This window comes from Coffea eugenioides, chromosome 9 (genome assembly GCF_003713205.1).
Source record: "Coffea eugenioides isolate CCC68of chromosome 9, Ceug_1.0, whole genome shotgun sequence".
In the NCBI taxonomy this organism is placed as follows: domain Eukaryota; kingdom Viridiplantae; phylum Streptophyta; class Magnoliopsida; order Gentianales; family Rubiaceae; genus Coffea; species Coffea eugenioides.
In genome coordinates, this window is record NC_040043.1 from 4,340,361 (window position 1) to 4,401,308 (window position 60,948).

General features: G+C 35.4%; 5 protein-coding genes across 13 annotated transcripts in view; 2 read left to right on the plus strand and 3 right to left on the minus strand.

Moving 5' to 3' along the window:
• LOC113782799 (50S ribosomal protein L10, chloroplastic) overlaps nucleotides 1-45 on the minus strand; it is a 1,088-nt gene extending 1,043 nt beyond the window's left edge. Inside the window, exon 1 of the mRNA XM_027328720.1 lies at nucleotides 1-45. This exon is cut by the window's left edge and continues 1,043 nt beyond it. The gene's annotated coding sequence lies outside the window, so the exon portion shown is untranslated.
• A 529-nt stretch (nucleotides 46-574) lies between these two features.
• LOC113781964 (uncharacterized protein YKR070W-like) lies at nucleotides 575-5,141 on the minus strand. 6 transcript variants are annotated; one of them, XM_027327860.1, is made up of 12 exons: nucleotides 5,011-5,141; nucleotides 4,781-4,899; nucleotides 4,316-4,351; nucleotides 3,940-4,013; nucleotides 3,555-3,595; nucleotides 3,396-3,467; nucleotides 3,085-3,280; nucleotides 2,138-2,233; nucleotides 1,951-2,018; nucleotides 1,586-1,796; nucleotides 1,390-1,473; nucleotides 575-940 (listed from the first exon to the last, which is right to left on the minus strand). In XM_027327860.1, the coding sequence occupies exons 1-12, from the start codon at nucleotides 5,139-5,141 to the stop codon at nucleotides 881-883; spliced, it is 1,188 nt and encodes a 395-aa protein (XP_027183661.1). In that variant the 3' UTR covers nucleotides 575-880. The 6 variants fall into 6 exon arrangements, with proteins under 6 accessions (XP_027183661.1, XP_027183660.1, XP_027183659.1 ...); XM_027327859.1 differs by having other exon boundaries at nucleotides 4,781-4,902; XM_027327858.1 differs by having other exon boundaries at nucleotides 4,781-4,905.
• Nucleotides 5,142-19,800: 14,659 nt separating this feature from the next.
• On the plus strand, nucleotides 19,801-24,147 carry LOC113782744 (pentatricopeptide repeat-containing protein At3g24000, mitochondrial). Of its 3 annotated transcripts, none has more exons than XM_027328654.1 (5): nucleotides 19,801-21,843; nucleotides 22,126-22,238; nucleotides 22,383-22,605; nucleotides 22,691-22,911; nucleotides 23,726-24,147. In XM_027328654.1, exon 1 carries the CDS (start codon nucleotides 19,819-19,821, stop codon nucleotides 21,778-21,780), a length of 1,962 nt encoding a protein of 653 aa, XP_027184455.1. In that variant the 5' UTR covers nucleotides 19,801-19,818; the 3' UTR covers nucleotides 21,781-21,843; nucleotides 22,126-22,238; nucleotides 22,383-22,605; nucleotides 22,691-22,911; nucleotides 23,726-24,147. The 3 variants fall into 3 exon arrangements, with proteins under 3 accessions (XP_027184455.1, XP_027184454.1, XP_027184456.1); XM_027328653.1 differs by having other exon boundaries at nucleotides 22,750-22,911; XM_027328655.1 differs by having other exon boundaries at nucleotides 22,383-22,407; nucleotides 22,776-22,911.
• Nucleotides 24,148-25,481: 1,334 nt separating this feature from the next.
• LOC113782022 (inorganic phosphate transporter 1-11-like) lies at nucleotides 25,482-27,068 on the minus strand. Its single transcript, XM_027327935.1, has one exon. The coding sequence runs from the start codon at nucleotides 27,066-27,068 to the stop codon at nucleotides 25,482-25,484; it is 1,587 nt and encodes a 528-aa protein (XP_027183736.1).
• A 6,052-nt stretch (nucleotides 27,069-33,120) lies between these two features.
• On the plus strand, nucleotides 33,121-46,147 carry LOC113783408 (regulator of nonsense transcripts UPF2). 2 transcript variants are annotated; one of them, XM_027329534.1, is made up of 18 exons: nucleotides 33,121-33,208; nucleotides 33,867-33,960; nucleotides 34,216-34,303; nucleotides 34,422-34,624; nucleotides 35,600-35,944; nucleotides 36,981-37,085; nucleotides 37,281-37,408; nucleotides 38,748-38,924; nucleotides 39,029-39,110; nucleotides 39,553-39,840; nucleotides 39,949-40,146; nucleotides 40,288-40,389; nucleotides 40,715-40,966; nucleotides 41,123-41,341; nucleotides 42,170-42,340; nucleotides 43,041-43,226; nucleotides 44,419-44,892; nucleotides 45,187-46,147. In XM_027329534.1, exons 2-18 carry the CDS (start codon nucleotides 33,898-33,900, stop codon nucleotides 45,691-45,693), a joined length of 3,588 nt encoding a protein of 1,195 aa, XP_027185335.1. In that variant the 5' UTR covers nucleotides 33,121-33,208; nucleotides 33,867-33,897; the 3' UTR covers nucleotides 45,694-46,147. The 2 variants fall into 2 exon arrangements, with proteins under 2 accessions (XP_027185335.1, XP_027185336.1); XM_027329535.1 differs by having other exon boundaries at nucleotides 33,870-33,960.
• The last annotated feature ends 14,801 nt before the right edge of the window (nucleotides 46,148-60,948 follow it).

The window sequence follows — 60,948 nt, forward strand, 5'->3', positions numbered from 1 at the left end:
TTGTGGCCTTTTTGTTGCTGAAGCGCTCCAGTAATGTTTCGGGTCTGAGATTGTTCGTTCACCTTATCCTTTCTTTTGGTTGGAGGTAGGGGCCTGAAACGGCTGCGTTTAACGAATCAATTCTTACCATTTTTCATGATTTACCCCAAACTTTTATATGAATTAGTACTGTCCTATTCATCCAACTTTAGCACAATTTCCTTAACTTTTCAAAACTTGTTTCTTGAAATTGATCCAATCCTGTTCAAGTCAATTTGGAAAATGATATTAGCGCTTCTCAAAAAACCTCAATTACTTCTTAAACTTCATCTAATGCAAAAGAAGGCACGAAAAGTACTAATATTATTTTCTCCTAAATTTTTAGAAAATAATAGTTACATCTAAGACTCGGGAAATTTTAAATTCTTTTTGTTCCTGCAATTATATCTTGAATAAACTTCATATTTCTGAAGCTATTTAACTTAAGAGATAAAAAACTACTTTCGTTCTGAAATTTTATTGGTTTGCCTTTGCTGAAAACGTCCTACAACTACAAGTGTCGTTATTGACTGCAAGAATTGACTTGCACAGATTATTTTCGCATCCTGGAGAGACCATATATAGATACGTATGACAGAAAACAGTAAAAACACAAAGTTATCGGATCAAAATGCTGGTGCACAGCACAGCTTAGTTCCCATGAGCTGAACTGTGAGCAGAAGTGTACGACAACTGCTTATGGTATCAAAATTCAATTGCAAGTATTCCACAGGGACTGAGTGGAGAATAGTTTGTGGTCTGAATTGATAATCGTGAATGCAAAGTCTGCTGCACTGAACTGGAAGGTAAAGAACGTGCTGAAGAATATGGATTGGGCAAAGTATCAAACTTTGGCTTCCAACTAAGGAGCACTCTCTCTTTCCAAAATGAAATCAACCGCCTCTGCCACTGTATCAACCACCTGTGTAGCCAATCAATCAAAATTCACACATAGTCGGCAACTGCACAGGAGAATGACTGGGTCACAGTTGAAGTATTTGCTTATCTTTTGAACGAAACAGTTCACCAATTTGGTTCATGGTGGATGTATTCTTAATGTTGTCAAAGAAACCAAAAAGGATAAACAGCAAAAGGTAAGCTGAACTTCAGATGAATATTCAGGGTTTATTGGAAGATCTCTGGGGCCATTAAGCTGGTAAATTATAATTGAGGTTGTATAATTCAGGCACTCAATCTTTATCCTTATTGACTAGTGTACCAAAACAAGAGTTTTTGCACATTGTAGTTCATCATATCAAATAATGATTGTAGATGTTAATTTTCGTGTCAAGTGTCCCGTAACAGTCTGTTCCAAAAGCCAGCAAAACGATTTAGCTCATCATCTATTGAATGTATCATCATCAGACTTACCACATCAGCTGGATATTCAGCATGATTTTCCGTTTGCCTAAATACACCTGTTCTAGTCAAAATTGAAAACCAAGGATGTCCTGCCTGAGAATTCAAAGGGTAAAGAAAAGAACTGAGAAGAGAGACCAATGTCACTTGATTTCAAACATCAATTTTTGCATAGCTGAGATTAGAGAGTACTGTTACAGAAACAAACCTGTAATGCCCCTTTGATGTCTACTAAAGGATTGTCACCAATCATATAGAGGGTCTTAAAAGAATGTGACGACGAGTCTTCATCTTCCGGCCTAATGGCATTACCATGACATGAGAATGCCCAAATATGCCTTAATATAGCTTCAGCATTCCTAAAAACAAATGGATTTGGCTTCCCAAAAACTGTACACTCCAGCGGCATGTCGTGAATTCTGCACGGAACACGTACTTAATGAGTTTTCGTATCATATAATGAAAAAAAAAAAAGAAATTCTGATCCAAATTGCATTGGTGAGGATGTCTTCAGGTTCTCTGGACAAGTACTTAAAAACTACTACTACTTGACAGCAGGTTCTCTACGCTCACCTGTTGAAGACACTTTCAAGGGCAATTCTGAATGCACCTATGCCAAGACGCTCGGAAGGAAATGCAGCCTGTCCTAGATTAATGCATTATCAGTATCTCCTTAGTGAAAGGAAAGACTATCTACAGCGACAGGAGTAACCTTTCGAACATAACTAAAAGCAAACATCACATGAAGGCAATCAGTTACCTGATATTGAAGATCATCAGCAGCAAAAAATAGCGGTGGCTGATGTTCTTCCTCCCCTCCAAGAAGACCTCGAGAGGATAAAATGTCACAAAGGACCTAATGCATCAATTAGTAGACCCACAAGGAGTAACGACTCAAATTTTTGCTACTTATGAGAAACATCAAACAAGGAAAACAGCGACTACAGGAAAAGATTGAAGAAAGAATAACCAATGTAAAGGTAAAGAACAAAGACTCGTGTATCTCAAAACTAGCCGTGTTTAGCTATAGTTGCATCACATCTTATTTTGTCTATATTTTAACGTATCCGTTGGCATAAGTGAGCAATGCAGTATTCGACAGGAAAAAGACAAAGCGAAAGCAAGGCTTATGACTTGTCACTGGAAAGAAATTACAAGAAAAATTTTTGGTGTCTGAAGTATCCATGCTTTGTTTCTTGCCTTGATGTTCCCTTCCTGACTAGATTAGAACTTCTGTCATCTCTTTTTTCTTCCTTTTCCATCTTCATCACCACATAAGATCATTAGGTGATTTAAGCAGCTAATAGCAAAGATAGCCTTGTAATCCTTGCAATGGATTGAAGCTGGGGCCATTACTACTCTGGTGTGGCCAAGCTATCCTTTGCAATCATATTGAACAAAAACCATTCTGGAGGCATTAAATTCCTCAGCTTAAGTGTCACTGGTACTTGTTATTATGACCATATTTACACTTCCAGTCATGATTCATTGCTTGGTACAAACTCAAAACTATTCATTGCATGATTATATAGTTAGTAGCGTAGGCTCTAGCAGAAAATTTAACATGATAATGCAGTCATATCTATCAATTCACTGCAATAGAAATCAAGTTAAAATATAATCTGCTCATACAATTACAGTTATAAGTAGCCGAGGGGCAAAAGGTACACATGCAATCCATATCTAGAAAGAAAATTGATCATACACCTGAATATCTCTCCCCCAGTCAACAGGATCACTAACAATAAATGCAGCCTTTACTCTGTCGAGGGAAACATATTGAATTGACTTCATTGAAAATGGTAGCATATTTGATTCCTGCTTAACCTTCCAGCTTTTGTACTGAGCTACAGGATCAATGTTATCAAAGTATGATGCATAGTCGTCCAGTGAGATAACATTTCTGGACATATTTTCAAATTATAGACCAATTTAATTGAGCCGATATAAAAAAATCCGGACTGCATTGGATACTAAAATACGAAAGCATCATGTTGAAATATGATGCTACAACTTTCCTGAAACCATACTCAGACATCACCAGTTCAGGTTCCCCTTTTCCAGTTGCAACAATGAAATCATTTTTGAACCTGGAAAAATAGGAGAATGCGAGATACAAATGAAGGGAATGTGCGGGAAAGCTAAACGAAGTGAAGCTCAGTGAATTACATATCTACCTTTTCAGCAAGCTTCTAAAACATGAATGCCCCTGTACAACCTGTATCGAATGTCAATATAGAAAGCTTTTCCATGGCGAAAAAAGTGGATTTCACCAAGAAAACCAGAAAAAAATGCATGGATATATGAACATGCCAAAAAGGAGCAGAAGAGAAAGACAGTCATGAGAGCAATTAATATTACCACTTCATATAAGCTTAATCAATTTAAAATGAAAAAGTAAATTATTCATCTATACATTGTAAATCCGCAAGGTACAAAACTGAACAGGGAGCTTGCCCCACTTTGACACTATAATGACTTCCAATTCACAACATCATGCAAAATGAATAGAAAAATAAACATCTAATCCATGGTGACAGCGGAAAATTGTTCAAAGATTACTTGAGATGGTAAAATTTTGACGCCTAGGAGTTGACTCATCTCAAAGGCTCTTCTAGACTCTGGGGTGCCACCTCCTACAAAGCCAAATAAATGGATCATTTACCCAATTGACACTTATGCAGCACCATGTAAAAGACTGTGTGTCATTACAGGAAAATTCATTATGCACATCAATCATGAGTACTCAGAACTACTTTGACATTATTGCATTGAAGTCAGATATTTCATCTTATGGTTCCTCTTTGTGGAGAGCTTTTAACTTGAAGAATCGCTTCAAATTTGTTCCTATCATCTTACATCCACACTTATCTAAAACAGCTGAATGCTCAGGTTAAATAAAAAAAAAGAAAAAGAAAAAGAATCCCAAAATACTCACCATTTGTGAGAAACAGAAAGGGGATCTTCAAGTTCCCTGAAATAGAAGCAGTTATCAGCTTCATTACATCATTAAAGCATTAGCATAAAAACGGTGGGAAGCAAAACAGGTACTAGTCTTCATCATGACTGATGTGACATGGAATTTTTCAAAAAAAAAATCCAAATTTTGTATGATTTGATTGTTTTTAAGCAGTGTAAAAAGAAAGTTGATATGCATTCTGGGGAGATGATAGAGGAGAGAAAAGGCCACCTCAAATGAGAAGATATATTTTTCCACATAAATAAAAAAATGGGCTCTCTTTCCACAAATTGTCAAAATTCCGTAATATTCGATGGCACTTTGGACTGTAAGCAAAATGTATAAAGCTAATAGTTCCAAAAGCAGAATTGAAAGAAAATTCAAGAAAACTAATTCAAAAAAGACGGGGAAGAAGTAAGAAAGTAGAAGGCAATTTAGTTTTACCAGAATAATCATGATACAATCTTTTAAGAGCTGCGGGAGAATTTCCAATGGGGTTTTGGCCGCGGAGGATGACTCCATCTATATCAAACGCTATTCCAAATGAACTTGTGCATCTGCTGCTGCTGCTGCTGCTGCTGTGACAATTCCAAAACGACAACAAATTCACAGCTGTTTTCTCCATAGTCATAGGAGTAGTAGTACCAAGCAGTAAAAATGTGGAGAACATTAACCGGTGGTGATGGGAGATTGAGCAGGTGGAGAGAGATGGTGATGATGACAAAAATGGCGGAGGAGTTGGAAGTGGAAGGAGATGATGTCCTGACGACGACAGTTGAACTGGCGGTTGAAATCTGAACCTCATTTCTGGGATTTGATTGGTTAACTCTAATTTCTTCTAACTGTATTTTTATGTGATCAACTTAAATGGGCCTGCGATCAAAAAGCACATGCATGCCGTTCGAGCCAAGTCCTCATGGGCCAAGAAAGCCTTTTCTTTTGGGTCAGTAAAGAAATTCTGCCAATATTTTATTACTGAAATTACGAATTCAAAATGATTAATTTAAAATTATTAGTAATCCAATGGATCGAGGGTTATATTCTATTCTTTTCCTTCCTCTGTTCTTGATGTGAGATACTTCATCTGGTGTTGTAGGATTTTCTTCTTTTTTTTTTTTTTTTAATATTAAAATGGGACATTTTGCTTAACATATGATGATAAGAGTTGAAAATTAAACATGGATCATAACTAGTACGTTGCCATTGTCTCAATTTCTAAAGCAACTACTTATCATTCTGATTCTTGAGTCTTAGATAATAACTCTGGAAATGAGTTACAGTTTAATTCTACAGTCTAGTAAATACTGATCAACAACATTTAGATAAGCGGATTTAAACCTTAGGAGAAGAATGCGTTGGTGTTACGAGAGGAGGAAGTGTAAGTGAGAGATCTTAAATTCGAACCTCCGACTCACACAAAAAAAATTCAATATAAAAAAAGTGGGTTTAGACCACCAAAAAATAAGAAAAAAAGAAAAAAAAAAAAGCTTTGCGCAACTTTCGACTTCAGTCCAAATTGAACTTTCCACTATCAGCTGGGCACAAAAACTGGTTGAAGTTTTGCATTGTCTTTAAACGCGGATCAAGACTCTCAAAACTCTCAAATGAAAAGGAAAGATAACTAAGTGAAATTGAAGCCCGTTTGCGTTTTGCTCTTCAGTACTTGTTATTTATCTTCTGTCAAGAATTTGGGCTGAATTTTGATTTGATCATTCATCATTGTGATGACCGTAGGAATAAGGTTTGACCATACTCAAAACTAGTTATCAGTTGAAAGCAAGCGGTCCAACGAGAACTAAATAGAATCACTAATACATTTATAAGTAGTGACCACGCAAAAATTTCTTTAAATTTTGGATAGTTTCAACTCTGATTATTATCACGGACAAAACATGCCCATGAACATTAGTTGCTTACAGGGTACTTATATTTAGGACCCAAAAAAAAAAATTCTAAAAAAATGTAATGAAATAAAAAGGAAGTGGCCAAATCTGCAATGAGAAATCAAGAACAATCATAATCAATCAACGGCACCAACTTTACACCTTTAAAAAAAAGACACTACATGGATAGCTATGAAATAGAGCAAATTATACAGATAGCCACTGAACTTTTTAAAAGATTGAGTTTTAACCATTCAATTATTAATAGAATTTTTTTTACATTAAACTATTAAATATATAAATTTTGGATCATTCCATCGTTAACTCTGACAGATCTAATATCTCATAAAATCGTGCTTAGATCTGCCAGAGTTAATAATGGAATCAGACGAAATGACCCAAAATTTATACATTTAATAGTTCAATGAAAAAAATAAAACACTCTATTAATAGTTGAATGGCTAAAACTCAACTATTCAAAAAGTTCAGTGGCTATCTAGATAATTTGCTCCTATAAAAAATTATGTTACCCTATATTAATCAGCTCGAAAACAAGATTAACGGATCATTAAGGGAGAATGATCCTTCCTACCAAAAACAAATCGCAACAATCCAGAAATCTGTGGGTTAGCTAGTGACCAGAAGTCATATATAAGCGCCTCGTCAATAACAATAAAATCCCGGCACGATGAGAAATTCAACGTGCTGAATCAGTGAAATTTGGTGGTGATGAGCTAGCTGAGGCTGAAGCAGAGGTCTTGTCATGATCACCCTTGCTATCTCGGGAGTGAAATAAACGCAATGCCTTGGACATGTTGCTGACGGACTCGGCCAAGTCCCCGACTATTTTGGCCTTGATCTGGCCCCTCTTAGGCGGATGAGCAACCTGTTGTTTCTCCAGCTTGTTGCATTGTTTCACGTCTTTAGCTCCTTCATTCTCCATTTCACCTGAGAAGCTGGTGCAAGATGGAATTGGTAGGGAACTTTCAGGGCAGAGTTTTGGGCTATTAATCACAAATTGAGAAAATGTTGAATCCTCACAGTACCACAGATGAAGAAAAATTGAAGCTTTACGTAACAGAGGGTGGTCTTTAGCTTTATAATATAGGTGGAATGCTGAAGATCTTGGCTTTGTTTGGCGACTGAGCCAACCTTGACAGTAATGAAGTTGTAAATTTGAATGATCGTAGTGTCAAATGACAGTGAAGAAGTCAAGAAGAAGATACGTGGAAGAAGGAAGGAGGGTAGTCGCTCTGCGTGGTGAGGGCGTGACTTGGGATGAATCTACCTGGTGTCTCTGGTGTCTAGTGCTCCTCTTCTTCTCGTACGTATAAGCTTAAAAATATTTGGAGTTTTACCGTGAATTCCACCAGGTGTGAACGCAATTAAACAAATACTAATTTCTCAATGCCCTCTTGTTACGTTTGCTTTCTAGAACTTCTCTTTTTTAACTTTTTCTTCAGTGATGTTGTGGTTGGCTCAGACTCTTCTCAGATTTTGTCAAACGTTGTCTGCTCTCTCTCTCGCGATTTGCTTCTAATACAAGGAAATGACATTTTTTTAACTAAATACCCCCTTAATTGGATTATAATTACGGATGTCCTTATGCTGCCTGTGAAGGGATGACAGTGGTAGGGTAAAATTCGATACCATGTGTACCTGATCAGAGTCTCTCTCCCTATTTATGAGCTATCCTTCTTGCTATTTGCTTCTAACTCAAATAAAAAAAGACATTTTTTAACTAGATATCCACCTTAATTGAATTATAATTAAGAATGTCCTAATACTGCCCATCTAAGAATGGCAGCAGGAGGATAAAATTCGATACTCACCGGTACTTGACTTGATAGTTAATTCAATTAGATGATGATAGGTAATCTGTTAGGCTTTGGTAAGATAATTGATGAATTAATACCTCTAAAAAACCTGCTTATTCTCTTAGGATGCCTTTGATAAATCTGAAATTTGAAATCTGAAGTTTGAAATCTGAATCCATTAAGTTATTGAATTGTTAAGCATTAAATCTAATACATTTGAACGCATATCATATTCAGTTATAAGTGAATAGTTTATCACTTAATTTTGAAAACAAGTTTTGCTTAGAAAATTCAGTGCCATTTAATTAATTCAGATGTTCAATTTTTTGTTATCAAACGGCCTGAATATGTTAAGATCTGAATTCATTAAATTTAAGTGTTGAATTGAATTATCAAACAGGGCCTTAGTTTGTATTCAATTGGTATAAATGTTTGTTTTGTAGACGGTTATTTGTCATGCTTTTTGTACAACTCTTTGTTGAAAAATATGAGATGGTTGCTTGGATCTTCTTTTGGAAGACTGTTAAATTTATTTTTCATAAAACATTGAAATTTTTTTTATAGCTCTACCCAAGTTTAAGATTCAATATATATAGCTTGTTGATTTAACAAGATGTGTATTGATTTTAGTTTGACAAAAAGGTGACTCTCTAATTTTGAATTATTCAGAGGTAATCTAAATTCGAAATGAGAGGGATTGGTAATGAGAGCCAAACCCACAAGATTATCCGGTAGGATTTGGTGCCAAATTTAAATACGTGAATTAGAGTTAGGTAAGTGAGATTTTTAAAGGTACCCGACCCGCTGCCATCCCTATGCCCATCTATTTTTGTTGATGTTACCTTCTCATTTTTCTTCTTATTTTCGGCGTAAATTTCCATTTTGGCCAATTAGATCACCGTTTTTCTTTTATCCCTTTTGGAATATTTGTTTCGTGAAAATTGAAAATTTGAGGTAACATCCAACTTGGTGCCAATTTGACCGGCTTGCTATGGTTGTTTGTCTTAAACCACGACGCTGTGGTCCAATCCAGCTAGGTCCAGTTGACGTAGTTGTCGGAGGATAAATTGTTTGGACCAAATTTTGTGTTCACACCCCAAAAAAAAAAAAATCAAGGAAATTATGAGTAATAGGAAAGACATGAAAAATGATTGCGTCTGTATGATTGTGTGGCAGAAGGGTGATGGATAACCAGATACATAAAAACTGATTCAATCAATGGACCCTTTGAAATTCGAGTTCACACTTGCACGTCTAACCTAATCTATCCTTGTTGCTTGAAAACAAAAAGTATCTATCGCTATTTTTCAGTCTTTCTGAGAGTCAAGGTCAGTTAGCTACAATCTACGTAGTTAGTACAAGGCTAAGCAAATTTCTTACAGATTAAGAGACAGGACATACTCCAGATAATTGAAGGATCAGAGTGATATAGAAGATGCAAGGCATTAAATTTCAAACCTACCCAACCAACTATAAATTTATAGCATAATAAGTCAAAATGTTGGATCATGTAACCCCTTCATCTTCTGTTTATGTATTGTTGATTTCTTTAGTCGGCCAAATTCGCTGCTTCAAATTCTGGCATGTCCTTGGAATTTGGTTGTGTTTGGATTGCATTTTTCGGCATTTTTCATGGAAAAATTACTGTAGCGATTTGATATATGTGTGGGAAAAAGGTGATAGGGAAATGTGATCACGGAAAACGATAATATTTTCCGATGGAAACAAGCAATCCAAGCATTTTCTTCGGGAGAAGGCGGCCGGCTTTGTCTCCGTTGCTTAGTTTGGTAATTGTCTGCATTTGCTTGGTTAGCTGTTAAACTCACTGTTCTAGATTTTCAAGGCTTTGAAGAAGAATAAACCCATCTAAGAATACAATCCTGTTTCAGAAATGGTGAGGGTAAAACTAGGGGGAAAAGCACTACTTAAGAATAATTTTCCAAAAAGGACCCCATAATTTTTCATGTACATAAACTAGAACTTATCTTCTTTTTTTTTTCACTTTTCTTAAAGAAAATCGATAGTGATTTCCCACTTATTCCGTTGTTGATTCAAACCCATGAAACATCTCATCAACCAAATTGCGCTTCGTTATTGATTAGAACTTGTCAAGAACAAAGCCAGTCATGACTTGGGGATTTGGGAGACAACACAAACTCGATGGTAAAATAACCTATAGGCCATATTTTCAAAATTTTGAAGTAAACTATACACTTAATTCATTCCTCATGTATTTGTTGAACCATAATTGAAGAAGAATCAAGTCCTCAAGACCCAATATTAACTAATTGATCATGAGATTTTGGTTCGACTCTCAAACCAAGTTTAAATCCCCTTGAATTGAAACGAAGAATTTGTCTCGCAAGCACATTAACCAGGAATTTGTCTCTCAAACCAGGGACATCCTTTTTTATGGGTCTGCTTAATTAAGTAATTTGTGACTTTCTGAAGTCACATTTGATGATTATGATACGTAATAAGAAAAGGTCAATAACCCCATTGAACTCAAAGCAGAAGGTTGAATTCCCTTAATCGCCCATGCATTTGGTTATAACCCACAATGTTATTGACCTGTTCTCCTATAAGGTTACGGTTGAATTTATGTGGCCACCCGAATTTATGGATGTCGTTTTGGTAGAGCTTTTAGTATCTTGAATGAGGTGATCATGCAGAGGAATTGAAGAAATTTTGTGTCTGCTTCATGAACCTAAAACTTATATGTATTTTACTGTAAAAGAACAGATTTTAGGGAAAAGGAAGGAGAAATAAAAATATTATGGTGAAATATGGATGCTTATTAGTTTATGCTCCATGGTTTTTTTTTTTTTGGGTATCCCGCAAGGAGTGTACCCCGCAGACTATTCCCCACCCTCCACAACTTACTGGCAACAAGGTTCGAACCAGGGACCTAAGGCTCCATCTTCAGCAACCTCAATCGCCATGTTTATTAATTGAAAACTATTAGGCTAGCAAAATCGTTGAGAGAAAATCGATTGATTAATTTAGAGTATTGTTTTGCCTAACAAAATTCACAAATATTTAATCTGACATAACCCATAGGAATCCTACAACATCCTTAATTCTCTTTTTCTCTTACATAATGATGCTGCTTAATTAATGGTGAATAAATTGCTTTATATCCAATGATTTTACAAGTTATCACATGCACGCATGAACGTTAATTAATGTTAGCTAAGATATAATCCAAAATAGCTAAGATTAAATATCGAGCAAAGACCTCACGAGAAATCAAATGTTCATGCAGCAAACCGCCCATTATTGTTTCTATCATTCCCTCTACCCAAGCACCTTGACTTAAATATCTTGAAAAAAAGAAAAAATTGGGTGTCCAATAGGCACTGAGTTTGCCAAATAGAACTTATTATAGTATACAAACCCTCACTCGAATATTTGGAACCCTTCTAACGATACAAACTCTTTTCTAGATCCCATCAGTACAAACAGTCCTTATTAATGATCGTATATGGATCACTAATGATATGAACTTCAGTATTTGAAACATTTCAATTTGCATCCCTAAATCAGATCATCATTACCCATCAAGCCATTTTGCATTCCTTTTATACTCTTTTCTTGACTCATTATGCCTAGCACATCATTTCATGACAATAATGTTTTGTTCTGTTCTAGTTGCAATTACCTTGGTTTCTTTTGCCAACTTGCAGTACATTATTATTAATTTGTAATGCTCTCTACGCCTTTAATTTTGCTAACATTATTGTTATTCATTGGACTTAAATGCAGCAATCTCAATAGTTTAGGATACAAAGTGTCCAAATATGAGAATTTAGGGTGCAAAATTTTCAAAATTGAAGTTTAAGATGGAAATTAAAAAAGTAATATAAGTTTAGATCAAACACTTGGACAGATCCGGTCTATGTAGATCTAATGGTTCAAAATTCAATACATCACCTTACCAATTCAAGTATTGAAAACGTAACAAAATTTGGATAGCTAGATCTACAAGATTGGATTTCCCCAAATTTTTATCTAACTTTAGGGTTACAAAGTAGAGCCAATCCTTTAGCTTTTCCTCATAGGTTCGAGGGGAAAAAATTAAGTACTAAGTTGGTTGAACAGCCAAAAAAAAAAAAAAAACAACGACCACATCTGCAAAGTATAACGTTACCCTAGATTGGGTTAGCAGAAACAAATAAAAATACTTCTTCAAGCCATCAAGGTCACGGTACATACAGGGGAAAGACCTATCCATACGAAAGCATTCATCGACTGTGTAAATATATTAAAAAAAATTCAAACATTTACCATAGGGTGATGAACTCCCTTCAAAAAATAAAACCGAAAAGGGTGAAAGAGATAATAAAGTCAAAAAGTTGTGTTTGGATTGCATTTTCCATCATTTTTCATGGAAAAATTACTGTAGCGATTTGATATATGTGAGGGAAAAAGGTGATAGGGAAATGTGATCATAGAAAACGACAATATTTTCTGACGGAAACAAGCAATCCAAGCATTAATATTCTGAACGGGCATCTGAATTGTAGGAGCTAGCAGGAGGTGATATCGATGCTGAACTTCTATTGCTACCTTCGTTTCTTCCCATCCTTGCGACAGCCACCACTTTCTTCACCAATCCTCTAAATATCCTTGCTTTGATCTGTCCTCTCTCCGGAGGAAGCTTCGTTTTGGGTTTCTCTGACTCGTCACTTCCTTCACCTTCCATCACCCAGGTATCCATATATTTTCTCAACTTTGTCTCTTGCACGATATTAATTGATTACACCCTTAAGGAAAGAAATCAAATTCTTTGGGGGGGGGGGGGGGGGTTCTGTTTTACTTTTTGGTGGGGTGATTAACGAGAGAAGAGAATAGGTTCTGAAGAATCTTGTAGTAGTAGATGATTGTGTTGGTGAAAAAACTGACAAGAGAATCAGTTTTATAGTTTTATATATACATACAGCTAGCACCAGACATGCAACTCCGGAGGTAGTTATGTTTGGTGCAGGTTTGAGAATATGGGGATATAGTATGGGAGCTTTAATCAACACAAGAATTTTTCTTAGTCAAAAGGTTTCAGACAATGGTGTTTCTGTTCAAACAAAGGGAATCGATAAAGCTTCCCCTGATGAATAATATATATAGATTAGTAAATAGAAGCATTTTTTATTGTTTCGGTTTAAAAGATTTAGTACATGCATCAACCATGAGAAATAATAGACTATTAAGAAGAACTATTTTGTTGTTTTAATTCGTAGATTAATTTAGTCCATGCATCAAGTGATGAATAACGCAACGTATTCAATTGAGTTCTCTGTATGAAGTTTTGGCTTTATTTTATCTCATATTGATCAAGGGACCTTACTTAATTGAAAGTTTCCAGCAAATGTGAGCACCAAAATTTATAGCCTTCCTGAACGTGCATTTAACTTTTGCCATTAAAAAATGGATATATTCTTTTTGGGTTACTTTTCTTATTCAATCATGTAGTTAGTTCTTTTAGTAAATCCTATTTCTCACTATTCTTTATATATGTTTTCAGCAATCACAAACACTGTCGGAACATCTAAATTAGCATATTGGTAGATCAAAAAGTTAAAGCTCAATCATGTAAATTTTATACTTTTTTTCGTGGCTCTTGAATCGTGCTAATTAAGCAAACCGGTCGACAATTTCTAGACGGACGCAGAATGGATGATTTCCCGGAACTGCGTTGGTATTAGTTTAAGATTCAAACTTATATAAGGTACAAGTAGTTAATAATTAAGTAGAAAGATGGATCCCCTAGGGTTGGCTCGGCTGGTGCTGGGAGCCTCTTCGGGTCATGGCATCGGATGATCGCGATTCGATCCCTGTTATCGTATTGTGTCTTCTGGGAGGTGGAGGCCCAAGTGTAGTGGGAATAGTCGGATTCGGAAATATAATCCGTCGAATTCCGGATACCCACTGTGTCCAAACTCTCTTGTTCAGGTTTCTATCCAACTTAAAACGATGTCATTTTACTTAACAACACTGTAAACATGTTTTATGATTTCGCTTAAGAGTTAGATCATTGTGACTTGAATTCCTGATTGAATAAAAAGTTGGAGAAGATTAAACAATAACGAGATACTTAATGATGTGATTGAAGACCTAGCCGATCTCGTACATTGAGGAATTCCCAGTTCGGTATCTCCCATTAATTAATCAACTTGATTTGTGCTCTAGCATCACGGCAATTGGCATAGCCTTTATATTTTGTTTTTCTTGTTCTTTATTTAATGGGAGATTTTAAACTTTACAAAGGAATAATAAATGAGGGAATTTGAAAGTGGAACGAGAGATCTCACGATCATCTAATTAACGTGTAAGTTGATTAATAGGAGAATCATTATTGCTTTTGTTTTGAAATTTCATTTCATGATGTTAGTCTGCATTGCCATGCGTTTTTGACACCCAGAGATAAATAAATAAAAAGAAAGAATTACATACTTTGTAGTATTAATTTTTAACTTACTTTTAAGGAATATATGAGAATAGGGGATATTGCTCAATTTCCTCTTATCTTTATCAAACAAAAATAAAACTAATCAACTTTCGTTGAATGCTTTATGAAAAATGCATACTGCTGCAAATTAACTAATACGGTATAAGAAAAATCGAGGCACCCCACATGTAATCAAAAGAGAAAAAGACAAGAGAAAATCAAGAGATTTAATTGTGATTTCAAGACTTTAACATCATGAGCTCTCTATATGATCTCAAAAAAAAAAAAAAAAAGAAGCAGGAGATAACATCTTCGTAGCAGAACTTCAGTAGCCACCTTCTCTTTTTCCTCTCGTGACAGTCGCCACTTTTTTCACCAACCCCTGGATTATCATACATTTGATCTGCCCTCTCTCTGGAGGAAGCCTAGCGTTTCGGTTTTCCAGCAACGTCTTGCCATATTCAACTTCCATTACTTTATAGAAAAATTTTTGAGGTGGGAAGTACTGAGGGATGGGAGGGATTAATTATCAAGAAATCTGTACTTGTTTAATTTTGTTGGTGAAGAAGAGAAGAGGGAGGTGAATTTATAAGTGTAGATGAAGGAAAGGTTGCAGGTAGAGTCAGTGGCATTGTGATTATTGATAAAGAAGAAGTTTCTTGAGTCAAAAAGGATTCAGAAATGTGAACTAGACTTTACAATAAACATATTCTGATTCCATGCCCACTATGGTGAAGCTCGAGCATCCCTTGGATTGAACTAGATTTAAGAATGATCTTGTATTATTTAAAGCGATAAATGAGGATCACAATTTTAGTCCCTTGTCTTTTGGACTAGCTTCTTTACGATTCTTTGCATTTGAAGTTTAGCATATCAATTTCATCCTGTATGCTTCAAATGTAGCATATTTGATCCTCTATAATTTACCAAACTCCAACTACTGCATATCCTATATTTAATTATAGGTCATTTAATTTGGTGCCTTGTGTTTTTAGAACCTTATAATTTTGGATATTTAATGGCAAAATAGAATTGTCGTATAAAATGAAATTCGTACAGAACTAAAAGTGCATTTGATAAAATTGATATTTGAAAATTGAAGTCTGAAATCTGAAATTTGAATCCATTAAGTTATTGAATTGTCAAGTATTAAATCTAATACATTTGAATGCACATTACATTCAGTGATAAGTAAATAACTTATCTCTTAATTTTTGAAGCAAGTTTTGCTTAATAAATTCAGTGCCACTTAATTAATTCAAATGTTTAATTTTTGATTATCAAACGGTCTGAATATATTAAGATTTGAATCCATTAAATTTAGGGGCTGAATTGAGTTATTAAACAGAATCTAAAACCACTATTTTTTTCCCGTTTCTAATCCAAATAAGCTGTAATATTGGTATGAATTTGTTAGAATACACACAAAGCCTCGTATGATATTGCTGTTAGATTTATTTCATTCATTAAGTTCACTAGTCATTTGCTTTACAACGCATTTTCTTTCTTAAATACTCTTAAAATGAAGAGAAAATTAGTAGCATGTTAGGTGGTATTGTCCTATAGAATATTAGTCAATTGCCAAGTTATGAAAAAGGGTAAGATAAACCAAGAAAAGATATAGAAAATCTAAATACCCCAGTGATAAGATGTTGTTTAGACTGCATTTTTTGTTTTTTTTCTTTTGAGATTTCTACATGAAAATTATTGTAGTACTTTTTAAGACATAATATGTGTGAGATAGAAAAGTGATTGAAAAATATGTAAAAGAAGAATTCATGAAAAAAAAAAAAAATCCTTTCCTTTCTCCCCACCCCACCAAAAAAAAAAAAAAAAAAAAAGGCCAAACCGTAGGAATCCAAATAAGTTTCTGGTGTAAAAGAAACCCATATTCCAATTCCAGAAACGTTGCAGGCGATGAAATGAATTAGCGCAGCCAACTGTTCTATGATTTGATAGTTTGTGCGTTAGTCACGTTCATACTGATTAACAAAAAAGGTTGATGTGCTATGAAAAGATTGCAAGAGAATAAAGGTCGCAAATGTTTATACCAGACAAAGCTCCACGTGATACACGTTCAATTTTTAAAAGTAGCAAATTCTACAAGCAAAATCTTGTAGTAGTAAAAATTACGAGCAAATGGAATATTATGCAGTGACATAAAATAGTAAGTAATAAATTTTGCACTCGAATCTTTCAAATACTTAGTGTGGATGCTCCTCGTTTGGATCTATCCTCTCCGATCAATAGCAAGGAATTGTCTGCGATTGTGAAGTTATCTGAGTACTAAAAGAAATAAAGAATTGGTCTCACTAACTTCATGGTTCATAGCAATGCAACACATCAGTTTCAGTGTTGTCGTCAATTCTGAGAACAATGCTAAGTAGGTTGAGGCTAATATTATCAGACAGAGAAAATTGGAGAGAGATTATGATCGTGTTTGTGTTTGTTGCCTGAAGCAGTGTTGTCCCATTTTGATAGTCCTAGTTTTTTTTTTTTTTTTTACACAATTTAAGAAAAAGTAGTTAACTTTGTTGGAAAAACAAATTTAGATTGCTATTTTTCTAAAATACTTTTATATTAAATAAAGTTAGCTTTTCATATATCAATATGTTTTGGAAAATCTAAATACATTAAATGGGATAGGTTATATACAATACTAACAATCTATATTAAATAAGGTAATTTATAGTAATACCAACTTACATTGAATATGGGTATTTTAGAGAAATTAAAAGACAATTGCATTATTCAATTGAAAAGTGGACTACAATTTGGGACAGACGAAAAAGGAAAACACGACTATCACAGTGGAACGGAGGGAGTATTATTTATAATAGCAAATTGGCAAAAGATTGACCCGGAGCTCCACAATCATCCCATGGCAATTTTTTGCATGGGGATGATTGTACTGCACATAATACACTCATAATAGGACAATAGATATAGCCCTCTAGGGTCATTGTTGGCAAATAGCTAGCATGTTTATATCCAAAAAAAAAAATTCATAAAGGTTTCAATCTTCAAACATTGAATTTGTTTGGATAGTGGGTTATTTTTCCAAATATATTTGCTTACATCACCGTTACAATTTCTAATACAAGTTTGGATTAGTTGTTTTTGGGGGTGTTTTTGAAAAACTTTGCTGTAGCAGAGTTTTTAGAGTATATTTTGAAATATTTTTAAAAAATATTTTAGAATATTTAAGAGTACAAGAGTTTTTAGAACATATTTTGAGATATTTCTTAAAATTTTAAAAAAATTTAAACTAATTTTTAGATTACCTTTTAGAGTACTTTTTAAAAATTTTTATTGTATTTGAAAAACTAGTTTTTGAAAAACACCCCAAAAACAGGGATCCAAACAGAGCAAACACATACATCACATCACATCACAAAAAGTGCTACAGTAAAAATATCTCAAATAACCCACTATCCAAATACTACTGCAACAATCGTCTACATGGTAGAAGTTTTTGTATTATTTCCAAAACTTCTATCCAAACTGAAACGTCTAATGTGGAAGCACCAAACCTAACAAAGAAAAAGAAGCATATAAAAGAGAGGCAAAAAACAAAAAACAGAAAAAAGACTGCGTCAAAGAAAGTTTCCAAACCTAGAACCATAGTACATATGTTGGAGATAATCTTGGAGATCGAGTATATTATGTTCAAGTCGAGGGCATATCTTCGTGGCGTGTGTTCTTAACCCTGTATTGAGGTACCCCAACATCATATCTTGAATTTTGGGAAGATTCCCGATCACCACCCAAAATGGCTTCAAGATCAGGGTTGCCATGACTTTGATCTTGTGCTAGAGCCCGGAAAACCAACAGCAAAAGAATTAGCAGCACCGTGATAATCTTGTCTACCAAAGTTGTCGTCATATCTTGAGGAAGAATGTCATATCAATGTAGAATTTTATTGAGAAGTGACTAAACGACTAGTTGGCTTGGATGTGGAAATGGGGCAGGGACGGTCCTGAGCAGTTAATGGCCATGATTTGGCCAAAAAATTTTGTGCGATTCAGATAACAAGTTGTACATCGATTTTCACATTATTTGTGGGACTCGCAAAATTTTGTACTAAAATTACACGTTGTGTAAACAAAGTTACGTCGTGTGTAACCAGAGTTACGCGCTATTGAAAATGACCAAAACCGTTGGGGGTTACAGGTGCAACCGTCCGTGCCCCTTGTCCCTTGGATGTGTAACTTGATTAATTGTGACTGCTTTAAGTTTGTGAGTTGAAGAGAAAAGTTTCTTTGATTTGCACCAATGAGAACTTTTTGGATGCTGTTGTTACTAATGAACGGTGACTACCTCGGCTGTTGTTCACTAACTTTGTGTGAATGATGGCGATTTCATAGGGTCCAAGTCCAGCCCACCCCACCATTTGATCTTTTGTAAGGGGATTCTCTTGATTCTGATTCATGCAGAATGGCACCTCAAACTTACAATTTATGCTCATTTTGACAATGAAAAATTAGAGATAATCAAACAAGGTTGGACGCGATTTCCAATTAAAAAAAAAAAAAAACAAGGCTGGACGTGTGTGGATTCTTTCCCCTCTAACAAAAAAGCAGTAGGATTTAAGAAGGGAGGAGGGGAATGAGGCTTCGAATTTAAGGCTTCGAAATTCTTGAATTTCAATTTTAGTCACTAAACAAACGTTTCCTCGACGGATATATTATATGTGAATTATATGTAGGATATTAAATTGAATTCTAATTGTTATGTATGCTGTAAAAATGGTTATCCATGATTCAAGGTGGAAGGGAAATATTGGGTAGTTTCTAGTTCATCTTAATAGAAGAGATTTTATACCTCATTTACAGTAGAAAAGGATGCTAAATTAATTAGCTCAACCAAAATAAAAAGAAAATCAAGGACTAATTGAGCTATTGTGTAGTTTACACTTTACAATTAACATATCGTGCAACATTGAAATTGGCCAATCATGAATAACAAAAGAATTAACAAGTATTTTTTTTTCCTTTTTGTCAGTTTATTATCAATAAATAAAGAATTAATTTCAATTTTAAATAGAAATTTTTTGCTTGATTGTAATAAAATTAATATTCCACTAGTAGTTACGTGAACAAATTTCCTAAGCCCAATCTTGGATGATTAGGTGACACAAAAATAGCTCTTAAGCTAATTCGTGGAGTGGATACTGGATAGTAGTAATAGAATTATTCGTTGCTTGGGCCAAAAAACGAATTATTCATAATTGAATTTTGCGAAAATACCCCTTCTGGTCGTTAAATTTCAACTGTCAGAACGCCGCTGCTTGAAAAACCGAGTGTACAATAGCAGCGTAACTCGGCATCGGTATAGATGAAAAGGTATATAACAAATCCGCCCTTCTCCGATTCAATACTCAAAACAGTCCTCTTCTCTTCACGCCATTTCGCCAGCTCCGCCGCCACTGCCCCCTTAGACTTAGAAGAGGACATCGGAGGATTCACCGGAGCATCTTTTGGCGGCATAATCCAAGACAAAGACCTTCTCAGGAAAACCCCCAATGGCGGTCTCTACGTGCTGGACCTCATCGATAATGGTGCAACGGACCCAAACGCCACTCTCTACAACCAACTCCTTAAACGCTGTACCCAGCTGGGGAGGCTGAAGGAAGGAAGGCTCGTCCATGCCCATGTCCTGAATTCCAGTTATCGTAACTATGTTGCTGTGCAAAACTCGATAATTAATATGTATGCGAAATGTGGGTCGCCAGTTGAGGCGCGCAAGGTGTTTGATGAAATGGCTGAGAGGGATATGGTTTCTTGGACTGCCGTGATTACTGGGTTTTCGCAGAACGATAGAGCCCAGGAAGCGTTGGGTTTGTTTGTGGAGATGTTGAGGGATGGATTCGTGCCGAATCAATTTACTTTGGGGAGTGTGTTGAAGGCGGCGACTGCTGTTGGGGAGATGGAGGGCAGGCAAGTTCATGCGGTTTGCTTAAAAAGCGGTCATGGTGATGATGTGTATGTTGGGAGTGCTCTTGTTGATATGTACGCGAAGTGTGGCCAAATGGAAGAGGCAAAAGTGGTGTTTGACGGGTTGACGAGCAAGAATGAGGTTTGTTGGAATGCTTTGATTGCAGGCCACGCTAGGAAGAGTGAGGCTGAGATTGCAGTGAGGCTGTTTTCGGAGATGAAGAAGGCAGGTTTTGAGGCCACGCATTTCACGTATTCTAGTGTTTTTGCAGCTTGTGCAAGTATTGGAGCTTTGGAGCAGGGAAAATGGGTACACGGGCATTTGGTGAAATCAGGGTTAAAGCTTATAGCTTTTGTTGGGAATACTCTTCTTGACATGTATGGGAAGGCCGGTAGCATTGAGGATGCCCACAAGGTTTTTGATAGGCTGGTGAAACGCGATGTGGTTTCATGGAACTCAATGCTTACTGCTTGTGCGCAACATGGACTTGGAAGGGAAACTGTAGAATGCTTTGAGGAAATGCGTAGCAGGGGAATTTTACCCAACGAAGTAACCTTCCTCTGTGTTCTAACTGCTTGCAGCCATTCTGGGCTTTTAGAGGAAGGACTATACTACTTTGAATTGATGAAGAAATTGAAATTAGAACCGGATATCTCACATTACGTGACAATGGTTGATTTGCTTGGTCGTGCTGGTCAACTTGGCCATGCTGAAAAGTTCATAAAGGAAATGCCAATCAAACCCACAGCAGCAATCTGGAAAGCGCTGCTTGGAGCTTGCAGAATGCATAAGAACATAGATTTGGGTGCTTATGCTGCAGAGCGAGTTTTTGAACTTGATCCATATGATTCTGGACCTCACATATTGCTGTCTAACATCTATGCCTCTGCTGGTAGATTGAGGGATGCTGCGAATGTGAGAAAAATGATGAATGACAGTGGCATAAAAAAGGAACCTGCATGTAGTTGGTTAGAGATTGAGAATAATGTCCATATGTTTGTGGCAAATGATGATTCCCACCCACAGAGAAATGAGGTTCGTAGGATGTGGGAGAAGATTGCTGATAAAATTAGAGAAATTGGGTATGTCCCGGACACTAGTCATGTGCTTTGGTACGTGGACCAACAGGAGAGGGAAGTGAGGTTGCAGTGCCATAGTGAAAAGCTTGCTCTAGCATTTGCTCTCCTCAATACACGTCATGGGTCCACCATTCGCATCAAGAAAAACATTAGAGTATGTGGTGATTGCCATACAGCATTCAAGTTTGTGTCACAGCTGGTGGGCAGAGAAATCATTTTGAGAGATACTAACCGATTTCATCATTTTCGTGGTGGCTCTTGTTCTTGTGGAGACTACTGGTAATGGTTGAGTTGATGCCTGGCATTCCACAGATTATTCAGTCAGGAAGAGTTTATCACGATTAAGGTAATAGCTTGTCATGATGTAGCACATGGTTATTTCCAAGGTGTATGATGTGGTTGGATTGATTAAACTTAAGTGTAGACTTTATTGCTGATATTCTATTTTCTGCAATTCGGTTGACTATTTGAACATGCAATATTTGTGTAGTATTTTAAAAATTGTAATTTCTAAGTTTCTGAATTGGGAACTACTGACCATCTGTGGTATTATGTTAAGCAGATTCTATTTTATGTCTTTCTGGTTCTTTTTGAAATACTGTTTGAAAATTTGGTGGTCCTTTGACAGCTGGGAACTGAGGTCTTAATGGAGCAAAACAGCAGTTCATTCCACATTTCCACCTGCATCTTGTATGAATTATTAGATTTCTTAAGATTTGTTGACACATAATCCAAGTGAATGTAAGCTTTCTTCCCTATTGTCCTCCATTTATTTCTTTCCTTAGTATTCAGTAGAATGGATCTGTATTTGATTGTATATATCCAGCTAACGTGAATGGCCACACATTCAAAATGAATGATATATTCCTCCTATTACATGTGCAGATAGCAATGCTTGAAACACACAGAGGTGTTTCTTATACTTTTGTGGGATTAGATCTTCATTCGCTCCGCTAAATAATTTTAGTTGCAATAGCAACAAAGGACATTTTTGTTTAGGCGAAGTGTGACTACTTGGTCCAGAGAGCAGTTCATTCCACATTTCCACCTGCATCTCATATGAGTTATTAGATTTCTTAAGATTTGTTGACGCATAATCCAAGTCAGTGTAAGCTTTCTTCCCTATTGTCCTCCATCTATTTCTTTCCTAAGTATTCAGTAGAATGGATCTGTATTTGATTGCATATATCCAGCTAAGGTCGGTGTTCACACATTCAAAGTTAATGATGTATTCCTCCCATCACGTGTGCAGGTAGCAATGCTTGAAACACAACAGAGGTGTTTCTTATACTTTTGTGGGATTAGATCTTCATTTGCTCAGATACGCAATTCTAGTTGCTATAGCAACAAAGGACTTTTGTGTTTAGGCGAAGTGTGAATTCTTGGTCCAGACTCCAGAGGATTGTAACTCAAGGTACCTGCTTCAGTCATGTTTGTAGATACTACAGCTATACATATAAATATATAAGCACGTATCACATTGACAATCCATACATGCTTTTATAGATATGAACATATGCTGTTTAAGTATTTTGAATGTACTGCAATACACTCTGATTTGCAAGAACTGGTTTATGTTATGTTCATACATACTTGAAGAAGTCATTCTGCTAGTTTTCGTCTTAGAGTTTTGACCTTACCAAGTCTACAAGGTATTTAAATTGATGATTGTGAGTGGTAATCCAGGTCACCGTGGCAAAGTAAAAGAAATTCTTAGAAATGGTGATTTTCTGAACTCCTTTGATTCACTGAAGTTTGATTTGAAACTGAGAATTTGGCGACAAGAGGACAGTAAACGCTAAGGGGAAAAGAAAATCATTTTCTTGTGTTCTACATTTTCAAGGAAAGAAAAGAAGAAAAAAATTATGAGCAAAACTACGAAATGAATATTCAAGTTTATACATCAATTACAGTCAAGTATCTTAGTTATTTATCATGAATTAAAACCATTTTAGATTAAGATCTGTATTAAGATGAGAAGAAATTTGCTAGAAATTGTTTTTGCAAATATTCTTTAACTTTTCTTTTCCTTCATTAGATCCAGGGTCCATATAAAGCCTGATATTCCTTTCTTCTTTACATGCGGTTGCTGAATGAAATAAATGCTGTGCAACATACAGTGGCATGCTTTGACATTTCTAAGTCCTTATTCCTGTTCTTTCTGTGTCTCTGTATTCCTTTATGTTTTTGGCTGTTACCGAAATCTCTCTGTTTTTTTGATTTGTTAGATAATGAGAAAGAGAGCACACAATGATGGACATGATCAAGCAGTCCAAAACCCTTCAGAATTATGTTTGATGAACAAGAAGGATCATTACCCTAAGACATTGAACCTGATGAAAAGTGCTGCTAGCAGCTTTCATGGAGACGGTGTTGGTGCAGCTTTATCCTTAAAACCCAACAGCCTCTGCAGACTGCCGTTTCCTTGCTCTATGCACCAGGAGTTTGTCAATCGAATGGAGAAGATGAGAAAGACACAGATACATGTAGACCTTATTTTTGATTTTTGAAAGTTCCCCTGTATGCCAATCCTTTATAAAAAGTAGCAACCCACTTTGCCTTGTACGTGTATTATTTGTTCATCATCGTTAGTTCCTATACTGAAAGCAAATTATTATGGGACCTGTTAAATGACTAGTTAAGAAGTTGAATGGTTTTACTGGTGTATTTGCATATATTTTGTTCCATTTCTGGTTTTATTCTAATGAATCATTTGTGAGTTCTGTGGGATTTTAATTCAAAAACAACATCTGATTCAGGTTTGTGCAAAACCTCACAGCTAAAGAGATGCTTTAACTAGACATATAATTTACAAAGCTACCTGTATTTTACCATTTAAATCGCAGAACCATGGAGCCAATCCTTATGCCTGGAGACTACTGGCATCAGAAATTCAATTGCATATCAAGCCATGAATGTGTCAAATCTAGCCGTGCCACTAGACTTAAAAGCTTGTCAGATGTACAAACTACCATACCTCTAATAATGCAATGAATTCATCAGTGAAGCTCATTAGATGAATAATGCAATACTTTGTCAGTCTGATAAGATGAATAGCTGCGTAATCTAAGAAAATGTGTTTTGCAGCAAATATGGCAAGTGCTATCATAAATCTTGAGTTTAGCTATTTGTTTGCCTTTGTCAGCTGAATCATTCTCCACCAATGATCGACTTTTACTCCAGCATAAAAAATTTAGTTGTATCATCATCTGGTACATAATTTATGACAGGCGATAGGCTTTATGATCCTGAACTCTAGAACAATTATATGCGTGCAGATTACTAGGTGGCGTCTATGATGTTTCAAACATCGATTTACATGACTGGATATTTGCTGCTTGACGTTGATGACGATGTTTGTGTTTAACTCATTACTCTTCATGCGAACTTCACAAGTCTCAAACATCATTAAAAATGAGTTCTAAAATCTTGACAATTTTTTGACCGTTTCACCTCTGATTGACAGAATTTAATCATTTATTACGACTTAAAGCATTGAATCGTTGTCCTGGACTGTAGATTTTTTTTTTCCCCATCTTATTATTGTCAGTATTATGATAAATAATGTTTCTATCATTGTTTTGGTTCTATGCTGTTTTTTGGGTCGGGGAAAGAAAGGAGGAAACAAGGCAATTGTTGTAAAAGAACGATTACATTGAACAACAGAAACTTATACAGAGCTATGGCCAAAAGAGACTTTTATGGCTTATATATCTATGTGTTTGCTTTCATGACTCATAATTTCATGAAAAGAAACTTAAATAAAATAAAAAAAAAGGCGCTTGCTTGCATTGAAAATCATACATGAAGATCAGGGCGCTATGGGTTCTTATTTGTGGGAGCTGTGGAAAGCAGTACCTGAGATGACATCGCCTTTTTGCCAATTATTCACAACTATATATTACTATATTTATTTTACTCATAGTGGCACACCAGTTGAATCATGAATGAAGTTTCAGCCACTAAACTCACATCATTGAACGATCACTCCCAGGAGGCATCTGGTCGATTTTTAGGTGGTTTGTCGGTCATCTGTGCCTCACTTTCGCCTGCATCCTCACCTGATATTTCCTCAAGTGACCTACCTTTTGTTTCTGGCACCAAAAAGGTACAGCAGAATCCAAGAATATTTGTGAAGGCCAAAATCATCATGGCTTTCTTAATTTTGTGCACGTTGCCATCTTGCGTGTAGTTTTGTATTCCAAAAGCACTGATCATAGCCCCAGCCTTGCCAGATGCTGCACTGAGGGCATGGCAGGTGGATCTCACCCTGGTTGGAAAGAGCTCGGCTGGGAGAACAAAGGTGGTGCTATTAGGGCCAAAGTTTGCAAAGAAGAATGTTAATCCATACAGAGCTGCAAAGTACCACTTGTGCTCCTTGGTGTTGAGGTAATCATATTTGACTCCAATTATAAGCATGAAAATAGACATCATTAAGAACCCTACGAGCTGGATGTAGAACCGACCAATTTTGTCAATGAAGACGACCGTGACCCAATAACCAGGGAAGGTCCCAAGCAGGGCAATTAAGAACATGGCGCGTGAAGTCTCAAACATTTCCTTCAAAGCACTCACATCAGCTGCAGCGCTTGTAAGTCCCATGGTAGGAAAAATGTCTTTTTGTGTTAGGTTTTGGCTGTAAAATGCAATATCTAGAAGGAACCACGTAGTCATCGTGCCAATCAGGTGACGTCCATGGCGCTGGAAAAACTCCATTGACCACAATTTGTACTCGTTGGCAGACCTGAATTGTGTTAACTTGTCTTGATCAGCTTGAATCTCAACGTCTAAAACTCCACCCATGTCTGCAGCAGCTTGTTTAGCATTTCCCTCTATGATGGCAGTATAACGAGCTGTTTCTGGCATCTTCATTCTCCAGTAGAATGTGAGAAGTGCGGGAAGAGCCCCTAGCATCAAAACAATTCGCCATACGTAATCTGCCTCTGGTTCAGTGGAGAATTTGTGGTCCGCTTTGTATGATGGACCGCCGTACGATTTGAGGAAAATTTTGGAAAGAATCATTGAAACGAGGCCTGCGAAAATGATACCAACTCCTTGCATAGCAAACACTGCAGCAATGAATGCCCCGCGAGTTCTCTTGTTTGCATATTCAGACATGATAGTAGCTGAAAGAGGGTAGTCTCCGCCAATGCCAAAACCCAGCCAGAAGCGGAAGAAACATAGGGTTCCCATGACAGCTCTATGGCTGCTTCCGAAAGACAAACCTGAGCAAATAGCACAAACGACCATGAGAACGAGAGTGAGGCCATAAACTTTCTTGCGCCCTAGCTTATCTCCCAGCCATCCGAAGACTAACTGGCCGGTTAGGGTACCAACTAAGGCCACTCCAGTAACCCAATTGTTCACTACATGAGGAAGCTTTCCAGGCTTAGGACTGGACAGATCAGTGTAATATATACGGCCTAAGAGTTTGGAGATGGCGGAGATGCAAAAGAGGTCATATGCATCGGTGAAAAACCCCATCCCGGCGATCACGATCGCCTTGAAATGGTACAACTGGGTACGTGCACCGTCGAGAGCACTGAGCACCGCCAGGTTGTTTGAGGACATCTTTGGCAATGGGTGGCCTTTTTCCTGGTTAACTCTTTTGAGGTATACTTGGTGTCTTCTGTCCAGCAGTTTCGCACACTATATATAGTGAAATGTACATTGGAATAATGAAATTTGACATCAAGAAATGTAACTAAAGCCAAGGACGTTAAAGACTAGGAACAAGAAATGGACAAAGGGCTTGTTTATGCATGTCATGCAGCAGTACGGGGCGGGCTTCCAAACAATTTCTTTTGACAGTCCAATTCTTGGTTGTTTCGCTTTCGCTTTGTTTGTCTCAGGGATATGCTTTATGCTTCCCTAGGATATTATATGTCTAACATAGATAGGTAAAGATATACTACACTAGAAAATTTTTCCCAGATAACAAAAAAACAATACTATAAAATTGAACAACTGTGACATATCACAAGGCCAATGTCATCGTAGTACAATATTTGGCTTCTTTAAAATATTAGTAGTATTATTGCAGATACAACAATGTAAACTCTGTCATTCTGGTCGCCGAGCATAGAGGTAAAGTTTGCTACTGTCTCTGTAGCTGTTCTCTTGCTATGCCTCCTACGTAGCTACTACAGTGGAGGAGTGTAGCAGGTCTTGGGTTTTATTATTATTAGCATTTTGTGTTACTATAGTGATTTACTGGACTTGCCCGTGTATGTTCTACTTTCCTTTGAGTACTAACATATTCTTACTTACCCAAGAACCAAAACAAAATCAAACCTTGATCTAAATTTGAGCTAGTTGAACGCTAAATTTTGGCCTTTTTTTTTTTGAGAAAAGTCTTCTAAAACATATTTGTGAGTCCGTAAATTTCATTAGAACCCTAATTCGAAAGTAGAGTATATTGACGGAAAAAAAGGACTTAAGTAAATTAACGAATATATTAAGTTCATAACTTATCAAAAATGTACCTTCATTGTGATGTACACACGACATGATTGTACTTCCTGCATCTTAAACTCATCTTTCATTTCTAAAGCGCAACTTATAGCATCTTGTGTCAACAAGATTATCAAGTAATTAAGAAATGCTGTGATTTCTAACCCTTTTTCTTTGTTATGAAAATAAATTAAAAAAGGGTTTCACTTTTTATAGCACATTGATGTTATTCGAGCTTCACTTCTTCCTTATAGTACGCAGGCAAAAACAAGAAGAAAGTACGCTCCTAGGATCACGAATTATGTTGCAAAACAAGAAGAAAGTACCCAGGCAAACTTTCTTTGCGCACAAAAGCTAGAAAATTTTCTAGAGGAGATCAAAATTTACAAGTAAATCTAGCTGGAGGTTATTAATGCCCAAGTGTAAAATGTTTAATTTTTTTAACATTGGACCATCTTTTTTCTTCTCAATCAACAGAAACAGACGTTTATGCCAAAATTGCATGTCCTTTTCCGGCTAACTAAATTCCAAGTTTAATTATAATATTACTCCAAACTGTTTGCATATTGTTCTTGGCCTTGGAAACATCTATGGATGACTTGGACCGACAACTTCTGCTGATCTCAACAATTCGGGTTTATTGTTACTTTAGGGAGTAGACTTTTGGACGACACAACGTAATATTTCAATGGATGCCTCCACCTTTCTTTATTTTGTTATTTAGGAGCTTTCCGGGAATTGTCCCCAAGTTTTTTCTTGGTTAAAGCCACCTGCATGGCTGCATCAAACTGTGGTTCCCATAACTTTTTGGCTCGGGGCTGTCGAAATTCTAACTTACCAGGAAGTATGCTTCAAATCCCTTTTCTCCATATAAAACGTAATGATCCAAATTTCTCTTTAGCATCAAATTCTTCAAATTGATATGTAATGAAAAAAAAATGCTGCCCTCAAATAAGTAACATCAATCTTTTTTGAGAAAATCTAGATAAGCAATGGGATCTGATATCCAATATTTACTTAATTTTTGTATCACTGAACCTATCACACTACTGTGTTTCATGTATTTTTGAAATCAGTGAGCGGTGAGTAATTGGACTCGGTGTACTTAATTTTTCAGTTGCAACTTGAATGAAAATCTTAGTTCATGCTCCGGGGGTCCGTCTAGAGGCAGGTATATATGGAGTGAGAAGCTCTCTCAGGTAGATAATGGTCCTTTGCTGCGGAAAAGGAGAAGGATTTTGCTTGAGCTGCCACCGTCTATATATAATGTTTGCTTGGTTTTAGCGCGAAATATTGCTGGCTTTCAAGTGCTTCATGCCTATCAGTGCTGTAGCGCGAAACTTGTGTAGATGTACCGGGAACGGTGGAAAGTTGGACGGGAGTCGATCCATCCAAGGAAAGTTGGACGGCGGTGTGAAGACTTCCTATTCACCATCTCCCTGGTTGGAGCAAGATCTCTAGTTTACATTTTACAGTAAGATGGATCATGGACTAATGTATCAAACGATATCCAATTGATAGTCTTACTGACTAAACTTTTTGTGGCTATTTGCTGATGAACCAGCTGTCTCACTCCCATCTGGCTTCCGGCCGGCGAGTTATGGAGGGTTCATCAATCTTTTGAATCTCATGATTTTGGCCAACATCTCTGCCTCATCATATTTCTTCTAGTGATCTGATCTCCCATGCATATGTAGTTGTCAAGGCCAAAATTATCACGTATAGCTCTCTCAGTTTTGTCAAACTTGACATCTTGCATGTACCTTTGCATCCACTGCAAATGCACGGATCATCACCCCACTTCCCAGATGCATCATTTTAGTGCATGCATGCATGGCATGTTGATCTAACCCTAGTCGGGAATAACTCCGCCGGCCGGAACAACGAAAGATGAATGTTAGGCCATATAGCTAGAGTGCTGCAAAGTACCATATATGCTCCCTGTTGTTCTTGTGGTAATCATATTTGCCCCAGTAATGAATGTCAAAAGAGACACCATCAAGAACCCTACTAATTGAATGAATGGTCGATTTTATCGGTGAAAGTGACTCTGAATCAATAGCCAGGAAATGTTCGAAGCAAGCCAATCGGAGAAATGGCACGAGAAGTCTCAAAAAAAATATTGATGAAAGCGCTTAAAAATGAAGTGACGTTCAATTCGAGGTTCCTTCATGTTTCTCTGGTTTTTTTTTTTTTCTTTTCAGGGACACATGCCTATGAATCTATCCAAGGCCAATACTGCAAAAAGACAGGAGTACTTAATTATATAAGTCCTATATACATTCGTAAACCAATAATTATATGCTGCATCGCATAAACACTAATGCATTCAATAAAACTGAAATCTAAAAACTAAAATTCGAAATCTGAAAATTGAATCCGTTAAATTACTGAATTATTAAGTACTAAAAGTCTGATACATTTGAGTGTATATTGCATTAAGTAATAAGTGAATAATTTATCACTTTTTATGGTATTTGTTTAGAAAATTCAGTGTCACTTAATTAATGCTAATGTTCTATTTTTTGTTATTAAATGCATCTGCACGTGTTAAAATCTAAATTCATTAAATTTAAGTGTCGAATTGAGTTATTAAACAAGCATAACCTTTCTTCCCTCAATTTCTTCTTGATAGCCACTTTAATTTCCCTACTTCAACTAAGAGTCCAAGATCCGGTAGGCGAAATTGTTGTCTGAATTACCAATTTACTTTGGAATTAGTCGCACTTAAACACCTTTACATTTAGGGATAATTTCAGAAACCTCCCTTGAGGTTTTTAACAATTTCATTGAGCTTCCCTGAGATTTGAAAAATTACATATACCTCCCTTGTCATTTAAAATACTAATTTTACCCTTAAATATTTTAATAAAATTCTCTTATTTGGTATGCTTATATTTAGAATGAGTTTTAAAATTATTTTTTCATTTTTTTCCTTCTTATTCCTTTTTAAAAAATTTTCGCCAATAAAACTGTAGAACTACTACTATTGCCTCTAGGTTTCAATTATAACCAAATATTGAACTAGTGATTTTTTGATGAGTTAATTTTATATGTAATCCAATGTTTTTGCTGATCTTTGTTTTCTATTTTTTGGTATTAAAATTAACAATAAATCAAAAAGAAATGGCCCAAAAGCACTACTAATTTATGATAATCCCACTACTCCAAAAATTTATAAACTTTAAATGAATTATTTCAACATTTTTTTTCTATTTTATAAATCTAAATCCATAATAAAATACCATCAAAAATATCATATCATAGTAATAAATTTATTATTATAATTATTTATCAAATAGTAAATATGGACATGAAAAATTTGGCACTTTTTCCTTATAATTATACTAAATAATCTTATAACTGTATAGGGAAATAAATTAAAGAAAAAGATGCAGTTTTAATACCCAAACTTTGACAGATGAGCATTTTTAGTTCTCAAACTTTGGACGAAAATAATTTGATACCCAAACTTTCAACTTTTGAGCACATTTAGTACTCTTGACGGTTTTTTTCCAAATTGCTACGTGAAAGAGTCACATGATAGTCACATGTCTAGCAACTATTAATAAAAAATTGTCAAAAAATGTAAAATATCCTTTTGATAAAATTATTAGTTCTTAAACTTAGTACTTAGTGTCAGAAGAATATTTTAATTGATAAAATTATTAGTCCTTAAACTTAGTACCTAGTATCAAAAGGATATTTTACGTGATAACTTAGTGTCAGAAGAAAATTTTACATTTTTTTGGCATTTTTTATACAATAGTTGCCAGACATATGACTATGACATAATTTTTTTAGGTAGTAATTTGGGACAAATCCGTCAAGGGTACTAAATGTGCTCAATAGTTCAAAATTTGGGTACTAGATTTGTTTTTGTCCAAAATTTGGGAATTAAAACTGCTCATGTGTTAAAGTTTGGGTACCAAAACCGCATTTTCTCTAAATTAAAATTCATTCCACAAGGGCATTTTTTGGTATTTATCTAAAAAATTGTCTAAATCAATATTATTTTAAAATTTTGTTACTAAAACTATCAAATCAAGGGAGGTAAGTATAATTTTCCAAATCTTAGGGGAGTTCAATGAAATTATCAGAAATCCCAAGGGAGGTTTCTGAAATTATCCCTAAACAATAAAAGTAGATGAGGTATATGTAATTTTTAAAACCTAATGAGAGCTCTATGTAATTATTAGAAACCTCATGGGAGGTTTGTGAAATCATCCCTTTTGTATTTTATCCACATTTTACTCATTCTTAAGAGTTTATTTTTTGGATTAATTTTCTACGTACTGACAGTGTATACACTTTCACCATTGAATGTATGACACATAATTCGAATTTGAATTTAAAACTCAAATTTTACATATGTATCGTACATCCAACTGTGTATATACTATCAATGTATATAAAATTTACTCTTATTTTTTTCAGGTAAATTCTTGAGAGTTTAACCAATAAGCGAAATTCAGCTTGTTTAAAAGTAATCTAGAAAATAGAATTAGAATGTACAATACACTTCACCTATTTTTATACACTGCATTTATTTTGCTTTTTAACAAAATATACGTAACAAAAGAAGAAGTATCTTCCATTTTCTCTATTTTTCATTAGTTTAAACTATAAAGAATTTTGCATACCAATTCAACCTAATATCATCTAAAATATAAAGTTCAGAGACTATAAGAGATTTTTAGTCACAAGTGTTCTTTTTCTTATTAGAAAGAAAAAAGAAAAAAATATTCTCTTTTCGTACAATTTATCTTCAAATCTTACCCAAAAAAAAAATTGCATGAGCAATTTAGATTCTTACCACATAAGAGGGTTGGATTAGATTGGCCGGTAAGATGAAAGCGATAGTAAGTAGGAGGTTCTGACATTTATCCGAAAAAAAATTCAACTATTCACCAAAAAAAAAAAGTTTAACTCCACACCTAAAAATGGAAAAAAAAAATTGAAAATTGCAATTTTCAGGGACGAATGTGCAAAAATTAACGTGTCTACTGTCTAAGCACATTAGAGTACACGGCCAACGTGGCAACTGGCAATTTCTCGCTTTTTCTCTTTTCCTTGTTTTGACAAAACTCGTGATCACTCGCTCCGACTTTCTCCTTACTTCTGGGTTTGTTTCTTTCACTTTTCCTCGCTACAAAATCCAACGATTTCTTCATCGTACTCCTACAAATTCACTGGCACTAGGCCAAATTCAGACAATCCACATTTCCCTGTTGAAATTTTCCGATCGATTAACGAAGGTAATCGCTAAACCCTACCGTACCATCCTCCATTTCTTCGTCCTTGAGTTTGTTACCAAATTTCCTTCTTCTTAGATTAATTTTCGCACTGTTTTCTTTTTGTTTTTTGTTGAAATTTTCTGCTACATAAAATCATTGAGGGTTAGGGTTTTAGTATTAGCTTTCTCTTTTTTTTTTTTTCCGGAAACGATAGGAATTTAGTTTTTGTGGAGTGGCAATTTAGTGCTATGTACAAGTTGGAAAATTCTCGATAATAAATGTCACTTTTTTTCAATATATGAAGGTGAATGAAATGTTTTTGTTCACGTTTATAGGCAGGTGAAGGAAAATGAAAGAAATATGTTCTCTTTCATACTCTTGCTGAATAACTTGTATCATGAGCGCTTTTTAACTTGTAATAAGCTGTATTTGATGTCCCAATGCATGTTGGGGACATCTCTTCGTTGAAGGGACAACGTGATATGTTTTTCTGGGTGGAGCAAAAAGAAAAAAAGTACACTGATAAACTATCTCCTCAACTATCATTTCATCTAAATTGTTGTTTACCATGAAAGTGAGGTTTTCACTTTTATTGCTGTATTTTCCTTTTCTCCTTTTCTTTTCATTGTTTCTATCATCTCTTGAGTATAAGAAGTGTTAGTTTTTTTTTTCCTTTTAGTAGGTTTTTACGTACAACTATAAACAGCAGCATGGAACACCCTGAGGATGAACCTCGTTCTGGAGGTGAACACCATGAAAAACATGATGATGAGGTGATCTGATAGTCTTTTGTTTCTTTATTCTTTCTATGCATTTTGATTTTAGTTGCAGGCACTGTGCTAAAGCCTTTTCTTACTTCTAATTTCTTGATATAGTCAATTAACAATTCTTGGATTTTTCTTTTTAAAGTGTATGACAAGGATCATTCTATTATTAGAGGCAGAAATGATGTTAAACTTGATAATTTCTACAATTTTAAGATTGAAGAACCTTTCCTTTTATTTTCTAACATACAGTATCTGGTTCAGGAATCCGTTGCTCGTTCTGAGGAATTTAAGAAGTCTGTAGAAGCTAAAATGGCACTTCGTCAGAGTAACATGAACCCTGAAAGACCTGGTGAGTAGTTTCTCTCTGATGCTTTTATAGGTGTAGCATTTATGATTTACAAAGCATGTTTGAAATTAAGATATAATTTCTCTTGCCTGGGTTTTGGGTGAATGACTTTTTATTGCAGACTCAGGTTTTCTTAGAACATTGGATTCCAGCATTAAACGCAACACAGCTGTTATTAAAAAACTTAAGCAAATTAATGAAGAGCAGCGAGAAGGATTGATGGAAGATTTGCGGAGTGTTAACTTAAGCAAATTTGTCAGTGAAGCAGTGGCAGCTATTTGTGATGCAAAACTTAGATCTGCAGACATTCAAGCTGCTGTTCAGGTGACTATCCTTCCTATCTAATTGACTGTGCATACAATAAATTGGCCAACTTTGTTTTGAGCTTGTGTCTTTTGTATTAAAATTATGCATCCTGATAAGTTAAGCTTCATAATGGGCTACCGTTACACTTCAGTGCTGGCCTATCATGTATCAGCATAGATGTTCTGAGATGGAAGGATAGCACAATAGCTTCTTCTATACAATCAAAAAGTTCTGTCGCTAGTCTTGTTATTAACATAGTGCATTTCCTGTTTAATACCTTCTCTTATCCCCAATGTGCATTGGCACAAACTCAATTGAATTGCTCTTTGTACTGTTTTCTGTTTTCCTTCTCTGGCAATTGTGTTTGTTGGTGTATCATTCCTTTAGTTATGAGTTTCTGAGAAATACTAAAGATACTCTATTGCAATATTGAATATTTTGCTAACTTAATTTTAATGATATTATCAGTCTTATTGGCTTCTTGAAGTTCTACAATTTTGTAGATTTCACTGCTTTAAATTGCAGATGCAAGGTTATGTTAGTTATATGGTAGTTTTACTCATTTATGCCAAGGGCAAGGATTCGTTTGAGAGACAATGTAGTCTTGTATTTGCTGAGGTTGTAATACAGTTCAGTGGTTCTTCAGTCTTGCACTATTATGATGTTAATATGTGGCATATCTGGATTGTGCATTGGTTGCTTTTTGTTGATTATTGACCTGTCTGAGATGCAGCCTTTGGAATCATTTGCTTCTTATTCTTTTTCTCTCCTTTTGTTACACTGGTTCTGAATTTCTAGTAGATTGGCTTGTTTTCTTATGTGGTTTCTGCTACAGCTTTTTATTTGATGACTTGTTATTTACAGTAACACAACCGGTTGTGGACCATGAGTTATCTTTTTGCTATGACAAAAATACTTGTTACTAATACGCACTTCTGTAGATGTTCTTTCCCCTTCTTTTCCCTCCCCTCTGAGATCCAATTTGTTGCACAGATCTGTTCTTTGCTTCATCAGAGATACAAAGACTTCTCACCAAGTCTGGTTCAAGGTCTCATGAAAACCTTTTTTCCTGGTAAATCTGGTGAAGACCCAGAGGCAGACAGGAATTTGAAGGCCATGAAGAAACGTAGTACTTTAAAACTTCTACTGGAGCTTTACTTTGTCGGAGTCATAGATGATAGTGGCATCTTTGTTAACATTATTAAGGATCTCACTAGCCTAGAGCATTTGAAGGACCGTGATGCAACACAGACAAATCTGTCCCTTCTTGCTAGTTTTGCTCGACAAGGAAGGTATCTCCTTGGGCTTCCGCAGACTGGACAAGATGTTCTTGAAGAGGTATGACTGCTTTGACACTATATATCTGTGACCTTGTGCTTCATTAATTGTGCATCAGTTATTTATTCTTCTTAACTATCAAACGGAAGGTTTCACCAACAATCTCATGGATATTTATCTCACTGTTCAACAAATGAAAGCCCTCTTTTGCTTCTTTTAAATGTGTACATCCAAATTAACATCTGCTTGTTTCTTTATACTCGTAGGATATCAGTCTTTGCAAATTTTACTGTCCATGCAGTTTTTTTTTTCCTGTTTCTATGCAAGTTTTGGCTACTTTCCTGTCATATTTTCCTCTCTTGAAGTTAATGTAATCTTGCATATTGGCTTTTGGATTTATTTTTTCTACTCTGTCAATGTAAGGACCTTTTTAACCCTTACCTGGTCTGGATGTATGACACGCTACCTTTATTCAAATTTGAGATTCTGTTTTTGCACATGTAGCATGCATCCAAGCCTATTAGTGTAAAATGCCTTTACACTGACACTTCAGTAAAAAATAATCATTAGATTTTATGGCTTTTGAAATGATTTGCATGAGCTTCAGATGATCAAGAACTTAAAGAGTTTGCTGGTAATTAGACTTTTCTAATCTGTGTCTGTTGTCTACTGCATTATAAGTTGGACAGGCACCTAGTTTAATTCATTTTACTATTTGTATTACATTTGCAATGAAGACTATATTCTTATGGGAGGGTCAAGTAATATGTGTTAGGATTCTTCAACAGGGGTTGGTGATCCATTTTTGCAGCATGATGAATAATGTGGAAATAGGTATCTTGTGCTCCTTACATGGACATACATACATGGAATCTGTTACATGATTATAAGTTTTGTCAGATGGGGTTTTCAGTTACTGGTGTTCATATGATGTTGGTATTTTTAAACTAAAATAGCAATTCAATTATAGGAAAATATTCTCTCATGATTGTTCAAGTTATGCAATCTGGACGCTATCATTTGGTTCAATTTCCATTTATTTTGATTCTGAGTATATAATTCTATCCTTAAATGATATTTCTGATCTTTTGTGCAGTTTTTTAAGAGCCTCAATGTGATGGCAGAACAGAAAAGGTTCTTTAGGAAGGCATTTCAAACATATTATGATGCTGCTGTTGAACTACTTCAATCAGAGCATGTGGTAATAACTCTTTACCTTTAAAATGTAGATTTTGACAATTGTGCTTGGACCTCATTCTCCAGTATATAAATTATATAGGGGAACATTAGGGCCTTCGCTTTCCTGTTTCCTTGGGTGAAGCATCTGGTTGTTTTAGTTCATATGATTTGCTTTCATAAATTGTTGTCACTGATGGAATTCACCTCAAATTTGTAGTCACTTCGCCAAATGGAGCATGAGAATGCAAAGATCATAAATGCTAAAGGTGAACTTAGTGATGAAAATGCCTCTTCATACGAAAAACTGCGAAAATCATATGACAATCTATACCGTGGCATCTCTGCGTAAGTTTGACTCTTGATTTATCTTTCCAGAAATGTTTTTGAAATTTTATATTTGATTTTTGTGTTCATGTATAGGGGTAAACAGATATTGGAATAAACTACAAGGAATTAGGAGAGAATTTTTTCGTAGTTTTGTAGTCCTTATAGTATTTCAAGAGTTGTATATGTCGAATTGATGTCAAACCTATACCTTTCTAAGCATGGAAAATCCCCAATCTTCCTCAAGTTGTTAAGAGATCTTTCTCATGATTAATTTGCTTAAGCGAAATGATAAACACTGCTGAGTCCCTCCGACAATTCAGTATCTAACTGATCTTCTTACTTGACAAAGGATCAAGTTCTTTTTCTTAGTATATATGTATCTAGAACTAAATGAGTTCTAAGCTGGATGTTTCGGAATTGTCATGACAGAGACCTCCACAGTATGAAAGATAGAGGTGTTACAATTGTGAACTCAATTGAACCTTCCTATATTGAACATTTGTGATATCTTCAATTGCTTAGGAGATGAACCATTTCCGATTGTTGCATCTTGGCTGATATTAGTAACAAACTTAGTATCTGATTTGATCAAGGAAAACTAAATATCCATCACCTAACCTTCTTGTATTTTTTCCCTTTTCTGTCTTTATCCCTTGATGTTACTATGAGAAGTTACCACGTAAGACATTTAAAACAAGGACTTGTTTGCAAAACAAATTTCAGTCAACCATCAATGTGATCCCTTATATTTTTATGCCCTATGAAAGCTTCTGAGGGGGATATGGAAAAGAGACAATGAAATTTAAATGATTCAATTTATTGACATTCATAGCTGACATCAAAGCCCATTGGTTTGAACTGGGTGGGTCCCCAGTTCACTTGTTTGTCTGTGTTTTTAATGCTTCTATGGTTGGAAAGATTTGGAGTTGTGGATAAATGTAGAAGTGAAGCGTGACAATGGTGTTTTAGAATACGCATCCAATCCTAACTTTATTCTGCTCTTGTAAGGATCAGTTCAACCAAGCAGTATTTCCTCATCTGCATATAGAGTTCAATCTCAACTACTCATTTGTTGTGACATTCACGTAAAACTCTCATTTTTACCATTAAGGTTTAGTTTTACCCAGGTTATGGATTTGTTAATATTTAAGTCAGCAGGAACTTTTTCCTCTTTTGGTTCATGGTCTGAATTCATTTATTTAGCATGAATGGTGTTTCCTGCATATTGTTTCATTTCTTGCCTCTTTACATATATTATATCCTGTGCATGGCGTTCTCAAGGTTTGTGCTTTGTGGATATGTTCTACATTGTGTACTTTTTTTTTTTAAGCCTTTCTTGTTGTACTTTGGGCAACAGTTTAGCAGAATCATTGGATATGCAACCTCCTGTGATGCCTGAGGATGGTCATACAACTAGGATGAGTTCAGGGGAGGATTTGTCATCTCAAAGTGCTGGTAAAGATAGTCCTGTCCTTGAAGCTCTCTGGGACGATGAAGATACAAAGGCTTTCTATGAGTGCTTACCAGATCTCAGGTGATTTGTTGACCATTTACACAGGATTTCTTGTGATTGTTGCCCAACGGAGAAGTTAGAACTGAACCCTATAGTGATCTGGATATTTTTATATTTTTTTCCAGAGCGTTTGTTCCAGCTGTATTGTTGGGAGAAGCAGAACCGAAATTGAATGAGCAATCTCCTAAGACGCAAGACCAATCAACTGTAAGAAGGCTTTTGACCTTTTAGTTTGTCCATCAGGCTTGCATGATAGTGTCAGATAATGGATTTCTTGTTGCGGACAAAATGTCTTGCTCTTGGTACAAATTTTAAGCAAAATCCGCTTTTGCTTTGGTACAAATTTTAGATTGAAACTGGACATACAGATTACTTAAGCATGGACTTTGGATAATGTGGACAACATGGGGTGGCACAAAGGTTTTATAATTTGAGTATCTACATGGAGATGCATAGGAGGGAACATAGGACACTGTACCGTAATTTTTCTCATTGATCTATGACGAGTGAATTTCCATTATTTAGTTTCAGACTTGGGCAATGTTTGTGATGATCTTTCTTGGTTAAAACTTTGGCAATTTATCCATCTGCTTTGTAAAATTGGCATACTTCGTATATTGGTTTATCTACTCACATGAAGATATTTCAGGATTTGGCTGCTGAAGCTGACCAATGTCAGATAACGCGAGAACTGGCAGATGTTTCTTTGGATTCTGGATCTTCCCAGGAAGACAAAGGTGAGAAAGTGAAGGATAAAGATGAAAGGGATAAAGAAAAAAGTAAAGAAATTGAAAAAGATAAAGGAAAAGAAAAGGATGCTGAGAGAAAAGGAGAAAGTGACAAGGAGAAAGTTAAAGGTCTTGAAGGGACAAGTCTGGATGCGCTACTGCAGAGACTCCCTGGTTGTGTGAGCCGTGACTTGATTGACCAGTTGACTGTAAATATCATTCACTTGATTTGTCTTTCTTGTTAATCACTTCTCGTTTATGAAACTTATTTTGCAACTAAAGATTCATTTTGATTAGTGTCTGATGCTTGATTTCAGGTGGAATTTTGCTATTTAAATTCGAAGTCTAATAGGAAAAAGCTTGTCAGGGCTTTGTTCAATGTGCCCAGGACATCACTAGAGTTGTTGCCATATTATTCTCGCATGGTTGCCACCCTGTCAACATGTATGAAGGATGTGTCTTCTATGCTTTTACAGTTGTTGGAGGAAGAATTCAACTTTTTGATCAATAAGAAGGTCTAGCAGAGTAACATTTACTGCTTTGAGGAATTGAACCTTTTTGTAGTTTAGGGGCATGGTGTAGCAGCTAAGAATTTGCTTCTCTGTAGATTGCCACGGTGCATGTTATTCATACTCTGCACCATTCTTATTTTGCAGGATCAAATGAACATTGAAACTAAAATCCGGAATATCCGTTTTATTGGAGAACTCTGCAAATTCAAAATTGCGCCAGCTGGGCTTGTTTTCAGCTGCTTAAAGGTAAAAAGGGTGTATAATGTTATATATTCCTTCCATACAGATATAAATCTGAGCCACTTCTGCAGTAGTCAACTGCACCTAACCTGGCTTTTCACTTGTGAGTGCCTGTGTTATTTGCTGACATTTCTTATTCAAATGTACTAAAAATGCTATCCATTGCTTCATTTCCCACCTGTTTTCTAAGGAAATGGTCAATTTTTTGCTCGACATGTTTGCCATGGTTTGAAGTGTCAATTAGTTTGGAGGTTGACAACTAACTATTTCTCTAGATTGAAGGGACTTACTTGATTCTTATCACAGCTGCTTTTACCTCTGTGTTGGCCAGGCTTGTTTAGATGATTTCAGTCATCACAACATTGATGTTGCGTGCAATCTTCTTGAGACGTGTGGTCGTTTCCTTTATCGTTCTCCTGAGACTACCATGCGCATGGCTAACATGTTGGAGATATTAATGCGTTTGAAGAATGTAAAAAATTTGGATCCTCGCCATAGCACCTTGGTGGAGAATGCATATTATTTGTGTAAGCCACCAGAAAGATCTGCTCGAGTTTCTAAAGTTCGTCCACCGCTTCATCAGGTGCCATCTAAGTTCTCTTGTGTGTTGTTATTGTCTTATATCTGATTAGATGTGTTGATTGTTATGTTTTGTTATCTGATCAGATTTGTTTATTGTTATTTTCTTATTATCAGAGCAGATAACCTTTACTGATCTGAATTCCACTGGACTGTGCAGTATATCAGGAAATTGCTTTTCTCAGATCTTGATAAATCTTCAATTGAGCGCGTGCTGAGACAACTTCGGAAACTACCTTGGAGTGAATGTGATCCTTACCTTTTGAAGTGTTTTATGAAGGTTCACAAGGGAAAATTTGGTCAGATTCACCTGATTGCATCACTTACTGCTGGCTTGAGTCGTTATCATGATGACTTTGCTGTTGCTGTTGTTGATGAGGTTTGTTGTGGTTTGTTCTTCTAACTGTAAATTTTGATGGTTAATTGCAAAATACATCTTGACCTATTATAGATTTGTGACTTGCACCTCAAATTATGAATTGTTGCACTATATTGCTCCAGCTAGAACTATTAGCACATCAGTGAATTCTCATAATTTGGTAGGCTGAACATTGGTGATAGATAACCCTGCAAAGTTTATGTTGATTTTTACAAATTTCAACCACCAACACCACCACCGTCCAATACTGCTATGGTGCCATTATCAAAGACCACAATGAACCAAACAGCCAGACTAAGCTCATAACCATCAACATAGAATACAGCAAACCAAACAAACTAGAAAATCTAAATCAACCCACCAACATAAGCCCATTAAGAAATGAAACACAGACCAAATCACATATACAACTCTTATCACAATTCTTCTGGGGAGGATTAAAAAAGATGCTAGACTGGTGTTGGCTTTGAAGGTTGGAAGAAGAACAGGATTGGGAGTTTAGGGAAGGGTTGCAATTAAAAGATTTTGCTGGATAATATTAATTTGAAATATCACCTTAGATAGTAAACAGAGAACCCACAAAATTCTCAGCCCTAGAGTATTTGTTATGTGCAACTCTTCTTTAAATTTTTTAAAGGAGGCACTACATTGGTTTAACAACCTTGAAGAAATTGCACTTCTGTGCTATGTGAGAAAATTCGCTAATGACTTTTGTCAGCTTGTCCAATTGAGTTCATAGCTGTATAAAATACTGGATGAAAGTTTATGTGTCCAAAAGTTCTATTGTTTGTCCGAGGATATGATTCTGGGAACCTTGTTTCCTTCTAGGTTTTGGAGGAAATCAGACTTGGGTTAGAGTTGAACGATTATGGGATGCAGCAGAGGCGTATTGCCAACATGCGTTTTCTGGGAGAATTGTACAACTATGAACTTGTGGATTCATCTGTTATTTTTGATACTCTATACCTGATACTGGTTTTTGGCCATGGGACAGCAGAGGTAAGATTGTTACTAGTTTGGTGACTATCTGTTTCGGAAAATTTAATCATATATGGCAGATGCTTGCTTGGAGTGAATTAGCACATTGTTGACCACGTCAATGACTCCATGCTATGCCCTGTGTTCAGAAATGCAACTTTTCTTACCATGATGTGACATCTAGTACCTTGTCTAGAAGCTGCTAAGGCAATTTTATTTCAGTTGCCAAATGTTAGGTCCCTTTGCCCTATATCATTGTGTTCTTTTATGCCTCAATGTCTTCTGTCCTGTTCCCGCTCGCTAAGCACCTTGATGTTATGACTGTGCTTGGGGATCTCTGGAAGGTTTATGTAATCACACCTCTCTCTCTCAAAACTTTGGGCAAATTGAAACCAATAGTTAGTTGCATGAGTCATGGAGTGGAAATTATGGTTTGGGAACGCATTTGTTGTCTGCTTGGATATTAAACTGAACAGAATTTTCAGTTGGTAGGATTAATTTTATATGTTTATTTGTGCATGCCTAAAAGCAGAATGCAGTAGATTTAGAGTATTTCATTAAGTGCTGGCATACCATCCATGGAAAAATAAGGGTAATGATCTAGGATATGAATTTTTTGGTTTTCTTTGGAGTTTAGACAATTTGCTGCTTGCTTTACCATTTTGTTGAGACCTTTTTAGAGGTTTCAATCTGGTTAACAACCTTTGCTCTATGCAAACAGCAAGATACATTGGATCCACCAGAGGACTGCTTTCGCATCAGGATGGTCATCACACTTCTTGAAACTTGTGGGCATTATTTTGATCGAGGTTCATCAAAGAGAAAACTTGATCGATTCTTAATCCATTTCCAGAGATACATTCTGTGCAAAGGTGCATTACCACTGGATATTGAATTTGACTTGCAGGTTAGTATTGCAGATATGTATTCTCATTTATTAATTAGGTTAGCTTTTCAATTTAGATGCAGGAATCCTCTTCTGATCTTTTTCTCTAACTTACTTTAGACTTTATTGCATTGCAGCAAAGAATATAAAGTCGCTTGCATACGTTGAGCAATTTTCCTACTCTACAAATTTAATTAATAAAAATCCCTAACCAAGTAATTAACTACAAACCATTTGTCTGGCTCTTTTTTACGTTCAAGAAGAAATTATCTAGTCCATTTTAGTAAAATGGGCAATGAACATACTGATTTATGAAGTGATGTAATTTTTCTGATTTGAAGATTGTATGCGGTATTGCATGCCTTCTGTTTCAAAATAGGTGCGCAACAAAACTTCAAGTGAAGAGGTATTGCTTTATCCTGTCCAGAATTTAGCAGGTGCACGATTTAGGAGGAATGCAATAAATCAAGAGTTAGTAAGAGCAAATGGTTTTCTCTCGCTTTTAATGTAGGGTTTCAGGATAATCTGACAGAACCGTGCATACTATGACCAAATTATTTTTTTTCTTCCTCTTCTTCCTTTGAAGTGAATATGTTCTAGAGATTGAAATGATGAATCCCTTGTGGTTTAATGTGCAATCTGCAGTCATAAGCGGAATGGATATTTATGGAACCTTCTTTTAAACGTACCATGTTTTGTCCAGAACTCAGTTCTCCACACTGACTCCCTTACTGCACCAAAATAAAGTATATGCCCACTGAGAGAGAATATCATAGACAACAAAGGGAAAGGAAACAGAAAGGGGCATTACAACTTCCCAAAATAAGTAATATTCAGAAAAGGGGGGTTGTGCCTGTGGATGTTAATCACATTTGGTTGCTAAAAGGGAAAGGTTAATTAAGGAGACAGTGCAACCTGAACCCTTATTTCGTGTACTATTAAGTAATTGTATATACAGGGGGGAAAAAGAGTGTATCATTTGGAATTATTGACATTAATTAACTATATGCTTTGGAATATTTGAAGATTTTGATGAGAAAACTGCACCTGATTATTATCAGTTTTCTTCCATGCTGCCTTTTTTGTCAAATAAATTATTAATTTGAATTCATTTCCTTTGAAAGGTTTAGCTTCAGTTTTGGAAATTATTCTTAATTTCCTTATTGTCTTAATGTGTCATGAAATGTGAGCTTAAAAGTTGCTGCATCTCCAGGATCTATTTGCTGAATTACGCCCTAACATGACTCGATATTCGTCAGTCGAGGAAGTTAATGCAGCTTTGGTTGAACTTGAGGAGCATGAGCGTGTTGTTGCAACCGAGAAGGCAAATATTGACAAGCATTCAGAGACTGGAAAATCTCCTAGCAGGACTAGTTCTGGTGTTATTTCTGTAAATGGACAAAGCATTGCGAATGGTACTGAGGAAAATGGTGAACTGCATGATGACATTGTTGGAGAGACAGACAGTGATTCTGGTAGTGGAACCCCTGAGCGGATGGGTCATCATGATGAAGAAGATTCAGATGAAGGGAATCATGATGAGGAGAGCGAGACTGATGAGGATTATGATGACTTAGTTGGTCCTGCTTCTGATGAAGAAGATGAGGTGCATGTTAGGCAGATTGCTGCACAAGTGGATCCTCAGGAAGCAGCTGAATTTGACAGAGAACTCCGTGCTATAATGCAGGCAAGTTCTTGGAGCTTGTTCACATTCCTACCATCTTGGTCTTTCTGAGCTCTCAATAGTATGATTTGTCTTGTCCATGGTTATTAAAATCCAGCAAAGCATACAATAGAAATAGATTTTTTGTGGTTGGTTTTTGTCCACCTGCAGCGCTTTCGATTTTTTCCGACTTTATATTTCCCCATTTTCATGCATCTCTGCTTTGGCAGATGATTTAGTTGCTTCATGACTATCGATCTTTCTGTTTGATTTGAGTGCCTAATATACTGGCGAGATAACACCTGCTACCGGATGCAGGAGAGCTTGGATTCAAGAAAACTTGAGTTGCGGGCTCGACCTACTCTCAACATGATGATACCTATGAATGTTTTTGAGGGGCCTACCAAAGACCACTTAGGAAAGAGTACTGAAGGAGAAAGTGGTGATGAGGCAATAGATGAAGCAGCAGGAGGAAACAAGGAGGTTCAAGTAAAGGTTCTTGTGAAGCGGGGTAACAAGCAACAAACAAAACAGATGTCGATTCCTCGAGATTGCACCCTTGTGCAGAGCACAAAACAGAAGGAAGCTGCTGAGCTTGAAGAGAAACAAGACATCAAACGGCTTGTTTTAGAATACAATGATAGAGAAGAAGAGGAGCTTAATGGGCTGGGTATGCAAACCCTGAGCTGGACCCAAAGTGCAGGAAGCAGAGTGGGTAACAGGGGCCATGCATGGGAAGGGCACGGTAGGACTACTGGATCACGTGGTCGGCATCATTATATACATCATTCTGGTGGAGGGATGCATTACAGCAGAAGAAGATAAAAAACTATATTGCTTTTAGGGTAAATAATAACATTTGCAGACTAAGCAACCCTCAAGCTCTCGCTTGTGCACGATTTGAGCCGTGGCAACGTCTTAAATCTGGCATAAGGGGAGACAACACTGGACGTGCCGCATCATCAGTTCTCTGGCATATTGACTGGATTGAGATACTTGATTGTCTTGTTGCTTTGCGACCGCAGCACCTTGTAGAATAAGTTTCGAAGAGGCGTGTGGAAGGTATGTATACTCGTTGGGGTTTGGATTTTCAGTGAAGGATAGAAATTAAGCTTTCAACATTTTACATTGGCTTTGCATAGATAAGTTTATGGTACTCGCTATGTACATTTGTAAACGCATGAATGTAAACTAGTAAATGAACTTGGTAGAGAACAGTTATGTTGTTTTGCCTAGCCAAATTGAACAGTTTTGCTTGGATGTTCTACTTGAGTGCAAATCTCATGATGCCTAAATGTACAGCCTGTAAAAGTTTGGCTGGTAACGGACCACAAAATAAGCTTTGTTACTTCTAATGAACTGCTGCGGAGTTGGCTCTCTAACATACTTTCCGTTCCTGCTGCTCCTTTGTTTGATCTGGGACTTTTGAGTGCAATTGTTTTAATTTAGACGGCTATAAAAAGCAGGGAAAATTTTAGTTTAGGTGGTAAAAATATAATTTTTAAATTGTCTAAACAAGGTATTGGTTCTTTTTTACCGAAACTGTCAAGACTTTTGCTTATTAAACAAGGTATTGGTTCTTGCTTTCGGCCCTTTAGTCCGTTCCAGAAGTCCAAAATTACCGCCTTCGAGGACAGTTGGGTCAAGATGTATTTGGCACTGGTACCATTACCAGCTGCTGCTACAATCCGTCCCTCGCCAGTCGCCAAATGTGCTTAGCCAGCAGCATTAGTTGGAGTTCTTACTTTCCTTCCCCAAGCAAAAACATTTTTTTATTTTTCCTTGGAAAGACTAATCTGTTTTAATGGGCAAAACCATTGGTCCTAGTAATTAAAAACACGTGACCATCAATTTTCCGATGTTGTCTGTTATTTTATCCATGGCCCTTGGGTTAGCGTAATTAAGTCCCATTGCTTCTAAGACATGCCTGAAATAATTTCTTTTCACTCATTGCCCGTTTCAGTTTCTAATGATTCTGTAGTGTTATCATTCATTTTCCTCAACATAATAAACATTGTAGTACAATTTCAATGAGTAAATCTTTCCTACACTGACTGACAGTGTACATACACTATCAGCAGCGTTGGATGAATGACAACTATGTAAAATTTGAATTTCAATTCAAATTTTCAATTCCGTTTGTTACTGAACTATTATAGTAAGCTAATAAAATTGAAATTATAGTTTTAAACTATAAGTTCAACTGTATGTAGAGTAATAATAATTTGTAATAAGCATAAAGGCTAGTTAGTGAGTGAAGTCCAAACACTTTACAACTCTGTGGAAAAAAACTAGACATTCTCAGATTTAATACCCCACATTTGAGTTGAAACAGAAACGGACTGAAAAGGGTCAAGTATCTGGTACTCCAATAGCAGTATATTAATAAGAAACTATGTGAATATGCTGCAAAAATTATTTAAAAAAAAAACATATGCTGTGAATTATGAGCATTCCTCCTACTAAGGATTGTGTGCCGCAATGAAAACAAGTAGGACCAGGGTTTTTGCTAGCACAGTTGACACCACCCCAATTCCTTTTCCCCTTTGTGAATGGATTCCCGGATCAAGAATCCTTCTCCTCCATACATCGAACCAACACAGAAAACTCTTAAATGTTGTACTCACTTTTTGTGTGTGTGGTGAATCCAGACATGCTCTTGTAAAAAGCACAAAAATTGGAATCCGAAGATAAGATGAAAATGGTACGTAGTGTCAAAATCTGTTTGCTTGTAGCATGAAGCAGTCTCAAGATATGCGCAAGACGAATAAGCATAAACGTCCGGCAAAGAACTTTTTTTTTATTTTTATTTTTGTAAAAAGCACTACTCCTTGCTTTATTCCCCATGGCTTGCATGGCTTTTTTTTTTTTTTTTTTTTTTTTTTGTAATTGGCACTTGAAATTATGTATTATGATTAAAAGAATTTAGAAATTCTAGTTAAAAAACCAATTTGATACTGTGTCAGTGTATTGCTTAACATCGCAAGAATATACTATTAGATATAATGTGACAAATTGGAGACGTAGAATTTGTCAAATGGAGGGCGTAGCAAAAAGTGAGAGAATTTAGAAGAATCAGACTCATATTTTATTGTATCGATTTACAATGTAATTATATAACAGTAATAGTTTTATTTATCATTATTCAATATTGATGGAAAAAGTCGAGGTAGGATTTTTTGATAAATATTGTAGCCAAATCTACACACGCAAACACACAAAAACTACAACTTCCATAAGGTAGTTTGGCTGGTCATGTAATCCTTCTTTAAGGCATTAATCAGTGTCCGAGTCCTATGGTTATCATGCTCGAAGTGAATTGGAGCGCCTTCTCTCGGATCACCGCAGGAAATTAGTCGGATCGAAAGTCCGGATATCCCCTGTATCGTCAAAAACATACACACACACACAAACTACGCATCGGGTGGTGAGGAAGGATAGTACGGGAAACAAAGGAAAAGAATGACTAAAACTGGGAAATGCAATAAGAAAACTTTTGGTACGGAAGGAGAAGAAGCGACCACGTCACTCCCGACAACCAGGGCCAGTATAACCTCGTACCCCTGCCGACAAGTACACCCTATACATATATTTTTGGGATAATCTGGGAAGCCTCCCTTGTGGTTTCCACTAATTACAGCTAGTACCCCTCTAATTTTAAAAATTACATGGATCGCACTTCATTGAATTCTTCTTCTTCAATCATTTTCCCACTTGCTCAAGCCCAAGGGTCCCCTTTACTTTTGTTATTATATTGTATATCTTACATTAAAAAAACAGAAAGGATAACGACATTTAAAATTGTGAGTGAGTGTTAGGTTTTGTTGTAATGGATGGTCTCATGCATAATTATTTGGAATCATAAGAGCAAGTTTATGACGTTCAAGTTGATGTCTGCTGTTGCAGGAACAGATATGTAGAGTTGAACAGAGTTTTGCCTGTTCTTGTCAAATAAAGCATAATTATTTCTTTTTTTTAAAGAAAAACGCAGCAGGTATAGAATTTAAGACATAGCAGGAGAAAGAAGTGAAAGTTTGAATTCCAGACTTCTAATTCTTGAAGTTTCAATCTCGTTAGAGAGCTTATTTTAGTAAAACAAGAAGTCGTGAATTTTTCTTTAATCAATAATATTTATTTTGATTTGATCGGTATTCAATGTATGTTGGTTATATATCATGTCAATCTCAATGGCTGAATATTTTAGTGCCCAAGTTCCATCCTCCAGCAGTATTACTTCATGGCAATTCATTCAAATTCTCAATAATATCCTGCAAAGTGCTAAACTTGGAGAGAAATGAAAAGGGAAAAAAGATAAAATTGTAAACATCATCGTATTTAGCAGTACAAGAAAAAAGAAACGATTCCAGTCGCCTTTAGGAGTATGCTTTACTTCTCGGTCATCTTATCCTGAAGATAAAAGCTGCTTGGTATTTATTCCTGCGAACACATATTCTCGAAAGTGATTTTAGCTTTTTCGTTTTTGGTACTTAGGTACTTTTACCTTTATGATCGGTGGGTGACAACTAACAGCCTTCGTTGTTTACTCAGGGGTCAGCCCTTGCTGGGCAAGACTTGAGTAATTCTTTGCCAGACGGGTTATCTAGACCGTCATCTCTTCTTGTTAGACTTTGAAAATATGACCTTTTTCTTTTCTTTTACCAAAAAAAAAAAAAATTTTGTGACTCCTACCTAACATATTTCATATATTATAGTTGTGGTCATAAAGTATTTGGATTACAATGTTTCTTTAAAAATTGTTACGTTTTCTATGAACACATTTTTCAATCACCTTTTTATCTCACATGTATTTAATCAGTACAGTAATTTTTCTACAAAAAATCCAGAAAAATACAATCCAAAACAAAGCCTTAAGTCCCGTTTGAATTGTACTATCTTTTAAGAGTTTCTGGAAATGTTTACAAAAAAATTATATTGTAACACTTTTTTTTCAAACGCAATGTATGAAAATGAAAAACTAATTGCAATCTGAATAAATACTTGGTGATTTTGATGGTACAGGAGACTTGTTACTAACATTCCTAATTGAAAGGATAAATTACGTGTAAGGTTGTACTAGTGAAAGTACTCAAATTATCAATATCATAGCAAAAATCATATTAAGATTGAAGGTTTCAAGTTTCTTTAGGCGTACAGTAAATGGATAGGCTATCTAATTTCCAAATGAGTTCCTCAAAAGTTCTAGCAACAGAGCACACTGGAATGGAATTGTACGCCAATACAAATTGACTTAATCGACAAGAACAAATCACTCTCTCATAAAAATTTGTACGGTCAAATCTTACTGTCGAGGTGAAGATTATATTAATAAGCAGTTTGTAAGAATTCTCATAAGTGTGACCTATCGTTTCAGAACATGTCTTTATCCCGTAGTAGCGACCAGAGTGAGTCGAATGTACCCAGATTTATACTACTATTACCCAAAAAAAAAAAAAAGAAGAAGAAGGAAAGGAATTGTGACCGATTTATTGGAATGAAACGGTGACTGGTCTTGGTTCCTTGTTATACAAGTGTGCACGCAATTACTGCATGATGTTGAAGTCTTGGCAATGGTGCTTTTGTACTGATATATATCTAAATCAAACCATAGGAAGGAATTTGATAGAACAGAAAAGAGGAGAGTTCTAAGGTCAGAGGTTTACCCTAAGAGGAAAGGCTCCGCATGTGTGAGGTGAAGAAAATAGGAAGGACCGATGCCATATCTTTCATAGATATCTAGTAGTATTGTATTTTCAATCATCTTTATTTATTGCTGCCTTTCTGCTGGCGGAAGGGGACAAGAAAATCTTTGGACGGTCCAGATTTCATAATGCTCCTTTCATTCCATTTTTGGGGAGACGACGGTGATAGGTCTTGTCTCATTGGCTGAGCCACTGATAACTGACAAGACATCTTTCTGTCTCCATTAAGGTTTCTCTTTCCTCCTTTGAGGGTTTTGTTTTCTTCCTTTTAGTTGTGGCCAATGCCCTTATTGCTCGAAATTTTCATAGCCCATGACATCATAACTTCAAGGAACATTTAATCATCTTTAAACTTTAATGAGGATTAATTACAAAAATTATCACTAGTAGAATTAGAATATATATATATATATATGGGATAATTTCAGAAACCTCCCTCGAGATTTTTGACAATTTCACTTAGTACCCTTGAAGTTTTCAATATTATACATACATCCCTTGACCCTACAAAATAACCATAATTACCTTAACATATTAATATTGTTCATGCAATTAAACAATTCACTCCTAATCTTGTTCACTTGAATGCCTCACACAATTAGACATTTAATGGAAACAAAAATCTCGTGAAATAACCGATCATGCCCTAAACACAATAATAACATGTTAAAAATTAATTTTAGATTTGCTTGGAGGATCTGGAGATGAATAAAAGAAGATGTAAATTGGGTTTAAAAGGATAGGACTGGTATTGATACTCCAATATTTGAGGGATAGGATGTTATATTGATGCAGTTATTAAAATTTTTTGAGTTTAACAGTGCAAATTTTTTTTTAATTTCGATTGATTTAGAATTTAGGGATTGAAGATAGTAATGGTCATGGTGATAATGGTACTAATTTAAACTGTGGTAATATGAAAAGTTTAAAATAGTAGAGATAAGGGTTGAAAATGAATTTGAGATTTTGTGCATGTTTTGTAGTTTTTGAATAATTTTATAAGAAGGTAAAATGAATCACACAATTTCACGAGGGCATTTTGGGTTATTCATTCCAAATTTTGATCATTAAATAGTTTTTGTTACAAAAATGGTAAAACTCGGAGGAGATATATGTAATTTTTCAAACCTTAAGAGAACTAGGTGAAATTGTTAAAAACCTCAAGGGAGGTTTCTAAAATTATCCCTATATATATATATATATTTCTCGCCTTGTTCCATTGATTGTCCAATAAGATTTTAGCAACTTGAAATTTGATTTTGTAATCTGAAATAGAGCGCATATCGCATAGAACACAGATGAATCTTGCAATTGGATCAATTATTCATCGACTAGGGTAGAATATGTGATCCTTCATCATTCCTTGGAGCAGGACAATAAAGCTGTAACTAACTAGCTTGCTAAAGGCCGTAAAGGAAGCATACTCTATGTTACCTAACCTGATTAACAAAAAAAATAATAATGTACAACTCACATAGGAGAGGATTTGAATATCATATGTATTTATTCTCGAAGTCTGCGAAGACTTCATCTGCCATCTCTAACTGATCAGAATCGTTTTTACATGCAATTTTTTTTTCAAAATTTGATAAGTTGTCATGTGCTTCCACGAGTAGGGAGAAAATTTTCTGCAGGAAGCTGGATGGTGCAAACATGTTGACATTAGTGGGCTAGATTATACTAAAACGATGATCTGTTGAGGATAATCTGACTTGCTTATTATGGATTACTTGTATGGTTTTGAGAGCCAAGAAAAGGAATAGAAAAAGGAAAGCTTATGCATGAGATGATGTCAATCTATCTTCCTTAGTAGTACTACTTAGTAGCAGTAGTATTTTTCAATTATGCAAGCACCTCGATGTTGCAATAATGTAAAGGTCAGGACTGCTTCTTTGATAATTAAACCTCAGTGGATTGTCGGGAATGACTACTAAATTTAATTGACTCTTCTTTGGATGGTGTACTTTGTTTATTGTTTAAACATGGTCTGTCTAAGCCCACGTCCTTATGGGTTTTTAAAATACTTTTTTAGATAATGCTCAATTTGCCAATTGCCGCTTCTTTTCAGATGAGTTTACTGATTCAGAAAAAAAAAAAAAAAAAAAAAGGGACATGAATTTAGAGTTTTGCAGCAAAGAAAACTTGTATACTTTTGGCACCACCATGAATTTGGATTTTGGTGGGATTCGGAATCCTCTAGTTCACAACTAAAGAAAAACAAAATTTTGTGCTCAATCAATGTTTTTTCTTGATTTAATGAGTCCTTTTTTTTTCCCTAAGAGCATAACATGTTAATTAGTGATTCGGCCTGATTTCTCAGCAAAACTTTGTTTATCCCCTGGATTAATTTTGCAAAACTTATATATCTCTATGAACATGGCCTGTTCTCCTGGAATTTGGTAGACTGAAAATTGAACACGATTTTCTTTTCCCAGGCATGCCCCATAAACTTTTTAAGTAAAGATGAGCAGCATCAAGCCAACTGCCATTGCATCTCTCAGCTCCTTACTGAGAAGTCACAGCACAGCTTGAAACAAGTTTCCCTTATATCTATGACACATAAATTAAGCACATATATATTATCTGTGCTAATTAACAAGGTGAAAGAACAATTGATTAAAGAAAAAAGGTAACTCAAAAAACTGACATCTTTTTCTAACAGACAAAAAAAACTGGCTTCTGCCAGTACCGTTGGTGGGATTTGGTCTGATTTACTGCTATGAATCCAAGTACAGGTCTTCTTCATGCCTTTTCACAAATCTTGCATCCATTTTCGTGTCGTTGGAAAGTTTCCCACACTACTCTAGTACATCATCCGTGCATATATGTGAACTTTTTAATAATGCTATCGTTGATTTAGTCATTGCTGCTAGTATATTAGTTGCATGAAAAGGATCCAGATGATCATTAATATTTCATTACTGATTCTCATCCAGCCAAACCATTTGAGCGATGTCATCTTAGTACAAACCGTACACTAATTGACACCCACTTAAAACACCACACATTTGTCTCACAATTCAACGAAGTTGGATTCTTTCAAAAGAGGAGGAAAAAAGAAAAGAAAAGAAAAGAAATTGAAGATGGGTATGCAAATATTTCTTTTTGCCTTTGTCCATGAGCAAATGTAAGGAATAGAAGTAGAAAAAGGTTGCCATTTTTTCTCTTTCTTTCTTTTAGTTTTTGTTGACATATTTTAAACCAAGCATCTTTATAATTTTAATAGTTTTAGAAGTTGATTTGTTATTTGGTAACTAGATTAGAATTGGTGTCAAAGTTGGTTTAGAAAATAGAGTTGAGTCATTATAATTAGAATAGGATTTGTGGTTATATGTTTCTTTGTTTAAGCACTTGGAGTCCTTGGTTTGTAGTTTAGGAAAATTAGTAGATTGAAACAGAATATTTTGTTTCACGTGCCTTTCCTATTGTTTATTATTTGTAAGATTTTATTGGTACTTCCGCTGCGTAATTTTTTGTGCAAACAAGTGGTATTAGAACCCTAAATTCAAGAGTTTGATTTTGGGGTGTCTGTAGTGCATGGAGAGTTTACAAAGTTTTTGATAGAGGAACCTGTGCCATAGAAGGGTGCAGAGGTTATGGTAGAGTACTAGTATATTGAAGAATTGAACCATGAGAATTGATCTTGGAGTAGTCGTTTATTGATTGGAATTACGGAAAAGTGACCCTAATTGGACAGAGTTCTAAAAAGAAGGACTTTGTTGAAATTGTTCGTGTTGTGCAGTGATCTATAAAAAAGGTCCTACTAGATTGTTGATTGTCACGGTAGTGTTTGATCAAACCTAAAGCCAGAGAGGCCAAGAAACTCAAACAAACGAAGAAAATTTTTGTGAAGTTACATAAATTGTTTTGAGTTGTCATGAAGAGAGAATTTATCGATGAAGAAAATTATTACTATAAAGAAGATTATGAAAGGCATGATTTATTAGTTAAAACTTATGTGGATTGTTATTCAAGAAAATATGGTGGCTCTAATTGTGAAAGGGTCGATATGGATGACTTTTTTGATCGAGGAAAATTAGTAACAAAATTGCATGCAGATAGTCCACTTCCACGCATAAATATGTGGATGGGTATCAGTTGCAAATTGGAGTTACACTTGAGTTATACTGCTACAGATGCTGCAAAGGCAATTCAAACTCGTGATGGCATTAGATCCTTATTACATGAAGAATAAGGTTTAAAGAAGACATTGTTGATATATTTTAAGCCAAACATATTTAGAATTTTAATACTTTTAGAAATTGATTTGTTATTTGGTAACTAGATTAGAATTGGCGTCAAAATTGATTTAGAAAATAGTTGAGTCGCGCTTCGATATTATAATTAGAATAGGATTTGTGGTTATGTTTTTTCTGTTTAAGCACTTGGAATCCTTGGTTTTGTAGTTGAGGGAAATTAGGAGATTGAAGTAGAATATTTTTGTTTCCTCTCTTATTTTTTTATTATTTATTATTTGTAAGATTTTAATATTACTCACGCGCTGCGTGATTTTTTGTACTGACATTTTTGTTTTGGAATAAGTGAAGTTAATTCATATAAAGTTGCCTTTTCATGGGATAGAAAGGGTCGGAGATGCCACATAAGGTGGGAGGCTAGGCACAAAATAAAACTGGCAAAGTCAAACACGTACGTGATGGCTGCTTCCTTTCTTGTTCTTCTTTTTGTCCATTTAAGCAAGGTGCCATACCAGAAGAAGAAGAAGAAGAAGAAGATAAAGAGTGTGTTTCTTTTCAGCAGTATTGGGCAACCTCTTAATACTAACATTGATAAAACCAACTTACCTTGCCACTCATCTGAGCTATATAATTGGTCCCAGAAATAAAAATTTGTCCGCATTTTCCCACGTTTTTATCAACCTAGCCCACCTTGTGCTTCAACATTTGCACAAGTACGTTCTTTATGTCATGTCAAGAAAACAAGATATGGTTTCTGACTTTGGTGCTTTGTGGCCCATAGAGTAAGAAATTATTTAGAGTAATAGTAGTATAATACTGTAACATTTTTTTACAATTTGATGTACGTGTGTGACAAAAAAATACTACCATTTTTTGAAGTTTTCGTAGAAAGATGTACTGTAGTAATTTAATATATGTGAGGTAAAAAAAATAATTGAAAAATATGATTACAGAAAACTTAAAAAAAAATTTTGGTAAAGAGGTGATTGTGAAATGTATTTACTTGTTTGGATTGTCATTTTTTTTCAAAAAACTTTTATGTTTTTTTTTCCATTAATACATTTTCTAATCATCTTTTTATCTCACATACATCAAATCGTTACGGTATATTTTTCTGTGTGTTTGGATAGAGTATTATTTGAAATAATTTCTGTAACGCTTTTTATTATGTGATGTATGTGAGATAAAAAGATGATTAAAAATATAAAAAGACGAGTTACAAAATGTGTTTATGATACAAGTAAAATATTATTTGCGATAACTTAGCTATCCAAACACACTTAAAAAAAACTCTAGAAAATCACAATCCAAACGGTAATTTTCCTCATCCTCCTAGATTTTACCTCACATTTCGTTGCCAATGTAATTTTCCTTGATTTATCAGTTTGCCTTCAGTCTTGAGGAATAAACAAGCAACCTATTAGTTGAAGTAGGACACACTCTGGACTGCCAGGATACTAACCTGTGTGTGATTAATAAACTTCAGCAAACTATTATTATATATTTATAGTCCATTTGGATCCTTCTCTCTTTTCCTTTTTTTTTTTTTTAACCCCATTCAGCAAAACTGTACTAAGGTACAAGGATCTATTCTCGTTTTACCTAACTTTATGTTGCAGGTTAGCCGAACTTTTAGTTGGGTTTCAGTTGAAAATTCAGAAAAAAAAAAAGGGAGAAGAACGAAAATGGAAAAACTGACTTTAACTCAGTAGTCAGATCTTGTTGTCTCTTGTTTGAGATCGTGGATAAATTGATTATGAAAAGTGATAATAATGAATGAGTGGTAATAATGAGCAATCAACAATTAAATTGCTTATCAAACAAAACCAAATTGTTTTGGAAATAACAACCTTTCACCAAATTAGTTATAATCTAACTATCTTTACTGTCGTTTTAATAAACAATCAACGTTAGTTAGTGTGATTGATTTAGACAAAACTTAATAAACCATATGTGATTGTTCCTTAAGTTAAGCGAACCCACTGCTATTCTAGCATACAACATATATATGTTTTCATACCTGCGTTTTCCTAATCCATTGGGCAGCAATCAACACATCTACGGTTCATCTAACCTATCATATATACATATATATACACACACACACACATACTAACAATTACTATCCTGCATTATATTTATATACTTTTTCTAGTTAATCTGACCTACCGTCCCTTATATTTATTTACTTTTCCTGATTAATCTTATATTTTTTTAAAATATAACTCCTGAAATATATTTTTACGAGTACTCAACGGGCACTCGCTAGACAAACCCTTTGTACATTAACATTCAAAGTTGAACTTCCATATTTTGACGGTGCAGGATCCATAATAAATGGCCATAATTAGATAAAATTGGACAGCAAAAGATATAAAGGACACGACAAAAATTTTTCAATAGATACCATTAGCTAATAATACAAACTAAAGAAAAAAGAAAAGGATTCGTACGCTAATACATCATATTCCCTTGTAAGAAAAATTATCTGTCATGGCCTTCCAATGTCAATTGATCCGACTTTTTCTTATGTTCTCCTCTCAAAGTTTCGATAAATTCAATTGCTTGGATTGCCTTTTTTTCTTCAAAAAATATTTTTTTTTTATTTTTAATAAACATATTTTTCAATCACTATATTATCTCACATACGTTAAATTGTTATAATATATTTCTGTATAAAAAAAACTCTGAAAATCAGAAATATGCTCCGAGACGAAAGAGGTTCTTTTCTTTTGTATAATACGCTAATATGTTTTAAGCCACATATTCGTACTCGTTAGCAGTCCTACTTGAACTTGTTTATTCTTGGCTTTCTTGATAAATTTGGCAATTTGATCGAAACCTGGCAATTGACGGCTCCTGCACGTATTATTATGTGGTCGTGGGATCCTGCGTGGGGATAAGACAATCCTAACCGTAGAAATAAGTTTGTTGTGGCTTGGACCATTCAAAATATCTAGCTAGGTTTTGTGTTGATTAGTTCGACGGGGCGGTCCTGTGACTTTCTTGGCATCAAAAAGAGTAGAAACCCAGTTTCCTTAGTCAACAATAATGTCCAGCATGTGGCATTCATATTCTACGATAGACCAAATTGAGGTGCCTCTCCCTCCAATTTTTCGTTTTCCTTTCCATTTTTGGCTGTCTACGCAGCCTACAAAGCAACAGGGGATTAACGTGGGAAACTTTCCAACTTCAATGTAGTATGATTCTTGTGATTCAAACAAAAAGTGTCAAAAACACAACATCCAATAATGTTGTTCCGTTTTCAGATGCACAAGTCTGCCGACATCAAGCTAGCAAAAGAATTTTTCATCACATTTTTAGCAATTCATATGCAGCGTCTGGATTGAGAGATTTGACGAAGGATTTGAAATTCTCTCAAATCTCATATGAGTTGCTTTACGAAGTCAAAAGAATTTTTCATCACATTTTTAGCAATTACGTAAATTCTCATATGCAGCGTCTGGATTCAGAGAGAGAGATTTGACGAAAGATTTGAAATTCTCTCAAATTTCATATGAGCTGCTTTACGAAGTCAAAAGAATTTTTCATCACATTTTTAGCAATAATGTAAATTCTCATATGCAGCGTCTGGATTCAGTGAGAGAGATTTGACGAAGGATTTGAAATTCTCTCAAATCCCTCTAGTTGTTTAGATTACTCAGCAAAGGAGGTATTTAAATTTATAAATTTACTAATTATTCTAGCATTTAAAATATATTTTGATAATCGGTGAATTACAAGCCCAAATGCTTCTTAAACGACCAGAGTGATTTGGACGAATTTCAACTTCTTTTATCAAATTCCTCAATTCTAAACTGCGCCATGACGTTTGAAGTTTCCTTTTAAACCAGAAAATAGTTTCTTTAATCTATATGATGCGTGTGTTGGTGAAACTAGTCTGTAATGATTGGATAGGGGTAGTTTTTCACAAACAAAAAATAATCCAAAATCTGTACTTTGATCGGATTGAATAATTAAAATGCATGCTTAATTTGTTTGAAAGTGATACTTCTGATGGCTGTGGAAGAGGTAATCAGCTTACCATTTCGAGTAAAACGTTGAACGTGTGTATACTATGACGAACACATTTTCAAAATGTTCCAATTAATGGATTAAGACGTAAAGCAAGATGGGTTCAACTAACAAAATGTAAAGGCGGATTCTATCATCTAACCCGACAAACGGGTGTTTGAAGGACGAATCCATTGACTGAACGTAATCATTACATTGTGAAAAAGTTGATAGTCGGGATTTTTTATCTTGGGGGTAAAAAAATTAAGAGCCCGCTCTATGATCGTTGTTATTTATAAGAGTTTTTATATATATAAAAAAAAATATTATAATAATTTGATATAATATATAAAATAAAAAATTAATTGAAAATTGTGTTCGCGCTATCCTGCTAAATCTATAAAGTCAATTGACTCTAGAAGGAGGAGGCCTTCTAGCAGACTCTCTAACGCTCACCAGAAGTGTCTACACGGTTGTATGTAAGATATTGAAAGCTATATAATAATAAAATATCTATTCCACTTAAAAGATTGTGAAAGGAGTTAGATAGTAGTGAAAGTAAATGAAATGAGGCTCAAGAACAAGACTGCTGTCCATTGCTTTACTTACTTTATAAATTACACTACTCTTTTAACAATTTGAAAGCCATATATATCCTGTTTGTTTGGACAGGAGATTATTTGAAATAATACTACTGTAAAACTTAAAATCTGTATGTATTTTAATATATGTGAAATAAAATTGTAATTGAGAATATAAAATAAATATTTAAAAAATATGTTTTCGATGCAAGTAAATAAAAATTTTTGCAAATAAGATGATATCCAACTAGGTAATGTCTGTCCAGATATGTAGCCCCAGCTTCTATAGTACAGTGGAAGGTGGTAAAATAGTTGGTTCTCATGTCATGAGATGAGATGTGGGAAAGAAAAAAAAGTTTTACTACCACTGTTTGTCCGTTTCGCTACGAGTAAAAAGATGGTTGTACTGTACTACTAATAATAATGGCATTCCATTCGAGGTAGACAAAGGCACATAATAAAGAGGAAGCAGATGCTGAATTGAGAAAGTGAATAGTCTTTGAATGAAACAGTTGCCTGAGGCCTAACCAGAAATAGTTAAAAAGTACATAAATTGATCATAGAATTGTATTCCTTTTTGGACGAAAAGCAGAAGCTGGAGGAGAATCTTAACATATCCGATCCGGGTGTGTAGAAGATTAAAAAGTGCAGCGGATTGGGTTTTTTTTTTTTTTGGTTCGTAAATTTAATCAAGTTTGGAAGTTGCAGATTCTCATACCATCCCTGTAACAAATTAACAACCACACCACACCACACCCCTCACAGATTCCTCTCTCTTTCACTCTCTCTCTCTCTATATGTATATATATATATATGTATATATACACTAACAAAAACACAAAACACACACACTCATGACTCATGACTCATGACTCATGACTCATGACTCATGATATAAAATAAAATAACGTAATGAAAAACAAACCCGTTGCCACGTCGGGCTGTCTCAACTCTTTCCCTTACTAAACTACCCTACGCGGTAAAGTGGTAGGGGTAGGACTACCCTACATGCACAAAATCGATGACCACAACCAATTTGCCTGACCATTTACTTGAGAGTGTAATGCACGTAAAACCTTCGAAATTTTGCCTTGTGAAAATTGATCCATCTCAATTTACCAAGACAACCTAGCTGATTTTTCCGAAGAATAAAAAGAGGATTTTTTCGTCGTATCATAGATATAAATATATTTTTTAAACCAATTTGTAATTTCAAATACAACACATCACAAAATGGTGCTATAATATTATTTTAATTTTTTTTTGTTTTCAGTAGTATAATCTTCTATCCAAACACACTGTTCCTTTCCTTCCGAGTGTCAATAGACAGGCTGAATCTGAGAATTCCATATGCAAAAGTTCTTTTAACCAGGCATAGTTGCCTAAAATTTGAGGAAAATATTATAGGTTTTCAAATATTTATATCATCTCAATTTTTTTAAAAATTAGCAATTATATTTTTGTCACGTCATATTCAGAATTTGGTGTTGATGCTTTTCCTTTAACGATTCAGCATATAATTTCACGAACACGTACAGGGCTATTTTAACAATTCAGTAACTTCTACATAAACTAGAAAGTTTTTTTTTA

Coding starts and splice junctions, on each gene's coding strand:
- LOC113781964 (XM_027327855.1), bottom strand. CDS start 5,141: ATGAGGTTCAGATTTCAACCGCCAGTTCAACTGTCGTCGTCAGGACAT. Junction 4,352..4,780: donor ATTGTATCATGATTATTCTG/GTAAAACTAAAT, acceptor CTTCTATTTCAG/GGAACTTGAAGATCCCCTTT. Junction 941..1,389: donor CTGAATATCCAGCTGATGTG/GTAAGTCTGATG, acceptor TTGGCTACACAG/GTGGTTGATACAGTGGCAGA.
- LOC113782022 (XM_027327935.1), bottom strand. CDS start 27,068: ATGTCCTCAAACAACCTGGCGGTGCTCAGTGCTCTCGACGGTGCACGT.
- LOC113782744 (XM_027328654.1), top strand. CDS start 19,819: ATGAAAAGGTATATAACAAATCCGCCCTTCTCCGATTCAATACTCAAA.
- LOC113783408 (XM_027329534.1), top strand. CDS start 33,898: ATGGAACACCCTGAGGATGAACCTCGTTCTGGAGGTGAACACCATGAA. Junction 42,341..43,040: donor TTGGCCATGGGACAGCAGAG/GTAAGATTGTTA, acceptor CTATGCAAACAG/CAAGATACATTGGATCCACC. Junction 43,227..44,418: donor ATATTGAATTTGACTTGCAG/GTTAGTATTGCA, acceptor CTGCATCTCCAG/GATCTATTTGCTGAATTACG.